Consider the following 70,029-nt stretch of genomic DNA (forward strand, 5'->3'; position numbering starts at 1 on the left):
GGACGCACCCTGCTAGCGTCCGGTGCTTTCAGATCCAGCGTCCGGTCAGTTGACTGATGCCAGCATCTTCGCGATCAACTCGTTTTCACTTCTAACTTCTTCACCCTTGCTCTAATGTGCCAACCACAAGAATTTGCATCTGGCGCAATAGAAAATAGACATTCCATTTTCCCGAAAGCGCCTAATCCCGCCGAGCTTGCGAGAGAGGGAGAGAGGGACCCAAACCCATCTCACCCCTACAAACACCACCTCCTTTGTAAATGTACCAACATCACCAAGTGTACACCGCCATGTGTATGTGTGTTAGCTTTTCACAATTATTTCCCAAAGGATGTTAGCCACTCAACTTGCCATGCCACTCGATCCTAGCGACGATGCAAAGTTAGATCACTCGAGTGGCACTAGATGACCGATATGCAAATAAGTTTGCCCCTCTTGATAGTACAACCATCTATCATAAACCCAGTCATAAACTTCTCTACACACCTATGACCGGTGAAATGAAATGCCCTAGGTTATACCTTTGCCTTGCGCATTCCATTCCATCTCCTTTAATGTCGATGCAACACATACACCAACACGATCAACAATGATATGATCCACTTCATATCATCATGTGATCATATTGGTTCATCGATCTTGACTTCACTTGCTCTTCACTGTTGCCATCATCCATCGGCGCCAAGTCTTGCTCAAGCTTCACCGCCACGTGGTCCATCACTCCAAAGCCTTCGACTTGCCCTTCACGCTTGCAACTGGTCCATCAAGCCAAGTCTTGTCTTGATCTTCTCCACCTTGATCACATGACTCAATGTCATGTCTCATGTGCAATAAGCTCCTTCATCATCACATGTGTGAGCTTTGCAACATCTCTAAGCCATTTTCACCTCCATGGCATATGTTGCTCATACACATGTACCTGTGGACTAATCACCTATGTATCTCACATAAACATAATTAGTCTACCTAAGTTGTCACTCAATTATCAAAACCAAATAAGGACCTTTCAATCTCCCCCTTTTTGGTAATTGATGACAACTCTACAAAGATATATAAATTAAGCTATTTTGGATTCATGTTGCTTGCCCAAGCAATTTTACCATGTGTAAATGATTTTGGACAAGTACCACAAACCCGAAATGGTAGTATTAGCTCCCCCTACATATGTGCTAAAGTATTTAATTTGAAGCTTGCACATATGCATAGATTGAAATTGTGGGAGAGTAAATACTACAAAATGATGCTAAGGTGTATAGAATAAACCTTTTAAGCGTGTACCAATCGGAGTTGCACCTTCAAGTTCATCCTTAGCACTATGGTTAGCTAGATATCACTTGATAATAAAACACTAGATACTTTGTGAGATCAACATTAAAAGCAAGGTACTAGCATTACTTGAAAAGCATACCAAGTGTCTAGCTATCATCCTATGCATGCTAGTTATCAAATCATCATCCAAGTTCTACAACTAGCATACACCACACAAGCATGCAAATTGAATTTAAAAGCTTATGCAATGCAAGCAAGCACATGATTATGCACATATCAAATGCAATCAATCAAAGTTCATGAGCTTGCTCTCCCTACTTGTGTGCTTCTCTTATCCAAGAATTTTGATCCATCTCTTTTCTTCAATGTTGCTCCCTCCATGTCCAACCTCTATTTCTTTTGTATCTCGTCTCTCCCATTGTACAATCTCTCCCCCATTCAATCAAGCTTTCTATTTCTTTTGTATCTCATCTCTCCCATTGTATAATCTCTCCCCCATTCAATCAAGCTTTCATATCTTTGTACAATCTCTCCCCCTTTGTCATCAATTTCCATAAAAGCGTGCTTCTTATTGATGCAAAGGTATGCACATTGGGGTAGATGGTTGAGACTTGCATTTTACATTTTGGATGGACATTACTTGAATATTGGAATGACACCACATGTAGATACCATTTAGAATTTGCAACTTGTACTACTTGTATCTTATCATTCTATATATGGGTCATCCATTTTATTTCACTTAAGCTCTCATAGGTGAGGGATGCATTCTTTATTTGATGATCACTTAAAGTTGAGGATCACTTGTGGAACCATCATCTTGCATGATTGATACTATGTATAGATACCACTTGTAGGAAGTGAATATCATTTGAAAGAATCTTCTAGTATAGAACCACTTATTTGATTTATCAATAAAGACCATTTCTTAAACATTTGCTATTTTCATGAGTACCACTTATAGGATATCACTTGTGAGTTGATCTAGATATTATTTGTAGATTCTTGATAAAGTACTTGAGTCTAGATACAATTTGAAACATACAAACTAGATATTCATTTACATTGTTGTCTTGTGCTTGTACTCTTATCACTATCATGAGCTTCTTATGTAACTTGAACTAAATTGATTTGCTTAAGCTTCCAAGTTTGGTTTGAACCAATGACAAGCTTCTTCACACCTCTTGCAAGGGTTATCTTGCCAATGTTGTACTTGTTACTTGTTAGCAATCCAAATTGATTCAAGTACTTAGGTTCACTAGCTCACGAACAAATTCATGTACTAACCACTAGATCAAATAATCATTCAAACAATAGTGGTAGGCTTATGAATTTAAACATTTTATTTGTTATGCATGATCCTATAAGCATGTACTATATGCACTAACCGCATACTAGTAAGGGATGAAATGATCATGCACATTACAATGATACCTTTGCTATATTGGAATAGAGGATAGTCACATAGATTCCAATTCATTACTCCAATAGCAATGTGAAGTTCAATTATAAGCTTGGTGAAGACCAATAGATACCATGTTGAATTCTATTCTTCACTCATATGAGATGAATACCACTTATGATCAAGCGCTCTTTTTTTTGTTTGTGGTTGACTTACTTTATCTTTTGATCTTTACTTGCATGAGAGCATCAATTTGAGAATACCACTTGAAATATCATGACTAGCTCTCTTTTGGGTGTTGCTTGCTTTTCTTGATCAACCCTTTTGATTGCTTCAACTAAGCATCTCAAATGTTTCTCGGATCACCACTTCTATGTTAGCCTTCCAGTACCACACTTGGTTTACCTACATATAGGTGGCAAGCCCCTACACTAGGGAGAAGTGACCTCTCTCCAAGAACCATTGTTGACACTCACTTGAAATAACTTGATTAATTGATCAATTGATGGACTTAACTTGATGAGTAACCTTGATTCCTTCTTTAAGTCCTTTTCTTTCTTCTTATTTAAGTTCTTTTTTTTCTACCAAATGATTTCTAATAGTCACTAGAACTTAAACTTTATCTTCATCTTGAGTTTGATCTTGATCTTCTAATTTGAGTACCAAAAGTGTGCAAAGTACACTCCTTCATCATCACATATGTGAGCTTTGCAACATCTCCAAGCCATTTTCACCTCCATGGCATATGTTCCTCATACATATGTACCTGTGGACTAATCACCTGTATATCTCACATAAACACAATTAGTCCACCTAAGTTGTCACTCAATTACCAAAACCAAACAAGGACCTTTCAAAGAGTGGCGTCAACCTTATCCATCATGAATGCTTTAGAGAGTAGGAAGTCCATCAATCTCTTATACCATGCTCTAGGTGCTTACTTCAAGCCATACAAAGCTTTCTTCAACTTGTACATATGGTCAGGCTTCTTGTCATCTTCAAAACTAGGAGGTTGCTCAACATATACTTCTTCATTGATGTAACCATTGAGAAATACACTTTTGACATCCATTTGATAGAGTTTGATGTTGTGGGCACAAGCATAGGCTAGCAAAATTCTAATTGCTTTCAATCTAGCAACTGGGGCATATGTTTCTCTAAAGTCAAGACCTTCAACTTGTGTATAGCCTTATGTTACTAATCTTGCTTTGTTCCTTACTACTATCCTATCTTGATCTTGCTTGTTTCTAAAGATCCATTTGGTTCCAATCACATTGTGTCATTTTGGTCTCTCTACTAATTCTCATACATGATTTCTTATGAAGTTATTCAATTCCTCATGCATAGCATTCACCCAATCAATATCCTTCAATGCTTTATCTATCTTCTTTGGTTCAATGGATGACACAAATAAGAAGTACTCATAAAATGAAGCCAATCTTGATCTTGTTTGTACACCTCTAGAAATATCATCAATGATAGTGTCCAATGGATGATCTCTTGCAAAATTTGTTGATTGGAGTATTGGAACTTGATTACTTGCACTTGCTTGATCATTGGTTTGAGATGATTCACTAGCCACTTGATCTTGTTCATTATCATGAGAGTCACTTGTACTAGCTTGATTTGTATCATCTTACACATTTGAGTTAGAGAGCACTTGCACTTGATCATTTTTATCATCATTCACTTGCCTAGGCCTCAATTCACCAACGTCCATATTCTTCATGGCATTTGAAAGTTGAATATCTCTAACATCTTCTAAGTTCTCATTCTCTTCTTGTGAACCCTTGGTTTCATCAAATTCAACATCGTAAACTTCTCAAGAGTACCACTTTCTAAATTCCAAACTCTATATGCTTTGCTAGTGGTTGAGTATCAAGTAGGAATCCTTCATCACATTTCTTATCAAACTTGTCTAATCTAGAGCTTTTCTTTAAGATATAGCATTTGCAACTAAAGACCCGAAAATATGTAATGTTGAGCTTTCTATGATTCATGAGCTCATATGGTGTACAAGTTTTAGGCCATATTTGTCATCTTTCAATGGTTGACAATAGAGGCGGTTGCTACAATAGCAAGCCATGTTGATAGCTTTGGCCTAAAAAGATTGACTCACATTGTACTTACTAAGCATAGACCTTGCCATATCAATAAGTGTTCTATTCTTCCTCTCAACAAGGCCATTTGATTATGGAGTATACTTGGTCGAGAATTGATGTCCAATTCCAAATTTATCACACAACTCATCAATTCTAGTGTTCTTGAACTCACTACCATTATCACTTCTAACTCTCTTTAGGGTTGTTTCAAACTCATTGTTAATGCCCTTGACAAAAGATTTGAATGTTACAAACATATCACTTTTATCCACTAGAAAGAATACCCATGTGTATCTAGTGTAATCATTCACTATCACAAAGCTATATTTGTTTTCACCAATGCTAGTGTATTGAGTTGGCCCAAATAAATCTATATGCAATAGCTCAAATGCTTTACTAGTGCTCATCATGTTTTTCTTAGGATGGGTGATTCCAACTTATTTTCTGGCTTGACAAGAGCTACAAAGCTTATCTTTTTCAAACACATCTTTCAAGCCTCTAACCAAGTCATACTTAACCAATCTATTCAATTGTTTTATTCCAACATGACCAAACCTTCTATGCCATAACCAATCCATGCTAGACTTAGTGAACAAACATATAGATAATTTAGCTTCACTGGCATTAAAATCAACCAAGTATAGATTCTCATATCTAAAGCCTTTGAAGGTCAAATTAGAGCCATCTACACTTATGATCTCTATATCATCTACCCCAAATATGCATTTGAATCCAAGATCACACAGTTGAGCCACAGATAGCAAATTGAAGTTCAAGCTCTCTACTAGCAACACATTAGAAATGCTCATGTCATTAGATATTGTAATCTTATCAAGTCCCTTGACCTTGCCTTTGCCATTGTCACAAAATGTGATACTATCAGAACTATTATTGCCATTGGTATTGATTGAGTCAAATATTCTTGCATCACCGGTCATGTGTTAAGTGCACCCACTATCAAAAACCCAATGCCTTCCTCTGACTTTATAATTGACCTACAAAAGAAGATCAATTCTTTTTAGGTACCCAAACTTGCTTGGGTCCTTTAATGTTAGTCACTAAGCTCTTTGGTATCCAAATGGCTTTCTTCTTTGATCCCATCCATGGTGCACCAATGAACTTAGCCTTCACACTATTTATATCCTTAGTCAGCACATAGAAAGAATTAATCTTAATGGAGGATACATTAGCTTGTGACTTCTTGTTCATGCACTTTTGCTCTACATGACCAACTTGCTTGCAACTAGTGCAAAACCGATAATTGTTCTTCACAAAACTAGTCTTGTAAGGAGCAAAGGCCGCCTTACCTTTCTTGGGGTATAGCCTAATCCCTCTTTATGGAGAGAAGCTCTTTGGCTACCCAAGCACATAAGCAAGTGGTCCTCACCACCATAGGCCTTAGACAAGGTGTGAGTGAGCTTATTGACCTCATTCTTGAGGTTTTCATTCTCAACCATTAGTGAGGCATCATAAGTGAGACCATCACTACTAGATGAGATGGAAGTAGAAATACTACAAGAAGGGTTAGCGGGAGCAACAATGATAGGCATAGATAATGATTCATCAATTATATCACAAGTTAAGCCTATATTGCAAGTCTCAACATGCTTCTTTTTATTTTGCTCATCAAGCATAGAGAAATGAGCCTTTTCAAGCTTTTTGTGAACCTTGCCAAGTTTCTTATGGGCTTCCTCTAGCCTCTCATGAGATGCATTGAACTCATCAAAAGCTTCCTTAAGGGCTTTTAGTTCCTTATGCAAACTTTTGTATTCCCTTCTCTTAATATCAAAGTGTTCTTTAGCATCTTCTAGCATGTTAAATAGTTCATCCTTAGTAGGTTCATCATCATCACTATCACTATCATTTTCATTTTTATTATCATGTTCCTCATCACTTCCATCATCATAAATTTGTACCTTAGTGGCCTTAGCCATAAAGCATGATGGAGTGTCGAAGAGAGAAGGCTTCCCATTGATAGCAATGCTTGCAAGCACCTTCTTTTTGGTGGTCTTGTCATCATCACTTGAGGAAACATCACTATCCCAAGTGCCTATGTATGAACCGCCCTTCTTCTTCTTAAAGGTCATCTTATCTTTCTTTTCCTTCTTGTCCTTCTTCTTGTTCTTCTTGTCATCATCTTTATCACTATTGTATGGACATTGAGCAACAAAATGATCTTTGCTTCCACAATTAAAGCACCTTTTTACCTCTTCCTTGTTCTTGGATGAAGATTTCTTCCTTCTAGCATGGTAGCCTTTCTTCATCATAAACTTGCCAAATCTCTTGATAAAGAGAGCCATCTTCTCATCATCATCATCATCATCATTATCCCATGAACCATCATCTTCATTTGATGTATCTTGCTTTGCCTTGCCCTTGGATGATGTGGCCTTGAATGCCACACTCTTCTTCTTGTCATCCTTCTTCTCATCTTTTGTCTCCTTCTTTTCTTCCTTCTCATCATCATCTCTATAAGTATCATCAGTCATTATATCTCCCAACACTTGGTTTGGTGTCATGGTGTCTAAACCACTCCTCACTAGAATAGTGACCAATATGCCAAATCTTAAAGGCAAACATCTTAAGAACTTATGGGAGAAGTCCTTATCCTTTACCTCTTCTCTAAGTGCTTTGAGATCATTGACAAACACTTGAAGCCTATGGAACATCTCTGGCACACTCTCATCCTCCTTCATCTTGAAGCTTTCAAACTTCTCCTTGAGAATGTATGCCTTTGCACCATTCACGGCTTGAGTGCCCTCAAATGATTCCTCCAATTTCTTCCATGTCTCATGAGCTCTCTCAATAATCTTGATTTGCTCAAATGTTCTTTCATCCAAAGCATCATGGATGGCACTAAGAGCAATGTCATTATTTTAGAGTAGTATTTCTTCGATGGTGGTGGGAGCCTCTTCATCATCAATCTCAATCTTAGTCTCTACCACCTTCCAAACCTTCCTATTGATTGACTTGATATAAGTTGTCATTTTAGTCTTCTAAAAGGGATGGTTTAAGCCATCAAATTAGGGTGGCTTCTTGGTGTTGTTGATTTAAGCTATTTTTACACCAAAGGTTGTTAAGCCTTAAATCACGATGACCTCAACTCTGATACCACTTAAAAGGTCCTAATGGCTAGAGGGGGGTGAATAGTCTATTAAAAATTTCTACAACAACACTTATCAAATCGGTTAGATAATTATGAGGCGAAGCAAGTGTTGCGCTAGCCTACTAAAATTGCAAATCATCTACCACAATTCTAGTTTATATAGTTTCTATCCATACAATAGCTATGTCGCTACACTAAGTTAGTGTGCTCTCAAATGCTAACTAAAGAGCCACACTAACCAAACTAACAAGATCTCACAACTAGCTACACTAAAGAGCTTGACAACTAGTTTGTGGTATTGTAACGAGAGAGAGCTATATAGTTATACCACCATGTCGAGGAGTGAACTAATCAATCACAAGAATGAATATCAATGAAGACCAATCACCTCGGAATCAAATGATGACATAATGATTTTTACCGAGGTTCACTTGCTTGTCAGCAAGCTAGTCCTCATTATGGCGATTTACTCACTTGGAGGTTTATGCGCTAATTAGCATCACACGCCAAACCCTCAATAGGGTGTCGCACAACCAACATAAGATGAGGATCACACAAGCCATGAGCAATTCACTAGAGTACCTTTTGACTCTCCGCCGGAGAAAGGTCAAGAACCCTTCACAATCACCACGATCGGAGCCAGAGACAATCACCAACCTCCGCTCGATGATCCTCGCTGCTCCAAGCCATCTAAGTGGCGGCAACCACCAAGAGTAACAAGTGAATCCCACAGCAAAACACGAACACCAAGTGTCTCTAGATGCAAACACTTAAGCAATGCACTTGGATTCATTCAAAATCTCACAAAGATGTTGAATCTATGATGGAGATGAGTGGGAGGGCTTTGGCTAAGCTCACAAGGTTACTATATCAATGCAAAATGGCCAAGAGCCTGAGCTTGAGCCAACCATGGGGCTTAAATAGAAGCCCCCACGAAATAGAGTCGTTGGCTCAATTATTGGGCTGACTGCACATCGATCGGACGCACGGCTCGTGTGCACCGGTCATGAATACTAGTCATGTCCAGTAGGTCAACTGGACACGTCCAGTCGCTCCATGACCGCTATGTGTCCAGTTCAAACCAATGTAGCTGTTGTTGCCCACACTCACTAGCGATCGGACGCTCTGACCGGACACTGAGTTAGAAATGATCGGACGCTAAGCTATAGCGTTTGGTCAAGTCCAGAGAGTACCCAGGGTTGACCGGATGTGTCCGATCACTCCGGACTGGACTCAGGAGACACAATGTCTGGTCGAGTCCAGTAAGCTCCCAAGTCCGACCAAACGTGTCCGATCACTTCGGACCGGACGCTCCTAGCGTCCAATCAATTGTTATACCGAACATTGACTTTGCTGATTCACACCGGATGTATCCTGTGTGGCGACCAGACACGTCTAGTCGCTTTCTATAGTTTAGTTCTAAGCCACATACCGGACGCGTCCGGTCACTCTGTGACCAGCGCGACTAACTCCTTTTCAACTCTATCTTTTTCACCCTTGCTCAAATGTGCCAACCACCAAGTGTATCACCTTGTCCACATGTGTTAGCATATTTTCACAAACATTTTCTAGGGTGTTAGCACTCCACTAGATCCTAAATGCAAATGCAATGAGTTAGAGCATCTAGTGGCACTTTGATAACCGCATTTCGATACGAGTTTCACTCCTCTTAATAGTACAGCTATCAAACCTAGATGTGATCACACTCGCTAGGTGTCTTGATCACCGAAACAAAAAGGCTCCTACCATTTATACCTTTGCCTTAAGCCTTTTTTTCTTTCTTCTTTTCCAAGTCCAAGCACTTGATCATCACCATGGCAACACCATCATCATGTTATGATCTTCATTTGCTTCACCACTTGGAGTAGTGCTACCTATCTCATAATCACTTTGATAAACTAGGTTAGCACATAGGGTTTCATCAATTCACCAAAACCAAACTAGAGCTTTCAGCTGGCCTTCATGTAGATGTGGTGATGCCGACGCGGTCGTAGCCATTGCCGCTGGCCCTCGCGCTCGCCGGCCCCATGCGCTCCTCACCATACCCCACGTGCTCGCTTGGGTCACCATGCAGGTGCACTGCGTCACACATGTGCTCTACACGTAGAGCCACCACGCGCTGGCGCTAGCGCTCTAGTCCCATGTCTTCGCCGTCGGACATCCACTCGAATGCCACCATCGGCAAGGGGATCCTACTTGACCACGCCACGGGCGTTGGCATCGGGGAGATAGCCGTCGTGGGCAACAACATCTCCATCCTCCACCACGTGACGCTTGGTGGCACCACCGGTAACCGGCACCCCAAGATCGAAGACTGCGTGCTCACTGGTAGCGTTAGGATCTCCAAACGCCCAGGGCCATGCACACGTCCATGGGTAGGCCGAACATGCTCCTGAACACATGGCGACGTAGTTGCTCAGCTTGCCAAGCACGCGCATGTTGTGACCATTTGCTGCCACTATAGGTCAGCCACGCCGTCGCCATTCTCGTGCTGGAGCAGTGTGCCCGTGGCAATCCACTTCTTCCTAGACTTGACATCGGCGACGTAGACGTTCAAGCAGTCGGCATCATGCATGAGGAAGAGCTCCTTGTAGTTCTTCATGGCCATGGAGACGATGCGGGTGTACACGACCGTCTCCCACACGCGCGCTGAGATGAAGACCTCGAGGTCCGCATCGAGCTTAGGCGTGAAGCCGTTGGGGAAGAGGCGCCGCACGACGGGCTCACAGAGCAACGTGGATGTATGGCAGCAGGTTGAGATGGAGATGGTGAGGTGAGAGATGGAGATGGGCGTGTGGGCCCTATGCCTTGTCGTCGGCCTTCTCGCCACGTCCAGGCAAAGAAGACGCCCTCTGCCATGACCTCCTCCTCCCCTATGGCCATGCTGCGCAACTCAAAAGCGCACCCTCGGCGATGGCGATGCGGTCGACTCTCACGTACGCGTCACCTGCGACCCGTTGGAGCGTGGCCTCGAGTTCCATCCCGAGCGGTGGCTCGTGCGTGAGTTCCGTCCGGTGGCTCAATGGCGGCGGTGAGTTCATGCCGGCGGATGTGGCGAGGTTGGGGCGAGCGCGTAGGCCATGGGGCGAGCACCTTTGGCAGACGGCTCCTGTAGGGACGCGACAAGCAGTGTAGCCGACGATGCTAGTGAGCTACGGCAGCGGCAGCTCGCTCCCCCGCCGGCGGAGCTGCGGAGCATGGCCACCGTCTGCCGCTCCATGCGCGAGCTTTGCCATGGCGACCACCTCGGGGAGCGCCACATGACCAATAAGTGGGGCCGTATACTGGGTCGCGCCGCCAGGGACGATTGGAGGACGCACTTGGCGTCCGTCAGCGAGTCCGACGGCCACGTTCGTCCATCTTGCATGTGGCCTCCGACCTCCCACCTGCTTCCATCTCGCACGCGGCCTCCCGCGTTGTGTCGGCAGTCGTGCTGCTGGCTGCACAGGCTGTGCTCGTCGACCCGCAGCCCGTCGTGCTCTCGCTATTGCCGCAGTGCACCGCGCGCTCGCCATTGCCGCAGCTCGCGAGCACCGCTGGCCACGCTGCTCACCGCGTTGCGGGAGGTGGTTTGTCGCGCTGTCCTGCGTTTGCCCGTTGGTGTCCTGGATGCGGCCCAAGGCCGAGGTGCCGCCGCCTTCAATCGTCGCAGAGGGAAGAAGGGGAACGGGGACGGGAGAAACAGAGAGCGATGGCGGTGTGGCCTCAGTCTAACGGAGGAGGCAGAGACTTAACGCGAGTAGACGTTCTTGTACGCATACGCGTCTGCCAGTGGATCCATATACGCAAAAGGTGTAGAAAATGGCATGAACAGAGGAGACATGAAATTATAATGGCAGTTCTCTAAATAGGCGAATTGTAACGACGTTTCTTAAAGCTTGGAGAATTGTAATGGCCTCGATAAAAAAAAAACCTATACCATGCGCCGAATCATTCTAAGCCCCATAGTTAGATAAAGAAAAGAAGTGGACGTTGAAAAACAGTATGGTCCATGCAATACTGTCACACCATGATCTTCAGGTTCTAGCTCTGACAAAAAAAAAATCCCACCATGCATAGGCCGAAATTGATCAAGAGTCTAGAGTAGCGTAAAAATATCATCACCACATGTCGTTTTTGGGCATTTTTTTCCTCAAAACATGTTTACTTCGTACATAGTCGGCTCAATGCTAAGGGCTGTTGTTTGAGCTGCAGTTTCTAGGCTTTTGACTCAAAAACCTATCTTTTTGGCTTTTGTTTTTTGTTTTTTGTTTGATGGCGTTTTGCTATTAGCTTTTATAACAAATTTTTAGCTTCTCGACAGATTAAGAGCCAGAAAAGCTGCTTTCAGTGTGCTTCATAACTTTTAGTTCATTTCATCAGCAAACTAGCTTTCCAACTTTTCAAAATCCATCTCAACAATTGGCCTATTTATTTATTTATTTATTGAGAAGAATTGGCCTATTCATTATAGCTGCCAAACAAAAGCTCAAACAAAAACATGCCCACAACCCTAACCTCTAGTCCCTCAGGTAATAGGTTCCGCTACGAATATTTGGATCTGTTCTTAGTTGAAAACTTAAATTCGGTGTAAAATCGTGTAAGGCCTGGTTTAGATTAGGGTTAGGAATTAGTATTTGGCACTGTAACATTTTTGTTTGTATTTGACAATTATTGTCCAATAATGGTCTAATTAGGCTCAAAAGATTCGTCTCGTAATTTACAATCAAACTGTGTAATTAGTTATTTTTTTATCTACATTTAATACTTCATACATATGTCCAAAGATTTGATGTGACGAAAAGAGAGTAGAAAAACTTCCAATCTAAACAAGGCCTAAGTTACAATCGCAAAACGTATAAAGTAGGAAAAACAAATTTACCTCGGCCCAGGTTCACTGTGGGCTCCGTGCTCAGAGCCCACAAATATCCGCGCCGATTTTATAAAAAAAGCAAAAGGAAAATATCGTGGATCTACCTGCAAAAGGCCACTCACTCCTCACATTTCACGCGCGCACCACCACCGCCGTCTCCGTCGACGACCACGCCGCCGGCCATGCCGTCCTCCTACGCCGCCGCTGCTGCCGGATCCTCTTCCCGCAAGCCGAATCGCACCTCCAACGTTTCCGCATCCACTCCTCGCCCTCCAGCACCCTCACCGTCGCCGGCACCCGCTCCCCCGGCGGTGAACCCTAGCATCATCTCCGATTCCGACCCCTCCTCTTACTCGTCTTCCTCTGCGGACGAGGCCGATCTCACCGCCTCCGACTCCGCAACTGCCTCTGTTGTTTCCGCCTACCTCTCGATTGCTGGCGAGGGGGCCGACCTCTCGAAAGTTGGCATTTTCCTCTCCTCCGCCGCGCGCCGCCGATCGCCGCCGTGCCTGATCTGCTTCGATCCTATCCGCCCCTCCGACCCAGTGTGGTCATGCTCCTCCTCCTGCTTTGCCATCCTCCACCTCCCCTGCATCCAGTCATGGGCTCACCAGTCAGCATCCGGCGCCGCCGTGCCGTGCCCAACCTGGGGATGCCCCAAATGCCGCTTCGCCTACCCCAAGTCCGAGATCCCCTCCTCCTACGTCTGCTTCTGCTCCAAGACAGTAGACCCGGCTCCGGACCCCTGGATCCTCCCCCACTCTTGCGGCGACGTCTGTGGCCGCAGTCTTGATGCCAGTCTCAACTCTGGCTGTGAGCATACCTGCCTACTGCTGTGCCATCCAGGGCCGTGCCCGCCATGCCCAGCCGTTGTTCCTAACGCACGGTGCTTCTGTGGAGCACACCGGGAGCCCCGACGCTGTGCACATCAGCGTTACTCTTGTGGGGGAAAATGTAACAAACGTCTTAGCTGTGGACTCCACCGCTGTCCAGTGGATTGCCATGATGGCCCCTGCCCGCAGTGTGCAGTTCGGGGGAGTCACAAATGTGAGTGTGGAGAGACAATGGAGGAGAAATTGTGCTTTGAAAGGATTTTCCAGTGCAAGAGGGAGTGTGGTGGGATGTTAGATTGCGGGAAGCATAGGTGTGAGAGGGGGTGCCATGGGGGCAAGTGTGGGGAATGCCCACTCCGAGGTCGTCGCACTTGCCCGTGTGGGAAGAAGGATTATCCAAGGTTGGAGTGTGATGCAGAGGCTGCCACATGTGGATCGACATGTGAGAAGGTGCTTGGGTGTGGACGACACAGGTGCCCAGAGCGGTGCCATCGTGGTCCATGTGATGAGACTTGCCGTCTTGTGATCACAAAGGCCTGCCGTTGTGGGGGTCTGAAGAAGGAGGTACAGTATTATCTAGTACATTTGTGATGGATCAATCCATGTAAGTGGATAAATCGAACAGAGGAATTATCTGGTTGTCTAAATTCAACTTAGAGACACTATTAGCAATTAATTCTCATAATGCGTACATCAAGAGACAATGCTTTGGAATCTTGTATATAGCTTACATACTTCTTTAAGATCAATGGACCTATATTTGATGTCTGGAGGCCTCTGTGCTTTAGATTAGTTTGTATTGTTGAGCTTTTTACCCTTATAATATGCAAATATGACCTGACACAGCAACAAGTAGTGCTTCCTCATTTTTTATTCCCCGAGTTTTGGCGAGTAGGTCGTGCAAACATCCTTAGTCTAACATTGAGCGCTGTAGCTGCATATGTATACTTCTATGCTATTAGTTAGCAGGATGCAAGTTCTTAATCCTTCATGCTCATGTGATGCATTGCATGTCTGCATCAGGTGCCGTGCTACCAAGAATTGACGTGTGAAAGAAAATGTCAACGTTCGAGAAACTGTGGCCGCCATGCTTGTAAACGACGTTGCTGTGCTGGGGATTGCCCACCCTGCTCTGAGGTGCATTTTTTTTCTTTTTTTTTGGCCTTGGTATTAGATTCTTTTCAAGAGCTAAAAGATAGATATATCTTTTTGTAGACTTGTGATAGGAAGCTCAGATGTGGCAACCATAAATGCCTCTCACCATGCCACAGGTACTGTCTGAACTCCAAATCAAACATACACATTGGATTACCATGTATTGTTTACATTTTGAAGCATATGCTTGTAGCACATGCCAATATTTGGATTGTCCCCTACTGTTGTGCATAATAGATACATGAGATTGTTACATTTGTCTTTGGATTTTGCGTCTTAATGCCCAAGTTTTCAAGGTTCTTCTTTAACATATCTCCTGTTGTTTGGCAGAGGTGTTTGTTCACCTTGTCCTCTGATGAAGACCATTTCTTGCGCCTGTGGGAAAACATGTTTTGAGGTGGAATTCGGTAGACTCTCAGTTCTGTTTTTTGTTTCCTTGTATAAGTTATGTTTCCTGCTGTATGCTTCATTAGACAGGTTCTTTTCAGCTAAATAAAATTTATTTCTTGGTCCATCATGCACACAAGATACTTGCTCATCATAAGAAGAAAAAAGAATAAAATTATAAAAGTGTCTCCTGGCTCAGCTTCTGTATAGTTTGTTGAATAGTTTTACCGTTGTTGCTAAGTTTTAATTACCAAGATTAATATGCATAAACCTATTGCAGGTTCCTTGTGGGACTGAGAAGAACCAGAAACCACCCAAATGCTCAAAGAAATGCAGTATACCTCGCCTTTGCCGACACAAGCTTGAATGCCGGGTAATCTGCTATGTCTTCTTTTCCTGTCGTTGGGTAGATCTCAATATTTTTCTGTGTATAATTACAATATATATGCATTTGAATTCATGTTATACATAGTTTTACTTTAATCCATATTTGAGTTGTTTGGCTCTGTTTGTAAGGAAGCTATCCTGGTAGGTTCAATTGCTTTTGCTGTTACAAATGGATTCTCAGAATTTATGTGATATTTAATTCCTTTCCTTAGCCCCACAAATGCCACTATGGAGCCTGCCCACCTTGCAAGCTGACCTGCGGGGAAGAACTTTCTTGTGGCCACACGTGTAAAGAAAGGTTTGTATTAGAACTACAAGAAATGTGTAATTAAATCTTGTTTGCACTTGGCTGTCTATCAAGGATTACCACCTCTGTTATCTTAACAATCTTCATACACTATCCAGGTGTCATGGCCCTATTTCTCCTCCAAACCCCGAGTTCACACTGAAACCGACAAAAAAGAAAATGGGAAAGCACATAGAATGTACACCCGGGACACCATGCCCACCATGCAAAGAGGTGGTTTTGGTGCCATGCTTTGGGCAGCATCTTGGCCAAGAACGCGCTGTAAGTTTTTGGGAACAACACAATCTTTTGGTCTATTTGTTACCACGTGGCTTCTCTCTCCCATGTGTGGCATGTGCAAAAATCTGACTACAGAAAACATATACTACTTCATTTCCACTTCTTGTAGATGCCTTGTTGCAAATGGAGGCCTTTTCCCTGTGAAAATTTATGTGGGAATCCTCTCCTCTGTGGCAACCATTATTGTACAAAATCTTGCCATGTGTTAGAAGTCCCATTGAATCAACCTGAAGGAGATCGTATAGCATCTATCAGTAAAGCGAACGCACTTGCTGAGCCTTGTGAACAATGCAATCTTCCTTGTCAAAGGGTTAGATACTCTCTTTTCCTTTCCTAGAACTTTTGTTTAGTTTGTTTTACAAAGCTTAATATGAAGAAGCTGCCGCGGTTTCATATAATTTTAAGCTTGGTGCAGGATATTGACTAATATTTATTTCAGGTTAGGGAGCCTCCTTGTTCACATCCTTGCCCTTTGCCATGCCATCTGAGTGATTGTCCATCTTGTAAAGTCCTTGTTAAAAGACCATGCCATTGTGGTGCTATGGTGCATGCTTTTGAGTGTGTGTATTTTAACAACTTAAATGCAAAGGAACAGATTAAAGTCAGGACGTGTGGTGGCCCATGTCATAGGTCAGTTTGGCTCCTAACTGTTTTGTATTGAAATTGGTGCAACTTCTCTGTTGTTACTAAATTCGATCACAAATTTCCATTTAATTGATTTTATCAAGCATTTGAACATGTTTTTTGTACAGAAAACTACCAAATTGCCCCCATCTGTGCTCAGAAGTATGTCACCCTGGTATATGCCCATCGGTTGATCAGTGCATGAAAAAGGTATGGTCTGAGGCTTTCGTCCTCTCTGACATACGTACTCAGGCATTTAGACTGTAGAATAAGTGAATAACTAATAATGTTGAAGTGGTACACCAATGCTTGATCTGTGATGTTACCAAGCTTTCTGCTGTAACTGTAGTATAGTGAGAATATGTATTTTGCTTAATAGAAAGTTTGTTTACAATTTGAATTTGTGATTTAATTATATTCTGTTAATCATACTTATTTATACTATACTAACTGTATGCTTTATCTATTAAGGTCAACACTCGTTGTGCATGCAGCACTCTGAAACAGGAGTGGCTATGTCAAGATGTCCTCAAGGAATACCGCGAGTCTGGTCGTAATCCAAAAGAAGTACCTAAAAGTCAGTTTGGAGTTGGCTTACTTGCCTGCGGTGAAGACTGCAAGAAGAAGCTGAAGGCTCTAGACTCAGAGTTGCATCTCCGGAAAAGTCAGGAGAACAAGGTACTGAGTCTTACCATTTTTTAATATTAATACAAAAATTAGTATGCTCTGTTCTTTGGAAATGTTTTGGACATCCAAGCTTTTGTTGTGCTCATTTCCCGTGCTTTCAAACAATCAGAGCCCTGCTGTGGAAGTTGTAAATGTGCCCAAACGCAGGAAGCGGCGTGACCGTGGACAAGAAGTTAAAATCTCCAAATTCCAGGTTTGTGATGTACACAAATTGCTGTTTTCTTTGAAACTCGTGCTCCTTATAATGTATCTATATTTTGCAGGAAGTCAAGACTTACGCCCTGAGAGTGCTACTGATTATTTTGTTGTCAATAATCGTTGCTGCTGGTCTGTACCTGCTGTGGAAAGGTATATTCTGGCTTTCTGACTGGATGAACGAAATGGAAGTGCAGAGGGCGAGACAAAGGCATCCGAGAGGTGCAATGCTGTAAAAAAAATAGATAAAAGATTTATTTTGAGCCTAATAATCGGTATTGACATGTGGATTAATTAATAGTTATTAGGGATTCAGTTCTGGAGGATCTAGTGAAACATGTCACCATTTTCTTTCTCGCTTTTGTCACTATAAATTAGCAATTGTATGCATAATGTATGGTTGTATTTTCATTTTGCTATTCTGCATTGTTGTAAGTGAACAAAACGATACAATCACTATATAATTCATCACTTATTATCTGTTAAAAATGTAGTTTTTAGTACATCCACTCAGCGCATCCCCGTTAAAACGATGTCGTAGTAGTAACCTGGCAACTGCCCTTCTTCGGTCTAAACCAGATATCGTTTGAGCTTATCAAATAGTAGCTGTACTATTTTTTTTTCCTTATCTATTCTAAGCAACGCCACTTGGCCCGTGAAGCTTTGTGACAGCTCGGATAAATGATAAAGCAAGTAGAAGACCCAAACCGATCCACATCGGACGGACTAGATCTTGTGTTCACCTAATACAATGGCTGAGCTAATGGACACATCGGACGGACCAGATCTTGTGTTCACCTGATACAATGGCTGAGCTAACGGACGGCGTGACACTATCCATTAACTTGCTTTTGGTTGCAGGATTCATATAATATATAGAGATAGTTGTATTCACCGAAATTGTCCTATCTAGAACAGGAGGCAACACGAAAGTTCCTTTAGAATGGATTTTGAGGCATTTATGGAATTACAATTTTCATTCTAAACTATAATCTAGTTTAAATTATTTCTAAGTTGTTTTTTCCTAACTTTGACCAAATTATATAAAATACACCAACATAAATTTTGTTTCACTAAATTCTTCGATAGTGTATTTATTTAAACTGATATATGTCAATAGTTTTTTTTTCTAAAAAATTGATTGGAATTACATAAGTTTGATTTAAAATAAATCCAAAATATACTATAATTTGGAACAGAGGGAGTACGTATCACTTAATAATTTATTTGTTAGCTACAAAATCCAATTATTTTAGGGCAGGTTCAAGAAGTGCAAGGATGAGAGAGGAGAGCAAGGCACAATACATTGGACAACATGTGCTAGTTTAGAAACTCTTTACAACATGTGCTAATTACTTCATCCGTCCTGTAATATAGTACATTTTAGTATTTAAAACTTGTCCTCAAATATAATGCATTCTATAGAACAAAAACCAATTTTGTATTAAATACTTTCCATTTATCAACCAATCACCATTAATCACGTTGATGATAGCATCTGATTAGAAAATAAAATGAGGGTACATGCGTCTTTTATGTCTCCTCTTAATTTGTGTTAAAATTCTTAGAATGCACTATATCACATGAGTGAGTAGATGGATTTTTATTAATTAAGAAGAAAAATAGACACCTAAATTTAAACTGAGAGAGAACTTAAAGCTGGTGGTGGGTGCAGGATCACACCCCTCGTCCAACCAATTGAGCTAGGCTCACTTTTTAAATCTATTTTCACCTTTTGCTTTTCTTTGCACCGGGTGCCATAAATAAAAAAAATAATATTTAACCCCCACACGTTCTTTTTACATTTGCCATCCATTTTAGAGAAAAGGTGATAGACTATATATTTTACTGCATGCAGAGCTCACCTTAGCATAGATTAATATGTAGACCTTAGTGTATTTAAGTAATATAGCGCATATTGTGACTTGGCTAGCCTTGCATAATTATAAATTGGAGGTGTCTAGGTTTGGCTCAGTTCGGGTACAATTTTTTTAACTCGTTGACATTGCTTGTTCATACCCACGCATGGTACGGTAAACTATACTCACTGAAATGCCTATGCTAATAGAGCCTATGGCTCCGTTCGGATGGTATGGTTTTGGAGGAATTTGGATGATTTAGAGGAATTTGTGAGAGAAAAACACTATTCCGGATAAAAAAAAGAAACGGATCAAACCGGGTTTAAGGGCACAAGAACGGGACCTATTTATTTGCAGCCTCCTAGCAGGGGCGGATCCAGGATGGGGAAGGGAGGAGGCTAAATAATGAAGATATTGATTTGCAATGAAGATTTAATAATGATTTGAAGCTGCTGCTACAATGATTTAGTGCTGAAATCAAGCTCACAGGCTGAGTGTCGTTACTGGGCCAGGACAAGAGAACTGGGAAGAGAGATCAGGAGAGAGAGGAGGAGAGCTCATCCGCTCAGGTCAGCGTCCTGCCGTCGACATGGCTGCTGGTCTCTGATTCGGCCCCAGGAGGGAGAAGAGATCGAGGGGCCTATTTTATGTGCTCACGCGTGAACTAGGTTGTTCGGAAGGCCGTATCGTATCGTGGATTATTTATTGCTGGCTGGTTTGGTGTGAGAAAAAAATACTGTTTTTGGCTAAAAATTTACGATCGTTTACGAACAAGCGAACAGGCTAATGAATCTAAAAAAAATTATAAACAGTAGAAACCATCCATAAACAGTGCTTTTTTAGCACCATCGGACCGAGGCCAATAGGATGCGATGCGCAGCTGCTTACAGGTACATGGTATGTGTTCGTTTATCTTATAATTCATCTCATAATTCGTCTCACCAGTACACGGTACGTGTTCGTTTCTCTTATAATCTGTCTTTTCAGTTTATTTTTTTTAGCTAGAACAATATTCTTCTCTTTCTGGTCTGGGTGCAGTACAACCATACCCGAAGGGTATAAAATCCGTATGTTTAGAATTGGGACGAATTTGATTATAATTTCGGATACCGGTTGCCATGTTTGTGTACCGATCTGACCGTCTCGCCTCGCCCCTCGCACCCAGCAGTAGTAGTCCATTTCCACGGTTCTTCTTCCGCGAACCGCCACCGCCACCTCACCCACCAGCTCGCCGGAGATCACGAGAGGAGCCAGGACCACCCGCGCTCCTCGACGCCGCCCGCCATGGGTGACGCCGCCTCCGGCCGCGGCCACGTCGTCTACCCTCCCCGCTCCGCCGAGGACATCTTAAAGGACTACCGCGCCCGCCGCTCCGCCATCCTCCGCGCCCTCACTCACGGTCAGTGACTCGACTCTAGTCCCTCTCTTCCCTTCCGCTACCCCGAACCCTAACCCACTTGAAAGCTCGAACCCAACCTCACCCGATTGCTTCCTCGTTTCGTTCGCAGATGTCGAGGACTTCTACGCGCAGTGCGATCCAGGTGAGTTGCGCTTCGGCGTCTCCCGTCTCGATCCCTTCCTTCTTCCAGGCGAACCGCCGTGCGATTGATTTATGTTGGGGGCTGTGTGCCTGTGTGTGGGGGGCTTGAGCAGACAAGGAGAACCTGTGCCTGTACGGCTACGCGAACGAGGCGTGGGAGGTGGCGCTGCCGGCGGAGGAGGTGCCCACGGAGCTGCCGGAGCCCGCGCTGGGGATCAACTTCGCGCGCGACGGGATGAACCGCCGCGACTGGCTTGCGCTCGTCGCCGTCCACTCCGACTCCTGGCTCCTCTCCGTCGCCTTTTACTATGCCGCTCGGCTCAATCGTAATGACCGGTACGCTGCCTCCGACCGATCCCCGCTGCCTTACTTCTCTCGTCACGGTGTGTCTGTTTGGATTTGATGCTTCCTGTGTTGCGCTTGCTTGATCCGTTGACGGAAATTTCAGAAGCGCAGCGTGTTCTTTTTTTCCCGTACAAAAAGGAATAACTGAATTAACTGAATTCATAAATTCACGACGGATGAAATGGGATTTTGGAGTAAGTGGACAGTTTGTGCATCTCATAGAGCAATAGTTTTGGTCGCAAGGATTTGTGATGCCTGGTTGCCAGTAATTATACTAGGATGCATAATTTTGATTGATGTTTCCTAACTCATGAGGATTTTGACCCGTGCACTCAAGTGGAGAAGGTGAAGCTTATTGGCTCTCTCAGCAGTAGTTTGATGCAAAGGGCACTGCTGTTTTTGTTTTGAGCTCTTATGTTTTCCAGTGATAGTTTACCCGTGGTTCTAAGTCTTGGGTAGTTGGGGAGCTTGCTTTCTAAAGAAACACACAGCTACAGAGACTTGCACAGGCTCATAAAGCAGACTTTTGACAAGTTTGGTTGTTTACCATTAGTTGCTGAACGGTTATGAGCTCAGGAAGTGATGACATCATGAGAAGGTAGGTAGTTTCACGGCTCTCTGTGTCTCTGTGATGATAGCGAGTTGACCGAGTTCTGAATTCTGGTAGCCACATGCTTGTGCTGAAATCTTCTTACCTGTGTCAATTAACATCTTCACACATTAGTCATCTCAGTATTTCTACGGTCTCTCTGTAAACAGTGGTCCCAAACTCCATGTGTGGACTTGGGCTAGTCTCTCTGTAAACAGTATTTCTCTTCAATGTTTATGTCATGCCAACTTTCTAAAGGCCCTTTCCACAGGGAAAAGTAATTTTTTGTGGAAGCTGTGAATCTGACAAATTTTGCACTTGTTGTGCGTCTTATTTAACTTCTGCCATATTTTGGCATGACATAAACATTAGTGTCCTGGTCGATGTCGGGTTTACTTTGTATCAAAAGGGCAGTGTATGCTAGTTTATTGTATAGTGTGAATGTGTGTGTTGTATGGCTCTCCTGCGTGTTCGAAAAAAAAATGTTTATGAGGTCTTCAGTTAATTAGTGATGTCTTGGTCTCTGGGATGGCTGGATACACCCAAACAGTTAAAGGTTACCATCTACTATATGGAAATTCTTTTATTAGAGGAAGGCATTTCATGACTATAGCCCCGAGATTCTGTTATGGATTTGGAGAATCAGGAATTTTTCTGCCAATTGTGGCTACTGAATTTGCATTTATGCTGATATTCTCTCTGTTAATAAAAGAATTTGGCATCTCTCTTTCTAAACCCAATTGTGGAAGCAAATCCTATTAAACACTTCCAAATTCTGACTTATGAGACACCTGTAGCCTTACATCCTATAATTTCATTGCAACAGTGCATAGTGTGCATATTATTTTCTTAGAAATTAAAGTTCAAAGCAGCGAGTAACCCCCTGTCTCATAGCACCTCTGTGCATATTATTTTCTTTTTTTCTTCTTTTGTTTTTTTTTTGCAAAGAGAACCAACATATAGAGTGCGATTTGTTGGTGTCAGAAATAATCTTGTAATAAGAGATGAATAAGCGCATCTACAATCTACATGTATCTATCGAGATGAGGTGTTCTTGTCAAAAGAGAAAATTGATTTGTTGCATGAGCTAATGGCTAGCTAACATTTGGTAGCGAAGTTTGTTTTGGAGTTGAGCTGTAAAATTAGTACAGCTGATTGTGAGGCGTGCTGTTTGGGCTGCCACTGTAGCGACCAATCTACAGTACTATAAAGACTACAACGCCCTTAGGAGTAGGACTGAGAAAATAGAAATTAAAGCCATGTGAGAGATGGAGAAAATGTAGATGCTTGTGATGTGAAGTCATTAGATACTAGATGATAGGTCATGTAAGTTTGTGTATGTGATAAGTAGTGCTTGGTTGTGAAGATCAAGCTAGTAGTAGTGCTTGTTTGTGAAGATCAAGCTAGTAGTAGTGCTTGGTTGCGAAGATGAAGTTAGTAGTAGTGCTTGGTTGTGAAGATCAAGCTAGTTGTAGTGCTTGGTTGTGAAGATCAAGCTAGCAGTAGTGCTTGGTTGTGAAGACCAAGTTACTGAAGATCAGGTGAGTTGTGTAAGCTTGTTGGTTGAGCTAGGTACTTGTGTTGCTATCTCTCATATTCTTGTGTGAATCAAGATAGAGAGCAAAGAGAGGAATTATTTGATTCATTTCCAACAAAGAGAAGAAAAGAGTGATTCTGTTTCCAACAGAGTATGTTTATTTAGGGAGAATTGGCTGTTGGACATGCAAAGTGATGGTCATTTGCTGGCGGACACTCCGTTTTGAGCAGTTTGCCAGAAGACACTCTGATTCGTTGAAATTAGGCCACAGGACACCACGGACCGGTTGCAGCCGGTTGAGGAGAGAGAAAATTTTGTTTTGGACATCCGGTGCCCCTGAGCCATAGTTGGGTCTGCCCCCAACCTGGTCTGGCTGGACCCATAAGAAGCGTCGGTTAGCGCCATGGAAGACGGCGGCAACTCGCCCGAGCTCAGAGGAACGCGAGCTACGGGGCTCGGCCATACTAGGAAGGGCACAGGGCGAGAGACCTCGCCACGGAGAACTCCCGGAGCAGCAGCAGCGCACGCTCCATGAGGCTCTTTGCCGCGTACGGCGGCCGCTAGGAGCGAGACTCGCCGGGGCGCCGCCCGCCAGTAGCCGTCGGGGGCCGCTAGGGCGCGGACCGCCATGGAGGCTCGCAGACATGAGGTCGCCGCTGGTCACCGGACGCCAGTGCCACCATTCACGAGCATGGGCACGACGGACCGCCGCATGCGGGCGCATCTGCATCGCCAGATGCGGGCGCTGCCACGCGCGAGTATGGGCAGGGGCGCCGCCGGATCTCCGGACCGCTGGATGCGGGCACCGCCACGCACGAATGCGGGCGCGGGTGCCACCGGACGCGGGCGCGAGTGCCAAGACGCAAGCTTAGCTCCTTGCTGTGGTGGTCTCACCGGCGAGAAAGGAGATCGACAGCGGCGGGATCTTTCCGGGGCGGCGGCGATGGCGGCACGTGCGGAAGCTTTGGAGCGGGTGGCGGCTAGGTTTTCGGTTCTAGGGGCGGCTTGGCGCACAGGGATGCTCTCTTTATAGCCACGGGGAACCTCGTGCCGCGCAGCTGGAGATCGATCGGGCGGCGGCGGCTGACTCCGGCTCCAGCGGAGTTCGTTGGGGAAGAAGGCCACTGTCTCTGACGCGTGGGCCCTCCTGGTTAGCGGCTCAGGACGGGGCAGCACTGGCCGTGACTGCTGACGAGCGGGGCCGCGGGTCAGCGATGCAGGCAGACCAGGTTGGGGGTAGACCCAACTGTGGCTCAGGGGCATCGGATGTCCAAAACTAAATTTTCTCTCTGCTCAACCGGCTGAAACTGGCCCACGGTGTCCTGTGGCCTAATTTCAATGAACCAGAGTGTCTTCTGGCAAAATGCTGAAAACGAGGTGTCCGCCAGCAAATGACCATCACTTTGCATGTCCAACAGCCAATTCTCCCGTTTATTTATGATCTGAAGAGTGATGGAGTTTCGGAAAAATTATACCATACTGAAATATATGTAATGATCTGTTTAGAGTTACAGCACAGTTATTTGTGCTCCCACAGTTTAAATTGGTAGGAGTGTTTCGTTTCGTTAGGACAAGCCTTTGACCAACAATTTGTTTTAATACACATTTTTGTAATACAAAGTTAATGCCACTAGATTATGATTTTTATCACATAAATGACATTAGTAGAGTTGTTGGTCAAAGTTTGTCCTAATGAAATGAAGTATGGCTACTAATTTCAAATGGAGAGAGTATGTACCAAAAAAAAGTAGATCATTCTTTGCATAAGAGGTATGTGGGTTAATTACATAAGGAGCACGCCTTTGATATTCACAGCCTGTTATCTTATTCAAGTTCTATGTTCTTGATTTTTATATGGATATGAAGTTCTCAAGTTGTGTTTTGCACTGCACCTTTTCTTTTCTAGATTAATTTACATCAGATACGATAAGTGTACTATGCCTATGGTAGTTTAAAGTCTGTAATCTGCAGTTCCTTTTTTTCATGATGATACTCATATAAATACTGTAATCCGTTTGAATGCTGTACAAGCAACTTGGAGGATAAACCTTTTTGCCTCTTTTAATGAGCGAGTTTTTTTTGTTGTTTTTGTGGATTAGTCATTTTAAATCAAGTGACCCCACAATAGCATGGAACCTTTTGATACTGTTGCACCAAGAGTAGCACTCCAGATTTGACCTTCACCTTCCTATACCTCGCTTCTATGGATTCAGCTAGCAATAGTCTGTTTCTTTTTTTTCAGTTGTACGATGTCTGTTTTTTCGGTGATGATAATGTTGTCACGCTGATCAGAGTACTGTGAACATAGTCTTTGATTATATATTTATTTATGTAAATTTGGAAGGATAGATATGTTGCAGTGCCATTAGTTTGTTTAAATTCCTGTTTTCTTCATCTGGTGTATGTTGCTAATATCTCACTGCTTTCACTATCATCCAACAGGAAGCGCTTATTTGGTATGATTAATGAATTGCAAACTGTTTTTGAAGTTGTCTCCGGTGCAAGACAACAACAATCTAAAGAGCGGTCCAGTATGGACAATGGTGGTAGATCCAAGCCTGTAAAGGTAAAAGATACTTGTTATTGATGCTACCATTGTCTCTCTCTACATTTCAATTTATTCTCACACCGTGACAAAAACATGATCGGCAGATAGAAAATAATGGAAAAGCCACAGACGAAGCATATGGAGAAGATGACAGTGATCACGGTGAAACCCTATGCGGAACCTGTGGTGGGATATACAGTGCGGATGAGTTCTGGATTGGGTGCGACATGTGCGAGAGGTGGTACCATGGCAAGTGTGTCAAGATAACTCCCGCCAAGGCGGAGAGCATAAAGCATTACAAATGCCCGAGCTGCAGCTCCAAGAGGGCGAAGCAGTAGCAAAACTCATGAACGCAGGAAGCCTCTGAATGCCGGATGTATGGTGCAGTGGCGCATTGCAAAGTTTCCAGGCAGGAGAAGGCCAAGAGGCACCGTTTACAAGATTAGAACTATATTGCTATCTTCCTTGTGCCTTATGCTTACTTTACCTATGATAAGCTAATGTGAGGTAAGATAAGACATTTGATAACCAGAGGCACTTGAGTTGAGTACCCCTATGATAAGCTAATGTGGGGTAAAAGAAGATGAAATCGTGCTTTATTGAATATATGGAGTTTTTTTTTCCTCACAGTAACATGTCCCCTTTTGATAATGAATGGCTGCAGCCTTTACTGAACATCTTGAATTGTATAGGAACAGAGGTTAACTTTTGACTGTGTTTAGTTCCCAAAAAGTTTCCTAAAAAGTGCTACAGTAGCCATCACATCGAATCTTGCGATACGTGCATAGAGCATTAAATGTAGACGAAAAAAAAACTAATTGCACAGTTTGGTTGGAAATCGTGAGACAAACGTTTTGAGCCTAATTAGTCCATGATTGAACACAAATTGTCAAATAAAAACGAAAGTGCTACAGTGGCCAAATTCCCAAATTTCGCGAACTAAACACACCCTTTGTCAAAACTGTCAAGTGTTTCTATTGTTTTGTCAACCGGTCGGTCAGAGTGAAGTATTGTTTGTCACGCAAAATAACATACGTACACGATACCAAAGGAGAAGCACAAGTAGAATAAATGGACCATACATGAAAAGGCAAGTGTTATAGTTTACATTGAGCGATAACTGTAGCACGTAATATGAAAACTAGCTTTACGATCTATTTTTTGTTGGAACTCTTTACATCCTTTTTTTTAATAGAACTTCCAAATTCTTTCTGTCGAGAGAGGATATATATGCTACAACACCAATAACGGCAACAAGGTGCCATGCAAATTGAGAGTTTTTTTAACTTGTAGATTGGTGTGATGCCCAAAAGATTGAAACACTGCCGCATGACAATTGCCGTCGCTTGGCAAAGAAGAAGACGGCTCGTTTCTTGAGGTGACCCAACGACCTGCGGAGTCGATAAGGGAGAAACAGGCATTTGTGTTAACATCTGGTGCAGAAGTGGGCAGTTCAGAAACATGAGGTGATGTGGAGAGAAGCAATAGCAAACAAGAATGGTACTACCTTGTGTAGAACTTTGAGAATGCTTCGGATAGGCTGTACAAGTAGTCGCACAAATAATGGGGAAATAGATCGACGCAGGCCTGCTCAACAACCTAAATAGCACAAGATTAAGATGATTCATTCTTCACCAAAGTTGTCATAGTCCGTAATTCCTAGAATAACTTCAGAAAATGGTGTAAATCACAGCTCACAGACGGATTCAAGAGCCACCAGAATCAAGTAGAGCTACCAGTCAAACTATTTCGGTAAATTATTGATGAAGCTACCAATATAACTTTCAGTAAGGCGTTCAATAAGTTGTGCTTTGCACTTATTGATGTTAAGCAAGTTGTGCTTTGCACTCAGTAAATTATATCGGTAATTTATTGATGTTCAGATGCCTTACTGAAAATTGCAAATTGAGACAGATTCAAGAGCTACCAGAATCAAGGCCAACAGTAGTGCTTCCATCAAGAACTCCCAGAACATACCTCTTGGAACCGGATGAGATGTAGCCCTAAGGCACGCTCATCAGCATGGACAAAGGTAATAGTCGCCTTCTGAAACCCGCAACAAAGAGAGGAACAACCGTCAGCAATCACTTGGATGTTCTGCTTTAAGGACAGGCTCGAAGTGTATCAAATTGTTCTGCTTGAAGGAGTCACTTGTTGGTTCGAAGCACAAAGAAAGGCTTACCGTTTTCAACTCTTCAATATCCTTGTTGGCCTTTTGGATAATGGAACAGATACGAGCATGTGCATACTGAAGATAGACAGCGCTATTTCCCTGCTCATCGAACCATATGGTGTGGTCATCATCTAAGTAATCAGGTTGCAGTTTTTGACAAGGTTGAAATATATCAGATTTATTTAATGAAGGTACCTTGTCACTTAGCATCTTCTCAAAACTAAATGTGTAGTTTGTTAGTCAGTTGTTTTTGAGATCTGCATACCTAAATTTCAAGGGATCAGTTAGATAGAAAAGCATCATCAGAATTGTACAGTCATGAGCAATCTAACGCCCAGCAGAAAGTAAAAGGAGATATGTAACTTTGAAGCCCTTAAACACGCGCACTGTATGTATTATGCACAGGCTATATACAACAACAACAACAAAGCCTGTCAGTCCCAAACAAGTTAGGGTAGGTTAGAGTTGAAACCCACCAAGAGCCCCTAGTCACGGTTCAGGCACATCAATAGTTGCTTTCCAAGCACAATGCACAGGCTATATGAGACAAGGAAACAAATCTCCTCATACAATAGAAAATCTGTATGTGAGATATAAGGATAATGCTAGATCACGCCGATTAAAAGATATTTGCCACAGGGTTGGAAGAATGGATATGGAAAAGATAAGTTGCCACTAGTTTAAGCAAAATAGGTCTAAGAACGAGAATTCAGACTTACTTAACAGCGCCCAATCCTATAGCTTCTGAAGTTCTGTCAAGCTCATCATCTGTCCAGCCAGCAATTTTTTCTGGGAAAAATTATAGTATTGGTGTTGTGTGCAGACGTAGAGAATTATATTGAAAACAAGAAGATGAAACAGAAGCAAAATATCAAGTACCATTTTCAGTAAGGCGTTCAATAAGTTGTGCTTTGCACTTAGATTTAGCTTCATCAAGTAGATCTACCAGTCGAACTACTTCGGAGCAACGAGTTCGGAAACGCGTGCCATCTAACCCAAGAACAAGGCCAAAGCCTACATGGGTCGTTTTTGGGTACCTTTGTTCGTTTTCATCTGGGAGCCAGCCAACCATGGTAGCAGCCTACAATCAGTTTCACCGAACTACAAATCCTGAGCCAGCCAGCCATGGTAGCAGCCTACAATCAGTTTCACCGAAGCACAAATCCTGTCATTTAACGTGGGATTTGGCACTCACGCTGAAATCTTATGTAAGTGTTGCTTCTGACCTACGTCTGTTAGGTATACTATCCATTCTGCCTTCTCCACATTAAACCGATACCTTCACGAGTTGGGGAAAAGATACAGAGCCAGAGTTCATAAAAACTAGGGCAGTAAATTTATGAGTGCTAGAGCTATTGGATAGAACTGTTGGCATATAGTATCACACAGAAACATGAAACAATAATCTGTGCCTTCTGAGAGAGAAGATGCAAAAAAGGACAAATTTGTAAATTTCTGTTTTCACGACCGACCAAAGAGCGGAGGCATAGTTGAAGCCGCCGTCTCTTTTGACCACAATCAACGGGGATCGTTGGCCTTCAGTGAATATTACTCGAGTACCTTTATCATCTTTAACCAAGCCTTTATTTGTCAATTCCTCCAGAACAAGAGGGATGTAAGGATTGTAAAATCTCTCACCCTGAGAAGATTTACACTTAGTCATCTCACTTTAGGGCATTCGAAAAAGTAATGAAAAAATGTGAACATGACATTTGTTTGCTATTATGTTAAGTTTGGTAAGATGAACTTGAATTCAAACAAGCATGGAGATAATAACGAGAACTTTTAGAATTGCCTTCCAAAAATGTATTCGAACAGCAATTTATCAGTGCCCATCAACCTCCAACGTTTTTTATGCGCAAGGACATAATTATTTAATGAAATCTTAAATTCAGGCTAAACCTTTGGAGCCAGTCACTGAGCACACATTACGTCTTATTAGATGTCATTCCTTCAAGCAAGGACCAACAGGAAACGTGTATGAAACTATCTGCAGGATACCACAAGTAACTGAAAATAATCTTATCTAGTAGTCTACAGGGAGTGATTTTCTCAAATGTGAATAAGTTATTCTACTGATAGTAAAGAAATGAACATAACAATAAATATACACTACAATGTCATTGGTAATCAAGGAGAGAAGTAAATAAAGTACCTTTTCTTCAAGCTCCACACCGAGACGTTTGTATACTGACTCAAACTCAGTGCGACTGATTTGACATATTTTTTTCCAAGCAGCTTGGTATCTTTCTTCCCCTTGCTACAGTCAAGTATTGCTTGGATATGAGAATAAGTAATGCCATAACAGTAGACTGAACGTTCAGGATTAGAACACTCACCTGCAACCGAACTACTGCTTGCTGAGCTTTAGCCTTAAAACCACTTCCCTCATCTTCAAATTTTGCCTGAGATGCTTTGTAGAAGCTCTGTAGCAAAGGGACAAAACTAACTTCTTGCTGAAGCTGAATCATGCAATATACTGGGAAGATGTTTGAACAAAGGAGATCTCGTGCAATATGAATGTTCTTTTTGAACAAATCGTGCAATATGAAGTCTTACAAAATCCAAAGTTTTTGAAAAAAAGGCACACTAGTACAAAGAAACACTATAAGCACAGTGATAGTTATCTCAGTAACATGCACTACAAATGTGTCCAGTATAGAACACAATCATGATTCCACATTTACTCCAAGAAAGACTTTGTTTGCTTCCGTTAGTTTAGTATTTTGATATATTACATAAATTGCCATACAGCAGCTACCTACAATTGTCAAATTGTGTCAATTTGAGAAAGGGAACAGGTTAACCAATCAATTTTTAAGTGAGGCGTTATAAGAAAATACTAGCTAAGAGGTCATACAAAATGGTGCACAAAAGATGCATAATGTGATCAAATTTATCCATTAAGAATTTAAGATATTATATCAACAACCCAACTCTTGAATTGCAAATGCCAGCTCTTACCTGAAGGTCTCGAATGGCCTGATTGCCAGCCTCCTCCCAATTTGGGAATTGCTCAAACAAATATTCTATCAGCATGCCAAACTGGTAAAATGAATTTTACCAATAATTAAAAAAGATCTAACCAATATTCTTATAATTACAACCTCCACATGTTCAAACTCAATACCTGTGTGCCCCAGTCTCCCACATGGTTGCGTCGAAGAACTTCGATATTTTCAAACTCAAACATGCGTGCTAGTGTATCTCCAAGTATAGTTGACCTGATATGACCAACGTGCATCTCCTTTGCAATATTAGGAGAGGAAAAATCAAACAGAGCTCTCTTAACTGGCAAGGTCGGCGCCCATGTTTTGATACCATAGATAAGCATGTCTTGTATCCTCTGCAAATGTGAGGCTTATTATTAGCATGGAGGAATGGTATGACCAGAAGCATTAGCAGGGTTCAAGGATCAAGCATCTGAATTGGACCTGAGCAATCCAGTCACTGGATATGACTATGTTGACATATCCAGGCCCAGCAACAGAGGCGGATTCAACAATGTCCGAAGCAGGCAGGTTATTCAAAATTGCCTGGAACATGTTAACAGTTAACATGTTAAAGGAATTATTAAAAAAAAACAAGGCAAATGCATAACTAATTATAGAAAATTCAGGTCAAAACCTGTCCAATAGTTCTGGGGTTTCGGAAGTTTGTAGCCGATCCTTGTAAACTCGAGAATAAGCTCATTGCATTGTTGCTGCAGATGGTTCACAACACAGTGTAAAACTGAAGCCAGGACGCAAACAGTACTCACTATTAATTGATCAATGAAAACACTATGCGAAGCGACCAAAGGCATACCATTGGTAGTCAGCAAACCCTGGTTTGGAGATTTGAAGCATTGGCTCCACATCCAGGCCAGGTACGGTTGCAGACAGGGAAGATGCAATTAACCTGCAGAGCTGTCGCTTGACACTCTCTACACCATGTTCAGCCTAGCAATTGTTTGGGGTGAAAAAATAAAAATCCATTTCAGTCCTCATAAGGTGTATAGAAAGCAAGTAACACAGCATGCAAACACATCTAACCCAGCAAACAATCATCGAGACGGCAACCAAAAAAAATTATAACTTCATGTAGGACACTAGGAGTAGTACTTTTACAAAAAAAAAGGAAAGGTTCACATATACACACACATATAATAACATATCAGAGATGACACAACTATAACATATGCTTGACCAGGCATGAGATAGGCTGTAATCAAACAAACCACGTGAAGTAATAAACCGGGCTTAAGCACTGCACCTGCACGAAACAAACAAACACGGAATTTGCAGCACTTACAGCTGCGGATTGTTGAGGCTGCGTTTGGGACTCTGCAGGAGAAGAAGTGGACGCGGCCTCGTCGCCCATGATGTGTTTTGGAAGAAACAATACCAACTCGTGGTAGCACAAGCAGGAACGAAGCCAACCGCCGCTCCACCTCCACCGCAGTGAAGTAGTACAAGGGGAGGGAGTCCGGACCAGAGACCAACGGGCTTTTGGTGACTCAGTTGACTTGAGCGCCAATCATATATACATAAGGATTAAGTTCACTTTTGACCATCAACTATCGTGTTCGTCTTATTTTAACCCCAACTATAAAACTGTCTAGTGTTGTTGGTATCCTAACTGTCAAAACCGTTCACTTTTAGCACCTTGTCGCGGGTGTGGCGGTTTTGTCAGACGTGGGGCGTTTTTAACCATGCCAAGCTGGCGTTGACCGTGCCACACTGGTCCCTCTCTTTCCTCCCGTCACCGGCGGCGAGCAGGCTACGGCGGCAGCGCGCAAGCAGCATGGCGGTACGCGAGCAGGCTGCGGCGGCGGCGCGCGAGCAGGGCGGTGGCGCTCGAGCAAGCTACGGACGCGGACGCCACCTCCCTGCGCCGTAGCCGAGCTCGCCGGTTCACGGCGGCGCACGGCAACCGAGCCCGGATCATCTCAACCCTGGCACTGGTGGCCTCTTGCGCGTACGAGGCGGGCACAGCCTGGGGCACCGACGTTGGCTTCATGTACCAGTCGGTGGTGCAGGACTACTTCACGGGGTACCAGCGCTTCTTCTCGCGGGGCTGGATGTCCGCCTACTGCTACCCGGAGCCGCGGCCAGCATTCCTCGGCAGCGTGCCCACCAACCTCAACGACGTGCTGGTCCAGAACAAGCGCTGGATGTCCGGGATGCTCGCCGTCGGCGTCTCCAGGAGGCACTCCCCGCTCGCCTGCCGCCCGCTCCTCCGCGCCTCCCTGCTCCACGCCATGGGCTACGCCTACTTCGGCTTCGCCGCGCTCTACGCCGTTCCGGTGCTCTGCTACGCCACCCTGCCGCAGCTCTGCCTCCTCCACGGCGTCCCGCTCTTCCCCTACCCCGCCGCCGCCGCAGCGGCGTTCGCGTCCTCGCTGCTGCAGCACCTGGCGGAGGTGTGCGTGGCCCGGCGCGGGAGGATGGACCTACGCACGTGGTGAACGAGAGCAGAGGTTCTGGGTACTCAACGCCCTCACCGGTCAGCTCTTCGGCTACGTCAGCGCCGCCCAGGAGCTGCTTGGCGCGCGCGCCTTGGACTTCGACCTCACCAGGAAGGCCGCCGACGGGAGGCTGTACCAGGACGGTGTCTTCGACTTCACGGGCTGCTCCAGCCTGCTGCTCCCGGCCACCACGCTCTCCGTGCTCAACGCCGCGGCCATCATGGCCGGCACCTGGAAGATGATGTCGTGGGGCGGCTTCCAATTCACCGGCGAGTTGCTCCCGCAGCTGTTCCTCATGTGCTACAGCGCGGCGCTCAGCTACCCGCTGCTAGAGGGGATGTTCCTCCGGATGCTACCAGGGTTCCGCCATGCATCACCGCACGGACAGGGGCCGCAGGCCGCGTGCGCCTCCGCCGGGGGCAGCCAGTGGAGGCAGCAGCACGGCGTCCCGCTCGTCGGCCATGGTGCGGTCGCCTGCTCTTCTGGCGGCCATCATGCTGCTGGCTCTGGAGGGAGGGGAGGGAATGAGTGGGTGACGCGCGGACCCCACATGTCACTGAGATGCATACCAGCGTCCTACGTGGCGGTCAGTGCCAGCATGGCATGGTCAAACCCGTTCCACGTCGGATAAAACCGCCTCTTCCACGCCCAGGTGCTAAAAGTAAACGGTTTTAACAGTCTGGCTACCAACACCAGACGGTTTTATATTTGGGAGTTAAAATCAGACGAACACAATAGTTGAAGGACCAAAAGTGGACTTAATCCTGTATATAAACAGAATAGAAAGAAGACTTTTCGTGACTGCTACTCAACCACTAAGATTCACGTGGGGGATTTGCCATTGCAGTGGCGGGTGACGGAGCAGAAGGCGCGGGGAAAGTCATGTCAAATTGGAGGGATTGCAGTATACGTGTATCCGAACCTTTCCTTCCTCAGCTCTTCAATGCCGTTTGATGAGTAAACTCCTAGACTCGTGAGAACCGAGCAGAGCTCGGGTGGCTAGCTCTGCCGGTGGGCAGGCAGCCGGCGCGAGTTCGATTATCAGGAATCGCACTCGCATCTTTCACCGGGGTTTGTCCCCAAATAAACTCTGTTGCCTCTCGCGTGGAGCTACAAAGGGAATGCGATGCGCCTCGTCGTCTACAGGTCTATGGACCCAGTGATCTCAAGAAAGACGCGATCCAGTGATCTGAGTATAGTTGTAGGTTTGCTTATGTACGTGTGGTGTAAGTGTGGTGTGTGTAGGGTTGATGTGTGTCTACATGAGCAGATACTACTCTTATACCCAGATAAGAGGCACAAAAAAAAACTCCTAGACTCGTAATCCGGGTACACAAGTAGTAGCCGGAGCGCCCCGAGATCGCCGGTGGGATCCGAATCCATCGCACGGCCATGAGACACCGCGACGCGGGCGCCAAGGTATCCAGCAGTGTATCCCTTCCGGACTCCGGAGGAGCGGCGAAGCGGCCAGCGAGGTCGGAGAAAACCTTTGCCCTGCCGCCTCGGCCTCGGTCGGCTCGGGGCCATCGTTGACTCGAATTAGTGTGGTGTGGGCTGTTCCCGTGGCCTAGCCAGAAACCGGATTGTATTGTGCTGGGGCGAATTCCTCGTGCGCCATTAAAAAAAAGATCGTGACGTACTATGAGCCTCTGGAAAGTCTAGCGGTCTTCAGCATCACTGTTCTAACTTTTTTTTTGTCCTCCATGCCACTGCCGTCAGTTTAGACTCTAACTGTGTCAAACTGCAGGTGTGAAAAGTCGAAAATACCCTTTAGTCTAAATATGTCATTAATTTTTTTGAGCATCTTAACGACTTCAAATGAAAAAAAACTCAAAACTAGAAAGTTGTAGATCTCGTCGAGATCTATAATTTTTATATAAAAATTATCTTCATTTAATTCCGCAAAAAAATATGATTTGATATGATTAATATATCTTAGAAAAATCATATCTTTTTTTTGCGGAATTAAATGAAGATAATTTTTATATGAAAATTATAGATCTTGACGAGATCTATAACTTTCTAGTTTTGAGTTTTTTCATTTGAAGTCGTTAAGATGCTAAAAAAATTAAGGACATATTAGACTTAAGGGTATTTTTGACTTTTCACACCTGTAGTTTGACACCGTTAGAGCCCAAACTGACGGCAGTGGCATGGAGGGCACAAAAAAGTTAGACCAGTGGCGCTGAAGACCGCTGAACTTTTTCAGGAACTCACAGAGCATTACGATATTTTTTAATGGCACACAAGAAATTCCCCCGTTGTGCTTCTGAGGCGGGCTGAACGAGGCGTCGTCACTCCTCAGGCCCAGACACATACATATCGTCATATCGGAGGAAATAGCAGGTCTGGGCGGCGAGCTAGGACATTATATAGGCTTGTTCGTTTGATTTTAGAAACCACATCATGATGTAAAAGGCCAACTTGGTCTAAACCCTCATGGTGCGTCTTACATCCGACACGTTGGACACTCCCGCAGGCCCACCATCTTGTTGCTTGAGCTTTTACCCACTGCTCACTCTGCCCGCGAGTTTATATATTAAAAAAAATCACCCATCCTTATCCCTTCCGCTTCCTCCTCTCCTGTCGCAGCGCCTTGAGTCTGCCCCGTCCTGGACGCGGACGCACACTCCCTTCGCTGCTGCCGTGCGTCCCATCTGCCGCCGCTCGCTCGCGCCCCGTCGTGCGCGCCTCTCGCCCCCTCCCGTCGCATGCGCCGCCGCTCCCTCCCGTCGCGCGCGCTAGTGCTAGTGGTGCTCGCTTCGCCCGTCGCGCGCGCCGCCCGGCCGGCCGACCCAAGCCTGGTGCTGGCGACGCGGGTAGCGGTGATGCTCGTGTGCGGCGCTGGTGCTGGATGCTAGTGGTGCTCGCGCGCCGCCACTGGCTGTCAGCTCCCACCCCGACGGCCGGAATTGACCGGCACATGCGCTCACCCTCCCTTATTTTACAAATATATGTTTCAAGTATTTCAGACGTTTTAAAGCTTTATTGCAGTTATTTCATATGGATGTTGCAAAAATAGATCGGAGATGTTGCAGTTTGGAAGAATAACGGGTGCGTTATCGATTAATAACAAAGCTATAATTCAGAGGTGTGTATGGTACAACTAACAATCGTTTTATTGCAGGTATGACCGCAGGAAGAGGTATAAGGCCAAGGATTGACGCGTGACACACAACGCGTACATCCTGTTGTGGCAGACCAGGGACCGGCAGCCGGTCGATGCGGGTCCCCCACACGACCAGCACATCTTCAATGAGTACCTGTGGTAGCTTCACAGGTCTACGAGGACACATATCAAGCCTCCGTACACTGAGGAAACGATTGATGAGGACGACGAGGAAGATGTGATCGAAAATGTGTACGACGTTGCCACTAGGGACGACACACAATTACAGAGAGCCCCACTTCAAAGATACATGGTAAAATAATCGAATGGTACAATTTGTTATCCATTTGGTATTAAATATATGTACTAAAATTGTCCAACCGCGTTTCTGTACCTAGGCGACATAATTGTCAAGGCTGTCCAATGAAGTAGCGTTTCGGCTACATGAGTTTAGAGGGCAGGGGGCCAGGCGTTCTTGAGGCTTTTGTGGAGGTAAACATAAACTTGTCCGTTCCAAAAATGTTTTTTAGTGTATATGCGTTTGAGAAATGTACTAACTTTAATATCTATTCATGCAGAAGGTGAAGCTAGCTCAGAAGTTGAGCTGCATTGACACTCCTTGGGTGGAACCCAATTACCCGGCGCGGTCGGGTGCCACGTCTTCTGGCTCTTTGAGGACACCAGCCAACTTTTTTCAGCCGGTGACAGGTGCCGCTTTTACTGCGCGTACACCACCACATTATAGCGCTGGGAAGGACCCTACAAACGAGGACGACGATGACGACCCCCGGGCTTCCGCATACAGCACCACCAGCGGAACCCTTGTCAGCAGGACGAGATCGACATGTCTCAGCTAGGTGGTGCCCCGCTTGGTATCCAAGGAGCCTCACAGGTAGTAACAAAGGTAGTTTCTTTAAATACGTAGGCTCCATAAACTAACGATCATAAAGATTATAAGTAATCGTGCATATCATATACTTGTAGGGTACGAGCCGTACGCACCGGCAACGCGACCACACCGACGTTGGCTACACTCCCAATGTGTTGCCTACAAATCCAAAGAGACAGAGGCGTCCGAGGGATCCTTACACTCCTGGGACTTAGTTGGTTATGTCGAACTTATGTCGAACAAATATTATCGTCCAAAACTTTTAGACTCATGAACCAATGAAAATGTTACGTGGCAACTTGTCAACTTGCGCACGGACTCCATTTATTTGCTTCATATTCGTTTCAATGCGTCGTGGCAGCACTGCCCGCGAGATTAACTAGCAACTAGTTCGGGAACCGGTAGTCCCGATGTATCTCACTGCCGGTGGCCGGCGTCTTGACCCCGATCCTCCCGAGCTTGGTCATCGCCGCCACGAAATTGTCGAAGAAGGCACCCTGGTTGGACGCGTAGTAGTCGACCGTGCTGCGCGATCTCATGTCCGAGTAGAGCACCTGGTCGGAGCCCAGGAGGCCCTTGCCGACCTACAGGTTCCGGTAGAAGGCGTTGTCAAAGCCCAGCGGCAAGGGGTTGAGGAAGGCGAAGGCGTTGGGGTCGGAGCTGCAGGTGTCGTTCAGCTGCGACACGAAGCCGGGGTCCATGGCCGCGTCGCTACCGATCCTCACCGACAACAGCTCCCGTTTAATTGCAATTGAGGTTGGTCGGCTTCTGACTGCGTCTAGGTCCTACCGCACCGTGGGCCTTGGCGCGTCAGTGCCACGCCGTGGTCTATGGCGCGACAGACCATGCCACGTCATCGGTCAGTGCCCCGGTCGTCGTCACGTCATCCCTCCTGCCGCGCCACCATGCATGGCGCGGCACAGGCGTTTCGCCGCGCCATGGCAATAGGCGTGGCCAAAAGTGTTAGTTTGGGGGGGGAATAAAATAGTGTTAGATTTAAAATTAGTTTACAAAAAGTGTTAAAAATAAAAAAATCACCCATCCTTATATTAAAAAAATCACCCATCCTTATCCCTTCCGCTTCCTCCTCCCCTGTCGCGACGCCTTGTGCCTGCCCCATCCTGGACGCGGATGCGCACTCCCCTCGCTGCTGCTGTGCGTCCCATCTGCCGGCGCTCGCTCACGCCCCGTCGTGGGCGCCTCTCGCCCCCTCCCATCGCATGCGTCGCTGCTCCCTCCCGTCGCGCACACTAGTGCTAGTGGTGCTCGCTCCGCCCGTCGCGCGCGCTGCCTACCCGGCCGACCCAGGCCCGGTGCTGGCGACGCTGGTAGCGGTGATGCTCGTGTGCGGCGCTGGTGCTGGATGCTAGTGGTGCTCGCGCGCCGCCACTGGCTGTCAGCTCCCACCCCGACGGCCGGAATTGACCGGCACAGGCGCTCACCCTCCCTTATGTTGCAAATATATGAGTATTTCAGATGTTTTAAAGCTTTGTTGCAGTTATTTCATATGGATGTTGCAAAAATAGATCGGAGATATTGCATATGTTGCAAGTGTTTAAGAGACATGTTGCAAGAGTTTGTTCAAAATGTTTCATTTGTTACAGATGTATGTTGCAAGCGTTTTGATCTGGATGTTGCATATGTTTCACACATATGTTGCAACTGTATGTTTCAAATATTTCATCTGTTCCCATCTTCCGTTGCAACAACTGTTTTCATGTTGCAAATTGAAGTGTTCTATCTGGATGTTGCATATGTTTTCATACATATGTTGCAAGTGTATGTTTCAGATGTTTTATCTGTTACAGACCTATGTTGCATTCAAGTGTTTCATGTTGCACGTGTTTCATGCTGTTCCGAGAGTCAGGGACGCGGGGGAGTGATGGTGGCACGACACAAGCGCCAGGGAATGGAGCGCGGCGAGCTGATGGTCGGCGGATGTGGTGCGCGGCGCGCTTGGGGCCGGTGGTCAGGGGCACGACGGGGCAGGGTGAACGGATGGGGCGGGTCGAATCGAGGCGGACAAGGCGGATTGCGAGCGAGTCGTACGGACGCGACGACGGCGCGATGCGCATGGGGGCTTGGCAAATTAGCGGACGAAGGGGCAGGCTGTGCAGGCGCTCGCGGAAACGGCCGTCGGACGTCTGGGAGCCAGCACGTCTCCGCTGGTAATCAAATCTTATTTTCCCCCCAATTGGAATCAGTGTAGTAGTCGTTTATAGTGTCCCAACGATGATTAGTCAGCTAGCTTCATCTTGAACATACATGCATGTCAACTGCGCCAAGTGTTAACGTGAACAAGAATGCTCTCCCTAATCGTCCGCGCAAGTATCATCGTTGCTTAACAGAGATGGGCAGTAACTAGAGATTCAGATTGTATTGAACTCCGGCGGTGAAATTCTGTTATTTCTATCGTTCATTCACGATCAAGTAAAATGCATACATGGATTGTATTAAGAAAGGAAAGTGGAACTCTCTGAACCCTGGACTTGCTACACATGCATATCGCTGGCTCTCTCTCTCTCTCTTTTTTTTTTTGACAGAGGTAAACCTTACCGGCTTTTAGAGAAAGCATACAGAGTTTGAACTTTTCAACTGCGTCTTGCCAGAAAAACTTTGCTCGCAGCATCAGTGCAAACTCTGCTCAGCATGCGATCCTGCTGGCTACCCTCAGCCGCAGGCTAGTGGATTCTCCTGTCCTATAACACCACCGTTTCCGCGCTACAAATTTCATCATCTCGAATCAGATACCACGCTGAAAGCTCTGGAGCAAAAAGAATAGGCTCAGCTCCCCGCTTTTCCCCGCCGCAACCGCGGCCGCTTTATGCCGTCTCGATCGCCTGATCGATAACGAATAACGATCCTGTCCTCTGGACACCTCGCATCGCATGCATGCCGTCCACGGAGGCAAAAGTCAAACGGCTCTACATTATTCCCTCTCCACTTCGTTATTATCAGCAATCTTAAAATTCCATCTCACATCATCTTGTTCTTGTTCATCAGCTCTAGCCTGCCTTCTGGTTCTTCTTTCTGCAGTGCAGCCATATATATATGGCAGCCGAGCGCTGAGCTTTCGTGCAGCGATCGAGTTTCAGTTTCAGGTAGACTTCAGGCAGAGCATCAATGGGGGCGTCGACGTCGACGTCGCGGCAGGAGACGCCGCCGTCCGACTCGTCGCGCGCCGGAGACGGCCGGGCCGTGGCGGTGGTGGCGAGCAGCGCTGCCTCTGGTACTGGTAGCAACAGCAACCAGGCCCAGTCGAAGAGGGCGCCGCTTCCTCACAAGTTCCATGAGATAGTTGCGCAGGCGGCGACGGGCGTCACTGCTGCGGCTGCAGCCGAACTGGAGGATCAGGCGTACAGCACAGGTGTCTACCTGGCTGGCAAAACGAAGGTAAGTTTCAGGCACGAACACGTATACTCCTGAACCGATCGTCACTGCAGTGCTCACCTGTTGGCGCCACGATTGATGGTGATGCAGAAGTACTGGGTGCACGAGAAAACCAGGTGCAACTGCTTCATGCTGTTCGCGAGAGCACTGTCCATCACTTGGAGCGATGATCCCAGTTACTGGATCTGGCATCCCGTCAAAGAAACAAAGTACGTACTGCTTCAGCAATTAAACATGCATGCTCAATTCAAGTCTTGTTTGTACACTGGCTGACTTTTGCTCTGTTCTGATCTCTGAACCTGCTGCTGCTGGCATATGAAAACCAACTACGCAGCGACTCCGAGATCGAGGCTGCGTCGCTGCAGAACGTGTGCTGGCTGGAGGTGCACGGGAAGCTGGAGCTGTCGCACCTCACGCCGGGGGCCAGCTACGACGTCGTCTTCCAGGTGATGCTCACGGAGCCGGCGTACGGGTGGTCCGTGCCGGTGAACCTGCGGCTCAGGTTCCCCGACGGCACGGTGCAGGAGCGGAAGGAGAAGCTGCAGGAGAGGCCCACGAAGCAGTGGCTGGAGCTCAAGGCCGGGGAGGTGAAGGCGCAGCCGGGGGGAGTGGGACACAGCGGCGAGCTGGAGATCTCCCTGTTTGAGTACAGTGGGCACTGGAAGAAGGGGCTCCTCATCAAGGGCGTCAAGATCGTCCCAAAGGAGTGATTACGTGCCATTTGTTTCATTTCGCTTTTATTTTCCTGTCAGGGTCAGGGTGTGCCAAAAGCCCAAAAGAACTTCGAAGATCGATGAGATACGTGAAATAATGACGTGTGAGGCACTGCATATTTCAAGGTTTCGCTCAATCGCAAGAAATATATAAAAAAAATTCTTACAATTGAAATGAAATAATCTATGGCCTTGTCAACTCAACTTACGTGTGTTGGAGTGGATTAACTTCTATTTTACACACCAGTACACGTAAATTAAAGTGGATACGAGTGTATCCAAACAAATCCTAATGTTACACAAAAAGTTTTGTCCTCTAATAATTTGATCAATGTACAAAAATTCCACTCAACCTTCCATACCGGCCCTATGCCTTGTGCACTTTGTTGTCCATGCTGATCACCAACCAGTGGCGGGGTAGAAATGCAATTTTTCTGTTGTTAGAAAGGACCAAATTTTGATTTCTTTTTTCCAATGGTAACTGCATTAGCTTAGTAGGGTTTTGCCCCAAGCCTCTCCGTGCCTCAACCATCGCTGACGTGCCGCGCCCTGTGGATGTGTCGTTTACTGGCCGATCAGCAATGTCAAATGCCTCTTGCTCATGTCTCCTAGTTACTTTCCTATGTTCCTAATTATAAGTTGTTCTAATTTTTCTAGGCATCTATGTTTTTGCTATGCACCTAAATATAGGTTCTACAAATATAATAAAAGTTATGTATTTAGAAAAAACATGACGATTTATATTTTAGAATGGAAGGATAGTATTTAAGGTTTATTTGCTTAATCCGTAGAGAAATGGACTAATTGAGAGAAAAAAGGGAGGCTGAAGAGTAGTTGGAGACGTGAACCGAGCAATAGCTTGGTTGCTAGGTTTCAGGTGGTGGAACCTATCAGAGTTCAAGTCTTGACTTAGTCTGGGTGTTTGTATTTTCTTAAATTTTGGATATAACGACGCTATTGTTTCAGTAGCAGGTGACACGTATCTGTCAATAGCGAGATATCTGTGGTAACTCCAACTCTGTTCTTTTAGAGTTGCTCGTAGAGATAGGGCACACGTATGTTTATAGTGGCGTATATGAGTGTCTTTATTTACACTCTTCTGTGAGTTTTATTACTTTGGTCGGCATGGGCCTTTTGTTGTTGAGGAGGTAGCGAGCGTCGGTACCTGCATCGATAGACGTGAATAATCAGTTCCCATAGATACAAACGTGAATAATCAGTCCCCGTTCGGTTTTTTAAACTATATATATATATATATATATATATATAACTACTATCCTGTAGCTGGCTACAGAATAACTTATTCTGTAGCCACTTTGAGTTATAATAATTACTATGTTAATTTACGAGATTATAGTAACTCCTTACTAAGTGGTTTAATATAACGTTATGGTAAATATCCCCATGTGTTATAGTAACCCAACTATCGTAAATATGTATTGACATTATGGTAAATTAGTATATAAAATTATAGTAAATGGAGGTGGCTACAGAATAACTTATTTTGTAGCCGGCTACTGAATAGCCTCTCCCTATATATATATATATATATATATATATATAGCGAGGCAGCTGCATTTTTCAATGACACCTCTCAGAAGTAGGCGAAGAGAACGAGCTCCTGGCACACCGCACACGGCCATGAGCGCTCGAGAAGAGTCGCGGCGGACGCACCGCCCCATGTAGTCCTCGTCTGCTTCCCGAGCCAGGCCCACCTGAACCCTACGCTCCGCTTCGCCAAGCGCCTCGCGGCCAAGGGCCTCCTCGTCACCTGCTGCACCACCTCCGGCGTCGGCGCCTGCCTCGCGGCCGCCTCCTCATCGGGGATCGTGTCGACCGGCGGCGACGGCGTGCGCGTGGGCAGCGGCCGCATCCGGTTCGAGTTCCTGGACGACCACGGTAACGAGAAGGACGACCTCATGCGGTACTTCCAGACGTCCGCGCCGGCAGCGTTCGCCGAGCTGCTCGGGCGCCAGGCCGAGGCGGGGCGGCCAGTGACGTACGTCGTCGGCAAACCGTTCCTTCCATGGGTGGTCGACGTCGCGGCGGAGGCGGGCGTCCCCGCCGCGGTGCTGTGGGTGCAGTCGTGCGCGGTGCTCTCGCTCTACTACCATTACGCGCGCGGGCTGGTGGAGTTCCCGCCCGAGGATGACACCGACGCGCGGGTCGAGCTCCCGGGCCTCCCGCCGCTGTCCGTCGCCGATGTGCCGTCGTTCCTGCTCCCGTCGAACCCGTACAGGATGATCGCCGACGAGATACTGGGCCAGTTCCGCAACGTGGACAAGGCGGCGTGGGTGTTCGTCAACTCCTTCACGGGGCTCGAGCGCGACGTGCTCGCCGCGCTCCCGGGCGTCACGCCGCGCCCGCCGCAGCTGATCCCCGTGGGCCGGCTCATCGAGCTCGAGGAGGACGGCGCCGCGGTGCGGGGTGACCTGATCAAGGCCGCGGACGACGACTACGTGGGGTGGCTGGACGCGCAGCCGCCGCGCTCCGTCGTGTACGCGTCGGTGGGCAGCGTCGTGGTCCTGTCAGCCGAGGAAGTCGCCGAGATGGCGCACGGGCTCGCGTCCACCGGCCGGCCCTTCCTGTGGGTGGTGCGGCCGGATACCCGCCCGCTGCTCCCGGAGGGGTTCCTGAACACCGTCGCGGGATGCGGCATGGTCGTGCGTGGAGCCCGCAGGAACGCGTGCTGGCGCACGCTGCCACTGCGTGCTTCCTCACGCACTGCGGCTGGAACTCCACGCTAGAGACGGTGGCCGCCGGCGTGCCCGTGGTAGCTTTCCCCTAATGGGGCGACCAGTGCACGGACGTCAAGTTCCTGGTGGACGAGCTCAGGGTGGACGCCGCCGTGGCGGGGCCAGAGGCCGACGCCATGCTGTCCAGCGCCAGGCCGTGGAGCGCGGTAGCCCGTGCCGCCGTGGCGCCCGGCGGGTCATCGGACCGGCACGTCCAGGAGTTCGTCGACGAGGTTGTGCGGCGAGCGTGTGGAAGGCAGCCAGACGAGGTTACGATGAGCGGGTAACCTGTCCTTACTCCACGTACACAGGCCCTCAAGATGTTAATTGCTTCCATGTCAGCTCATTTGGAACGTGAGTTTTTTTTCTATTTCTTTTGTTATTCCTGTAAAAATAAATTGATTCATATTATAAAACTCCTATGTAATTTCTGTGAAATCCTGTATTTCAAAGGACCCTTTGTCTGTTAGATGCCTATCTACTTTGTTGTTGCAAGTGAATGCTAGATCAGTTGGTCTGGCTGTGCGCTTTGCACCCTGCCGTCCAGAGTTTGACCCCCCACGAGGGCGGATTTGTTGGTCGGAGGAGGCGCAGTTTATCTGCGCGTTGAAAAAAATTCCCTCGTCTGCCCCACGCCAAATCATAGGTCTAAGGATAGATGTTCGGTCTTCTTCTTAAGCACAATGCCCGGGGCTGCCTTACCCCCGCGGGTCGAGTTTTTTTTTATCTACTTTGTTGTCTGCATGAAAAAATACAGATCCGAAGAGCCGTTTGGTAGTTAGGGATTCTAGTTTCGGTCTCTTGACACAATTTGGAAGACAACCAAACATAAAAACAGGTTCTAATATCAAGAAAAGCCAAAGATCCCCATCAACCAGGAGGTGGTTATCAGTTTTAGAGATACTCTATCTGTCCTAAAATAAAGAGATCCCGAGTTTAAAATTTTTAACAAAATTTAGATATTCTACTAGGTTCTTATAAACGCCTGCCCCGCTCTCCTCGTCTTTATGGCAGGAAATACTTAGATTTCTTTTAAACATGGTGTCACACAAAAGAGTCGTCCTCTTTATTTGCCTTAGGATCACTTGAAGACCTTATATTTCAAGACATAAGGAGTAGAACAGGACTGGAAAACCATAAAAATGGGATTTCTCATAATCCAGAAATCATTTCTTTTAATCCAAATTAAGCTATCATCCTAGTGGTTTGAGTTTTTTTTTTAATTCCAACACACGTTTGTGCATAGGGCATTTTTTGATCCGCTAGAGCTAGTTATTAGTTAGAGCTAAAAATTAATCTAAATTAGTTGAGGTTGGCTAATAACTAGTTGAAGGATTGACTAAAAAATTAGCTCATCTATTACTATACTATCTGGATAGACTAGAGCTAAAAATTAGTTAGCTAACAATTAGTGCTATATATCAAATAGATCCTGTGTCTATGTACTTCTTATGTGCATGAAAAGATACAACCCTGAAGGGCTAGTTAAGTAGGCTTTTCCATTTCTGTTGCTTGCATGAACCGGAAGCAAACACATGTAGTTGCAGAAGAGATACCGAGAATCTCTACTAAACAGTTTCTTACTTTCTACTAAACAGTTTTTTACTTCCATTAATTAAAACAATGTATCTAGAAAAACTAAAACCATCTTACAGTTTTAAACGGAAAGAGTAGTAAACATAAGGAAGCCCCGTTTTGCAGGGGTTCCATTCCTTGGATAGAACCTGATTCTAAATCCCTGAGGAATAAGGCTGCTGTCTAGTCTGTAGAATATGTCACAAAATCGTTTGGTAGAGATACTCCTACTATTGAAGAGGAACAGTTTGAAGGATTCCTACCAAACAGGACCACGATTTCTGAAGTTCTAGAGACCATTTCTTCCAGGAAACCGAACTCCTGCAAAAAAAAAAGGAGCCTAAATGCGGCGGATTTAACACCACATCAACCAAGGGATCGACGGATAAGTAGCCTAATTTTTTCTGTTCATTTTTTTCTTAGACGAGGAAGCTCCGGTATGTGCCGAACTGAATAGTGCATGGCGAAGCTTCACTTTTGCGTTGAATTCATGTTTTCCACTAAAGGTCCTGCAAGAATCGGTTCCGATTCTCTTTACAGCTAGAAACACTTCCAAACGGTCAAACACGATACTGATTCTAGGTAGAAACGTTTCTAGTGATTCTCTCTTTTTGTACTAGGAGATTTCTTGCGTTCCCACATCTCATCTAATCTAGAAATATTTCTATTGATCCTCTTTGAGTAAAACCAATTAAAATTGGTTGCTTTTGATTTGATCTTCGCGCATAAAAAATTAACATTTTTTTTTTTGCAAAACCTATACATTTTATGATTTTTTTCATGTAAACCAATGATTTTTGCCATCCTTCAAGAATCAAAATCCGACCAACTTGCCAAACGATTTGAGAAAGCGATTCTGATTCACCAGAAGAAACTGAATCCGAAACGTTTCTGAGAGAATCACGCCCTAATTGTACAATTGTGTTCCTGATTAGTTGGTGTTTCATCAACTAGTCTACCTGTCTTTATGTCTGTATATCTGCACAGTGTGACATCAGAGACCTGTCCAAACCTCCAAGGACTCCAAACCGCCACGCCACCCCACCACATGAGGTTTTCTTTTCTATACTTGTTTTTAAACGCCAACATTTCTTTGCTGCGTGCAGCACGAAAGATTAAAAAATTTGGAAAACTGTCCAGAGCCAGAGTATTTTCTGCAGGTCGTGTACCACGGATAAGTGTGATCCATCCTTACCAGGATATAAATGGCCAACCGCCCAACCTACTCGATCCTCCATTCAAGTTCAACGGCTATCCAATTTTCTTTTTTTTTTTTCTAAAATGAAAAATACACTATCCATGTTTACGTCATAGGGTCCTGCAATTTCAAGCGATAGGTTAGTCAACTCCCGGCAGCCGAGCCGTAACATTCATGCTTCTTTTTAATGGCATATGTGCTCCACACGTTTTCGAGAAAACAAACAGCCACTATTCAGGGTGTTTGTTTGTACTACCTACGTTCTGAAAACGTTACAGTCCGTTCTATCCTTAGTAAAACTATCTAAAATTTGATCAAATTTATAAAAAGGAAAGTATTAATATTTACGCCACTAAATATATATACTATAAAAATATATTCTATAATGAATATAGTTGACAACTTATTATTAGTGTCAATATTTTTTTATAAACTTAGTCAAATTTAAAATGATTCAACTCGATACGGTACTATCCTATAATTGCATTCTTTTCATCCAGGCAGAGGGAGTATTCTCCTTTCGTTTTGTTTATTATTTTTTTCATTTGGATTATATTACTACCACTACCGTGAATTACGGGGGGTTAGGGATTGCTAAGCTACAGCCTGCAGCCCAGCATTGCAGCAGGACATGATGTAGGTAGTGACGTAGAGGTAGCTCAACTGTATCGATGGTCGGTAGCTTCTAAAATCCAGATAAACTCTTGAAATTACTCCCCAAAACGTCTTTTGCTTTATAAGCCCCAAAAGTCTAGGGCATGGTTACTGTCAAACCGAGATATTGCTAAATACCCAATCTGCTGGCGGCTGGCCAAAGTTGATTATTGAACAAGTGGAACATGTTGGCCTGTAAAATGTGGCAACGAATGTGTTACATCACAGCAAGAAGAATGCGCAGCCAGGTCGTCTTCACCAATCGAGAGACAGTAACCAATTCTAAAATGACTGAATGCTATCTATAGGCTTGGGCATGGGCTCATCTCGCAGGAAGTGCTCGAAGAGCTTCAGGCCCTGCCGCGGACGGTGCAGGGGAACCTCGTGCCCTGCACCTCGGATCGTCACCAGTGTCAATCCCTTGTACACTTGGCACCACCCACCAACCTAAGCAAGATTCACACAGTTAGATTCCAGCACGAAGAAGGCAGTGAAAATGTCAAGGTGGATGTAATGGTGACACTGACTAACCTCTTCATCGTCGTACCAAGGATACCAGTTTGTGACAGTTGGTAGAAAGAGGGCATCAATGGAGTATCTTGTCGCGGTGAGGGGGACAACAGAATCAGCATCACCACTGCCAAATTGTCCAATGTAAGAGATTTGTAAAATCCATATCCAAAAGAACAACCACACACATTGATTTATCATAAATTTCTTATGTTAAACATCAGCAATGTTGCCACTTCCAAAGATTTAGAGTTGAGCGCAAACCATGATCTAAACAGAAACTCAACGTACCTGAAAACCCATATCCTTAAGCCTGCAGCGATAAGTTCACGGTATATAGGAAGCATCGACCTCGGCGAATCTTTCCAATAATCATACACTGGGTCACTGCAAAGAATCAGTGGTGTTTAGTGCGACTAACTAAGAAGAGGCAGCTTTGCTGGCGATCAAAAGAAATACTTGTGACCAAAGCAAGACAAAACCAGCAGAACAAACCTGCAGGTTACCCAGGGGTATGGTATTCCAGTGACATTGGCATGTAAAGCTTTCTGCACCTCAGGTAAGTTGTAGTACTTGGTGGAGTACTTCTCGGTGCAGGGATCATATCCTCTGGGCAACCAGGGCTACATTTGAACAAGTGTGATGTCAGGAGATACATGAATATGAACTATTATGCTTCACAAGTATTACACTTCCAGAAGTGTGAAATTACAGTAAGTAGTTGCACAGTTGTCAGAAAGAGTAAGATGTCATGTTTTGGTAGCAAAGCAAATATACCATTCTTCCTCTTATAAGCCTGCGCTTATGAGGTGAAGTCTTCTTACAAGTAGGCGTGTAGATGCTGTATGCATCAATATTGCCTTCCTCAGCCTCAGCAATGTCAAAGATCTTGTTGCATTCCTTCGACGCATGCTCAGATACCTCAAACTGACAGGCCAACCGCAACTTCTCATAGGTTTCATCAGAGATAAGCCCATGTGTCCACATGTACTCAAATGTGCCAATGAAGTCATGGTAATCATCAATTACCGCATTTCCAACCTACAGTATTGACTGACCACTATCATTGTGAACAGAAATGAGGAAACAGAGCATCAATAAAAGAGAAGTTCAGAGTTCTGACCATGAAGCCTTTGAAGTTTAGGATTGGCTTCTTGATGCCTTTGTTGTTCCGGTATACTAGTTGAGACAACTGAGGCACATAGTGGCCTGGAAACAGTCATCGCAACAAATTAGGCTCGAGTGTAAATGTGATTGCTGGGTGACGCTAACTACATAATCTCCATAGTAAATCACTAAACTGGCCAATTTTGACAGCAATTCACCTGCGTAGCTCTCTCCTGTAATGTAGAAATCGCGATACTTGTATTGTGGAAACCGCTCTAACCAATTCACCAAGAAATTGTACGAATCATGGGCTGCAGAAGAGCATTACCCGGAAACATCCGTAAGACGTACGGTAAGAGCAAGAATAACAGTAGGAGAATGGATACATGTAGAGCCCTAGAACTAGACAAATATCTAAATTACTCCCGCAATTCACCTGTCTTGTTGTCACCGGCAGTGTACAGATCGGAGGTGGTGTTGGAGTAGGAGTAGCCGACGCCGGCCGGCGAGTCCAAGAACAGCATGTTCGCCACTGCAACCACACAACCAGCCAGTCATCCCCACGACAAACACGCTACAGATCAGAGTAGGCGAGCGCGTCTAGGCATCAAAATTGGACCTTTATTCCAGGGGTAGGGGTTCAAGTAGAGCGTCCTGCCGTCGGCGTTGATCCGGAAGGCGCCGAGCTCCTCCGACGCGCCGTAGCCGACGGAGGAGCACCCGGGCCCGCCGTTGAGCCAGAGCACGAGCGGCGCGGACTCCGCGGGCACGCCGGCCGCCTCGATGAGCCAGTAGAAGAGGGCCCGCCCCGCGGCCGCGTCGACGGTGACGTAGCCGGAGTACATGGAGAAGTTGACCGGCGGCTGGCCCGGCAGGCTGCCGATGCGGCCCGCCTCCGCCGCAGCCGTCGCGGCCGTTGCGGACGCGGCGCGGAAGAATAGCGCTAATATGGCGGCCAGGACCGCGGCGGCCGCCATTGGCGCTCGCGGCAGGTCACTGGATCGGAGGGACAGCGCTGGTTGATGCAGAGGAGCAGAGCGCACGGACACAGACACAGAGTGATGAGGATTGGACTATTGGAGGCTTGGAGTAGAGAGCCAATGGATGGAACGGAATGGCTGCTGACTAGTAGGAGAATTTTGGGGAAGCGTGGAACGGCGCAAAGGCAAGGACATGGAGTGGTTGTTCGCTTTTGGAGATTCCGTCATTCCGGTGGTTAGTTGGCTAGGCTGGATCGTCACTCGTCAGATCGGCTGAACCATTTGGGGCGTGTTCGGTTGCGAGCCAAACCACGCAACGCTTAAAGTGCGGCTGCCACACCAACCAAAGCTGCTCTTTTGGTTCCCGTCCGTGCTTTGGCTGCCACAGATTTTTTTCCCCTGTCGTTTTGCTGGTCCTGCTCGTCGTCTAGTGTGTGGCAAGTGTGGCGCAGATTCTGGGCGCCTCGGTTGCGGCAGCGCCATACTGGGCGTGGTTGCGGCGTGGCCAACGCTGGCTGGGAACCAAGCAGCCCTTCGCATCAGTTAAGGCAGCAGCAGCCCATACCCATGCTAATGCTAATACCTTAATACTCCTTTTGTACTAAACCATATATTTATTCAAAACTCTTTTTGTATTATATTAAACAAATTATTAATCAAGATTCAATGCTACAGCTCTTTGTTAAACCTAGCCATCCGGGTTTAAGTTAGACTTGACACAAGTGTTCGTATTTTTTAAATAATATATTTGTGATATTATTTCAATATTAAGCGACATGATCGTTTTAAAAATTGACAACTTGATGGCTTTATTTAAGGGCATTATCTTATGGCCCCGTTCTGCTTACCCCATATTCGGTTTGTTCGGCTTGTTTTTTCAGCCGGAACAGTGTTTTTCTCTCGTAATAATTCAGCCAGAACAGTGTTTTCCAGCCAAGTTTCAACCTAAGATTTAGCAAGCCAAACGGGACCTATATGTTTTGTTCCCGCGCAATCATGAGGTGTCCCCAATTATTGTAACATCGTGAGATTACTAGTTGATGTCGGGGTCTTTCTTAACATGATCATGTCCCTGTGATTCATGAAAGATGATTATGTTGCATGTAGAGGAAGCTGAACTGTATAAATGTCCTCTAAAATTCAGATCAAACTTGAACTTAATCCTTAGAATGTTTGGAGTAGTTAACCACTATCGATCTTCTAACCTGCTAATGTGCCACGTGGAGATTTAAACTAGGGTGTATAAAATAAGAAAGCAAAGATACACAATCAGTTCATTTATTAGCGAGCATTATTTTATTGGACGCAATTAAGGCACGACCAGCCACGTGGAGCGTGTTCGGCTGGCTTAAAGCCAGCCGGCTGGCTTGTTTTTCCTCTCACAGAATCACTGTTCACGTCCTGCCAGAACAGTATTTTTCTCTCACAACAATCAGCCGGAACAGTATTTTTCAGTCCTGCCGAACAGGCCCGTGATTCGGTGAGCATGCGACCCATCTTTCTCCTTGCCGGCATCCTCGTTTCCACCGCTCCCGCCTGACCCGGCGCCTTGGCTGCCCCGCCCCGTCTCGCTAACACTTCCTCTATCTCTAGGTTCCATTTTGCGGAGGTTCCTTTCCTCGTTCTTTCACCTCTTTATTTTTCGAATGAGTGATTCTGGTGTGTGAGAGTAGGGTCAGAAGAAGCAGGGCTAGTAGTGAGTGATGAGACGCTTAGGGGAGCAGTGGAGAACAGTTTTTTAGATTCCACCTTATAGTATAAATGGAGGAACTCGACCCGCGGTAGGAAGATGGCCTCTAGGTATTGCATTAAAAAGAAGACATTTTCATTCAGCTCAAAAAAAAAAAAAACTGAACCTCTACCCCACCATACACAGCGCCGCCCTAACCTATGTGACCACAACCATGACCAAGGCTAGACCTTTGACCTGTGCTTTTTGGCAACAGGACAGATGAGGGATATTTTTAATACCAACCTAAAAATCCGCTCCAACTGGGAGTCAAATTAGAGAACTGATGCTCGTCAATTCCTTGCTAAAATCTAATTGTATTTTAAATCTTTATTGGCAGGTATCCGTAGAATCCGCTCCAAAGAAACTAGCCAGGAGTGAAGCTCTACCAAACTTTATTTAGAACTTCTGGAGCGACCACTATCGATCTTCCAACATGAAAGTGTGCCACGTGGAGTGGTATAAAAATAACTCGAAAGCAAAGATACAATCATCAACTCATTATAGCCATTTTACTGTGCTTATTTCTGAAAGTCACTCGTGAAACAAATTAAAAGGAGTGCAACGTTTGGCCAACGTCAATTATTGATTGGGGACGACAGGTGGAAACATACATGCATGTCCACCTGAAAATGTGGTGGCGAATGTGAAGATGGCTTGCCAAGTCCGGCCTTATTCATCAAGCCAAGCGAGACACAACAAGTTCTAGAACGACTGGACGCTCTCAACAGGCTTGGGCATGGGCTCGTCTCGCAGTAAGTGCTCGAAGAGCTTCAGGCCCTGCCGTGGACGGTGGAGGGGAACCTCGTGCCCTGCACCTCGGACCGTCACCAGCGTCAAACCCTCGTACACTTGGCACCATCCACCAACCTGCAGATATGATCGTCCACACCATTACAGACATGGTTAGTGTATGTTGCTGAGAGAGTAATGGGACTGTCAGTTTTGATGTAGTGGTGTCCCAGACTGACCTCTTCATCGTAGTACCAAGGATACCACTTTGTGATCGTTGGTAGAGACAGCGCATCAATGGAGTATCTTGTCGCAGTGAGGGGGACGACAGAGTCAGTATCGCCGCTGTAAATTGTCCAGTGTAAGGGAAGATTAAAATCCAGACTCATTTACCAATCCACTGTACTACTCAAAGGTAAGCCATGCTCTCAACGATAGAAACCCAATGTACCTGAAGACCCATATCCTTAGGCCTGCTGAGATAAGTTCACGGTAAATAGGAAGCATGGACCTCGGTGAATCTTCCCAATATTCATATAATGGGTCACTGCAAATATTCAGTGGAGTTGAGTGCAAATTATCCGACCTAAAATTAAACAAGATGAAAGCAGTTGAGCAGACCTGCAGCCTATCCAGGCATATGGTATTCCAGTAACATTGGCATGGAAAGCTTCCTGCACCTCAGGTAAGTTGTAGTAGTTTGTGAAGTACAGTTCGGTGCAGGGATCATATCCTCTGGGCAACCAGGGCTACATTTGAACAAATGTGCAGTCAATATGCATGAGCTGATAAATCTAGATATTCTCACAATAATCAGAAACATTTAGCCTTTAATTTGCTACACTCTAATCATATTCGTCAATAATAGCCATTGGATATTCTTTTACATAAAGGGGTTCTCTACCATTATAAAAGTACATAAATTAAAGTAACCCTTGCTTTGTATCTACATTACCTAACTAGACTATTATAAAAGATAATATAAAATATCTAATTAAATTTACATCTCACTCACATATACCGTTAGGCACATATGCCTTTATGAAAGATAACATAAAATAAGACCCTTAATTTGTATCCAAATTACCAACTTCTATCATTATAAAAGTAACCTACAATATCCCCAAATCTATGCCAAAATGCCAATAAAAGCTAATTTGGAAAATAATTCGATCAATAACCATAAAGTATGTTTTGTAAGTTTCTAAATCACACACTTTTATCTTCGTTAAATTAAAAGTAAACATAAATTCTATGTGCCAGCGACCAAGTAAACAAGCATACATGAGGATAGATATTTATTTTAATAGTTTACCAATTGTGGAAAAATGTTCCCTTAACAAACAACATACCAATTACACTGACGACTCACTTTAAATTATATCAGTAATCATCTATGCTAATAAATTTTGTAAGTTATTTAAGTTATACTCCACTACTCCCTCTCCATACTAAAAAAATGAAGTCGTTTTGGACAGTGATATGGTCTCCAAAACATAACTTTCACTACTTATTTTTTTATAAAAATATTTATCAAAAAGTGATATATGTAATTTTTTATGAAAGTATTTTTCAAGACAAATCTATACATATGGTTTTTATATTTCAAACTCAACAACTTAAAAGTTATTCATGATTTATATTCTCAATGTTTGCCCCAAGCCTTGTCCAAAACGACTCCTTTTTTAGTATGGTGGGAGCATATAAGTTTTGACCTGAACATTATGACATTTCAAATACTGCTAATTTAATTCTAGGTACTCTATTTTTATATAGTAATATTACCACAATTGTGATTTTTCAACCTAGCAAATTCAATGTCTTGAGTACTGTGGTGCATGCTAAAATGGTTGTTTATGCCATTTAGTAATAAAGAATGTACTCCACCCATTCCAAATTGTATGTTGTTTTTTTAGGTGCTTAGCTTTTACTATACATCTAGATATAGTCTATAACTATAATATATATTTTTTCATAAAATATAAGATTTTTTTGAATAAAAGATATAATAACCACTAGTGTCACAACTTAACACATGGAAAAATTGCTACAACTAATAAGATCACAAATGAGAGCCAAAATATAGATTTGTAATCTCACAAAATGGGATGCAACAAGACCTTATATAACTTAAGCTTACTCATAGAGGTGCAATACAAAAGATGACAACATATATCTTAATGTTGCTAACTAGAGGTCCACAATGAAGGCGCAATACAAAAAAAAAGCTTAGAAATTCTCATAATAATAAGAAACATCTATCTATTAATACAATCAATTTTAAACATCATAAATAATAACAACAATTGGATATATTTTATTTTCTAAACAAATGTCCACTATTGTTATAATGGAAAACATAAATAATCATCTAAACTACATATAAACCACCAACCTCTGCCTGTACGAAAGATAGTTTAAACTAACCTCTAAATTTCTTTTAAATTACACGCATCTAACCTTATGAAAGACATTACAAAGTAACCCTTTAATTAGCATCTAAATTACCTACATCATATCTGTCATTGCAAATACATAAACTAACATATCTCTCAAATGAATATCTAAATTAATGATGTAAGCTATTATGGAAAAAAATTTAATAACCATAAAGTGCACTATGTATGTTTCTAAATTGCCTAGTTAAACCACTATTAAATTCAAAGTAAATATATATGCTATGTGTCACAATGTATACCAAGTATACATGCATACATTAGTGGTAAATACATATTTTTATAGTTTATCGATCGTGAAAAGAATGCTCCCTTAACAAACCACATACCAATGAAACTGGCAATTTAATTTAAGTTATATAAAAACTCTATGACAATAAATTGAGTAAGTTATTGTTTTAGATAATAATTTTATATATTTCGACTAAAACATTATGACATGTTAGTGCTGGTATTTTAATAGTAACCATCTTACTTCTATTTTATAAAACAATACTATTGCACATATGGTTCTTTGATAGAGGAAATTCAACTCTTGAGTGTAGTGGTGAAGGCTAAAACAACTATTCACGCCATTATAGTAACTAAGAGTGGAGTCTAAGACCTAGATTTCTTTTTTTTAATAAAATATAAAATGAAGTTTTGAATAAAAAACAACAACAACAAGAACTAAAGTTTGAACTTAACATTTGGATAAAAACAAACTAATAAGATCGATAGTTCAAAGCCAAAATATATGTTCATAATATCACAAAATATGCTAAAAGTCGATACAACTTAAGCTAATGTTTAAACTAATGGTGCAATGCAAAGAATGAAAATACATATACAATAATTGGTAAAGCTATCACTGTCGAGTAGAGATTACAGAGTATCTGACTGGGTATTGTGTTCTAAAATGGAGAGAGAGAATAAATACAATTAACTTTGATTAGTTGTACACACTAAATTTATCCACAAAATATTTAATGCTTATGCAACTTAACATTCTAGGCCATGTTGGAGCACATATTGATGAGCTACTGTAAATAATATAGTAGATAGTCAAAAAACCGTAGCGAGAATTCAGTGTACAATACTACCATTAGCTATAAGGAAACCGTAAATTTTTGTAACAACTCAAACATACCATTCTTCTCCTTATTAGCCTGCTCTTATCCAATGAAGTCTTCTTACAAGTAGGCGTGTAGAGACTGTAGAAATCAATATTCCCTTGCTCATCATAGGCAACTTCATAGATCTTTTGACATTCCTCGGAGGGGTGCTCAGCTGCATCATATTTACAGGTCGACCACAACTTCCCATAAGTTTCATCGGAGATAAGCCCATGTGTCCACCAATACTCAAATGTGCCCATGTAGTCATGGTAATCATCGGTTACCGCATTTCCAACCTAGAGCATTGACTGAACACTTTTTTTTATTTCTAACTAGAAATGAGCAAACTAATTAAGGGAGCATAAAGCAATCTAAGCTCAAGAAGTTCTAACCATGAAACCTTTGAAGCTTAGGGTTGGATTCTCAGTTCCTTTATTGTTTCGATACACTACCCGAGACAGTTGAGGGACATAGTGGCCTGAAAAAGAATCATTGCAACAAATTATGCTGGAGGTACGTATATCTAATCTCTAGATACCACTAGCTGCATAATCTCTATCACATATAGAGTTGGCAATTTTTTATGGTAGTTCACCTGCATAGCTCTCTCCGGCAATGTAGAAATCACGATACTTATACTGCGGGAACCGCTCCAACCAATTTATCAGGAAAGCATATGAGTCATGAGCTGCACAACATTAGCAAGAAACATCCATAAGAGCAAGAACAACAAGACTTGTGAAAGTGGAAAATATTTTGGAGAATCAAACTCATTTATCATCGATATTGAAACATGTATATTTACGCAATGTATAGATTTGTTTATATATTGTTGAGATACCAGTGTCATGCAACATGACACAACAGATTACTAAATCTCCTACCCCTACTGTTCCAAGTTATAAGTCACTTTGACTTTTTTTGTTCATCCGTTTTAGTATGTATCTTGACATAATATTATGTCTAGATGCTGCTTAGTTTTAGAGGTGGATGGCGGGTGTCACCGTGCGTCCGCGCGCATCGTCGAGGTTCGAGGGCGAGGCACCGAGAGTCCATGATGCGGGGTTGGTGGGGTTGCCAGGTGCGTGCCATGGCGGGGGCGGGCGGTGAGGGACGGGGAGGGGGGGAGGATGAAGCGTAAAATGACATTAATCTTGGAGTGAAGTGGGTACTGGGTGCTAGCCGCGGCCCTCTTCTCTTCTTCACCAGGTATTATGATATATTTACCGAGTTGTGTTGTGGCACTCGGTGTGCCTGGTGCCCATTGTATCGGGCCGTGCTTGGGCTGGGTCAAAAAACCAGACTTGGTGCCGGGGCGGCACCAGGCTGCGGGCTACATGCACGTCTACACGTATCCTGAGCCATGCCCGCTTCCTTGCCATGACAGACGCGACAGTTCCGCATGCAAATTCGAACGTGCATGAAAGACAGGATATAAGAGGGACGAGGACGAAGGCTGGCGACAATTTGCAGCGTCGCGGACCGCGCGGTACGTACGCCCTTCCGACTATCTACGCGACTACAACGGGTCCGGCATGTGATTTGTGGGGTCGTCTGATATCGTACGTGAGTGATGATGGCCAGCAGCCGAGATCGAAAGCGAGCGTGGGACGGAACGAGGCATGGAGCTATCAGCTAATGGCCCCATGTGATCTAGTCGAAAGGACTGTGGGAGGAGTTTTGTGATCCGTAGAGTTTCTAGCTAGTGTTTAGTTTGCTGAGTGGCGAGCAATCCTTTGTCATCTTACTAAACTGGAGTCTGATACCTTATTTTACTAGATGCTGCTTAGTTTGTCGAGTTTGCTCTTAGTTTGTTGAGTTTCAACCTGTGAGTTGAGCTTAGTTCGAATTCTTTTAACTGTGTTGGCCTACATTGTAAGCTGGTAACCCAAACAGTGACTATTGGCTTTCGTTAGGCTTCCAATAAAGCTGGGTGATGTCTTTGGTCTAAAAAATAAGTTGATGGCCAGGAAGATGAACAATCTAGCTCCATGTAGTAACTAGTAGCTAGTAAGCATGGAGCTCTCGGTGTTGTGCTGCCAATGGCGTGGCACGCTGCGGACCATGTGGTCCTGACAGGCGCGCTCGTGAGGAACAACTAACTAGGTGAAATTTGGACGTAGATTTAGGCTCCGTTCGGCTTGCTGAAACTTGACTGAATTAGTTGAAAACATTGTTCTTGCTGAACTGTTGTGAGGGAAAAACATTGCTGAAAAATAAAGCTGAATAGTGCGGATTACAAGATAAGCCGAACGGGGCCTTAGAACGAGAAAGGGTCAAAGGGATATGAAACATAGACAAAGCAATGGGACAGTCGAGGGGATATTTTTAACCCTCGTCTAAAAATTCGCCCACACAGGGAATTGGACCGGAGGACTAATACTCGTCAACTTCCTACTAAAATCCAATTGCATTTAAAGCGTTTGGTAGTCATCCGTAAAATCCGCTCCAAAGAAGCTGGGAGCAGAGCTCTACCAATCTTGCCATTACAACTTCTGGAGCAACCACTTTCGATCTTCCAACGTGAAAGTGTGCCAAACTAGGTGCTATAAAAAATAACTCGAAAGGAAAGATACAATCAGCTCATTCTAGCGAGCACCATTTTATTCTGCTTATTATTTCAGAAAGTCACTCATGAAACAAATTAAAAGGAGCGCGACGTTTGGCCAACGTCGATTATTGATTGGACAGGTGGAAATATACAACATGCCCACCTGAAAATGTGGTGGCGAATCTGTGAAGATGGATTGCCAAGTCCGGCCTTATTATTCATATCAAGCCAAGCGAGACAACAAATTCTAGTATGACTGGACACTCTCAACAGGCTTGGGCATGGGCTCGTCTCGCAGGAAGTGCTCAAAGAGCTTCAGGCCCTGCCGTGGACGGTGGAGGGGAACCTCATGACCTGCACCTCGGACCGTCACCAGCATCAAACCCTCATACACTTGGCACCATCCACCAACCTGCAGATAAGCATGATCCACACCATTACAGACATGATTAGTGTATGTAGCTGAGAGGGCAATGGGTCTGCCAGATTTTTTTTCGAAAGATCGGGACTGCCAGATTTGATGCAGTGGTGGTGTCCCAGACTGACCTCTTCGTCGTAGTACCAAGGATACCACTTTGTGATCGTTGGTAGAGATAGCGCATCAATGGAGTATCTTGAAGCAGTGAGGGGGACGACAGAGTCTGTGTCGCCGCTGCCAAATTAAATTGACCAATGTAATAAGAGAAGATTAAAATCCACACTCATTTATTACCAACTCATTGCGACTGTCAAAGATTTAGGATTCAGAAGAAGCCATGCATGATCTCAACGACAGAAATCCAATGTACCTGAAGACCCATATCCTTAGGCCCGCCGAGATAAGTTCACGGTAAATAGGAAGCATGGACCTCGGTGAATCTTTCCAATATTCATATATTGGGTCACTGAAAAGATTCAGTGGAGTTTAGTGCAAATTATCAATAATTGACGCATAGTACTCTGGTATTCTAGTGGACCAAAATTAAACAAGATGAAAGCATTTTAGCAGACCTGCAGCCTATCCACGCATATGGTATTCCAGTAACATTGGCATGGAAAGCTTCCTGCACCTCGGGTAAGTTGTAGTAGTTTGTGAAGTACAGTTCGGTGCAGGGATCATATCCTCCGGGCAACCAGGGCTACATTTGAACAAATGTGCAGTCAATATGCATGAGCTGATAAATCTTAGAGAATATCACAATAATCAGAAACATTTGGCCTTTAATTTGCTCACTCAAACCATACTCGTCAATATAACCATTAGATAATCTCTACCCTTTTTTTTAAAAAAATTACACGCTTCTACCATTATAAAAAATACATAAAAGTACATAAAGTAACCTCTGCTTTGTATCTACATTATTACCTACCTACACCATTATAAAAGATAATATAAAATGTCTAATTAAATTTACATCTCACCCACATATATCGTTATAAAATATAAAGCAAATTAAACCCTAAATTAGTTTTTACATTACCCACATATACCTTTATGAAAGACAATATAAAATGAGACCTTTAATTTGTATCTAAATTACCAACTTCTGTCGTTATAAAAGTAACCTAAAAATATTGCCAAATCTATGCCGAAATGCCAATAAAACCTATTGTGCAAAATAATTCAATAACCATAAAGTATGCTTTATATTAGAGTTATGGACTATATCTAGATACATAGTAAAAGCTATGCACCTACAAAAGAAAACCGACTTAAAATTTAGAACCAAATGAGTACATTGTTTGTTACTAAATGATATAAACAACCATTTTAGCCTGCACCACGACACTCAAGACATTGAATTTGCTAGGCTGAAGAATCATAATTGTAGTAATATTACTATGTAAAAACATAGAGTACCTAGAATTAAATCAGCAATATTTGATGTCATAATGTTCTGGTCAAAACTAGTATTTGATACTGAGTATGTCATAATGTTTTGGTCAAAACTTATATATAGCTTATAAGTAACAGCTTACATAATTTATTATCATTGGTACGTTTTTTGTTAAGATTTTTCATAATTGATAAAGTTTTAAAATAAATATCTATCCTCACTTGTGCTTGTTTACTTGGTCGGTGGCACATAGAGTTTATGCTTTACTTTTAATGTAACGACGACAGTGTGTGATTTATATAAGTTTTTAACAAAATATTAGGATTTTTTTGAATAAAAGATACAATAAGCACTAAAGTCACAACTTAACATATGTAAAAATTGCTACAACTAATAAGATCACAAGTGAAAGCCAAAATATAGATTTGAAATCTCAAAAAATGGGATGCAACAAGACCTTATATAACTTAAGCAAAAGATGACAACATATATCTTAATATTGCTAACTGGAGGTCCAAAATGGAGCCTCAATATAAAAATAAACCTTAGAAATTCTCATAATAACAAGAAACATTTATCTATTAATACGCTCAATTTTAACCATCATAAATAATAATAACTATTCGATATACTTTATTTTCTAAATAAATATCCATTATTGTTGTAATGAAAACATAAGTAATCATAAAAACTACATCTAAACCACCTACTAAATACACATTAAAAACACACAGTGGTGCAATGCAAAGAATGAAAATACATATAAAATAATTGGTAAAGCTATCACTACTGAGTAGAGATTATAGAGCATCTAAATGGGTATTCTATTACAGATTAGAGAGAGAGAGACAGAGTAAAGATAATTAATTTGATTAGTTATACACACTAAATTTATCCACAAAATATTTAATACTTATGTAACTTAACATTCTAGGCCATGCTGGAGCACATGTTGATGAGCTAATATGAATAATACAGTAGATACCTACATAGTCAAAAGAACCTTAGGGAGAATACAATATACAAGACTACCATTAGCTATAAGTGAACCATGAATTTTGGTATCAACTCAAACATACCATTCTTCCCCTTATTTGCCTACGCTTATGCAATGAAGTCTTATTACAAGTAGGCGTGTAGATGCTGTATAAATCAATATTCCCTTGCTCAGCCTCGGCAACTTCAGAGATTTTTTGACATTCCTCAGAGGGGTGCTCAGACACATCATATTTACAAGTCTCCCACAACTTCACATAAGTTTCATCAGAGATAAGCCCATGTGTCCACCAATACTCAAATGTGCCCTTGTAGTCATGGTAATCGTCAATTACCGCATTTCCAACCTAGAGCATTGACCAAACACTTGGTTATTTCTAATTAATTATGGGACCATAATACAATATGAGCTCAAGAAGTTCTAACCATGAAGCCTTTGAAGTTTAAGGTTGGATTCTCAATTCCTTCGTTGTTTTGGTACACTACCTGAGACAGTTGAGGGACATAGTGGCCTGAAAAATAAACATCACACCAAATTATGCTCGAGATACAGATATCTAATCTCTAGATACCATTAACCACACAATCTCTATCACATATGGAGTTAACATATTTTTATGGTAGTTCACCGGCCTGCATAGCTCTCTCCAGCGATGTAGAAATCACGATAGTTATACTGCGGGAACCGCTCCAACCAATTTATCAAGAAAGCATAGGAGTCATGAGCTGCAGAACAACATTAGCAAGAAACATCCATAAGAGCAAGAACAACAACACTTGTGAAAGTGAAAAGTATTTTGGAGAATCAAACTCATTTCTCATCGATATTGGAACATGTATATATACACAACGTATAGATGTGTTTATAGGTTTTTGAGATATCAATATCATACAACAGGACAGAACAGATTACAAAATCTCCTATAGAAGGAAGACTACTATCTAGGCTGTCTGTAGGTCTGTTTCCATGTGTGCATTGACTGTGTCTGACAGGGAACAACATGTTGGAATGAAATATAGTTTTTTCTTGGTACATTAATCCAACAAAAGATAAATTTTTTGAGTTGTTATGCACTAGAGAACGTGTATTAGCACTTAGCTTGAGATGTTAGTTTTAAAGCTAGCATGCAACATACTAATATTGGATGAAGACAAAGTGTCCATCAAAGTTGTAGAGCTCAAAGAGATTTCCAACTTTGTAGTTGTGTGACTTTTTCATTCGAAATCATGTAAAGTCCAAAATTATGTTTTGAGTTCACAAAGTTTGAAATTCATTTTTTTTAAATTTCCAAACGAACTCATATGGAGATATGACAAACCAAAGTTGTAGTACTTGACGAGATCTAAAAATTTTTAGTTGAATCTTTTTCAGTTGAAATCAGGGTCTCAAGTAATCATGACAAGATTCACTAAAGTGAATACAAAAGCAAAGAAACATCATTTAGTCATAAGTAACTTTGGGGTGCAGTGGTAGGTGAGGTTCACGTGAAATCTTAGGTTGCAAGTTTGAAAGCTCTAGTTTGGTTTTGGATAATTGATGAAACCCTAAGTGCTAACCTAGTGTATCAAGATAATTATGAGATAGGTAGCACTACTCCAAGTGATGAAGCAATGGTGAAGATCATGACAATGGTGATGGCAAGATGATGGTCAAATGCTTAAACTTGGAAAAGAAGAAAGAAAAACAAAAGGCTCAAGGCAAATGTATAAAATGTAGGAGCCATTTTGTTTTAGTGATCAAGACACTTAGTGAGTGTGATCACATTTAGGATAGATAGCCGTACTATTAAGAGGAGTGAAACTCGTATCGAAATGCGGTTATCAAAGTGCCACTAGATGCTCTAATTCATTGCATATGCATTTAGGATCTAGTGAATCACTAACACCCTTGAAAATATTTGTTAAAATATGCTAACACATGTGCACAAGGTGATACACTTGGTGGTTAGCACATATGAGCAAGGGTGAAGAAGACAGAGGAGATTCCAGCGTCGGTCAAGTGACCGGACGCTGGATCTGAATGCACCGGACGCTGACTGTCTGCGTCCGGTCACGCTGACCTGGTGGTACAGTAGCTAGGGTATACCACCGGACGTTGGGCCGTGTCCGATCGAGGTGGATCGGACGCGTCCGGTCAAGAAAAAACGGATTTGGACCCTTACTGTACTCAACCGGACGCTGAAGCTCTAGCGTCCGATCAGTAATACCGGAGTGTTCGGTCGGCACTTAGCCGTTGTGATCCGATGGTTCAGTTTTAACTCAGAATGACACGTGGCATAAATCAGTGGACCGGACGCTGAGTCTAGGGTCCGGTCAGTCTGACCGGAGCATCCGGTAAGAGCGCGTTTTGCCCAGTGAAGGGGTATAACGGCTCTATTTGATGGGGGCTTCTATTTAAAGCCCCTTGGCCGGCTGAAGCCAAATTTTTTGCACATTTTCATTGACATAGTGAAAGGATCTAACAATGCCTAGAGGGGGGTGAATAGGCGTATTTAAAAATTTACTGCAAATGCTAAGTTCAAATCTGTCAGCCACTGTCGGAAGTCCCGACGTTTGGGTCGGAACTCCCGACGTTGTTAGAAGTTCCGACGCAAACGTCAGCAGTTCCGACGCCTACGTGAACTACAAAAGCAGTGCCAAATTTAACTTTGCGGATAAATAAACTTACAACCTCACTTCCTAGTGGTTTGGTGAAGATGTTGGGTCACTCCCTTGACGCCGTAATGCCTCCAAACCGTAGATCGAGTCCAAACCCTAAAATGGAGATTTTGGAGACAAGAAGACAAACACATACAAGTAATCTCAAGCAATCACAACAACAACAACAAGCACGCAGGACACAAAGATTTATCCCGAGGTTCGGCAACCCCACAAAGGAGCTCCTACGTCCTCGTTATTGAGGTGACCACTAAGGTCGGAGTCTTTTCCACCTCCTTGCCTCTCTCAAAGTGACCACAAAGGTCACTTGAGCTTTCCACTAAGAAATCGAAGGGTGATACAAACTTCCCAAGGCTCTTCCACAAGATGGAAGCTCTAGGGCAACGCCTAGCCGGCTAGGGGCAAAGCCCCAAGAGTAATAGACGCAAAAACAACCGGCTTGACGAAGAAATCAAGTGCTCAAGCTTTCCAAAGTGATGCTCTCACTTAATCCACTCTCCTTTTACTCAAAAACTAAGGGAATCGAAGATTGGAGCAAAGGGGGAATGAGAGGGGTGCTTTGGTTGCTTGGGAGCTGTTCAGCACGAAGTGAGTCAACTGTGAAATGAGTCTGTAACGGTTAGAAGTGAAGAGAGGAGTATTTATACTCCAAGTGAAAATCCAACCGTTCAGATCTACGTCGGGAGTCCCGACGCAGATCCCGGGACTTCCGACGTTAGCATAAAATACTATTCCCAAAGGGTCAGAAGTCCACGGGTGAAAGTCAGTGTCGGAACTCCCGGCAAACATCGGGACTTCCGACGGTCGGAACTCCCGACGATCGTCGGGACTTCCGACGTGTACAGTTAATCAAACAGCCAGCACTGCTGAGGCCGGGACTCCCGGCTTGGGTCAGGTCAGTGTCGGAACTCCTGACGAACGTCGGGACTTCCGACGGTCGAAACTCCCGGCGAACGTCGGGACTTCCGACGTGCACAGACAGCGAGCAGTCAGAAGCACAGGTGCCGGGACCCCTGGCTTAGGTCGGGACTTCCGACTGTCGGGAGTTCCGACTTACGTCGGGACTTCCGACACCGAAAGTCACAGAAAATTATTCTATGTGCTCGTGAAGTGCTAGAGTGACACAATTTTGATTTTATTTAAATGCTTGAGCACTCTATCTTCCTCAGACCAACCAAGCTTGCATCCCTCTTTATAGTGCGGCAGATCCTAAACTCAAAAACAAAATTAAAACCTTTGGAGATCGTTTTGAATTCGTCCGCCTTTACAACTTCAAGAATTGAGGGATACCATTTCATCTTTATCAACTCTTTGAATCTTTCATGGGACTAATAACTGCAACATATCTCATTAAGATGACATTAGTCCCTAATTTGGATGTCATCAATACACCAAAACCCACATAGGGGGCAAATGCACTTTCAATCTCCCCCTTTTTGGTAATTGATGACAACCAACTTAGGCTTTTATAGGAATGAAAGAATTTAAAACTTTTTGAACCCCAAAATTTATGGAGAGCTCCCCCTTGATGTATGCATGAATTTGAATTTCAATTGGACCCATGTATACATGCTTTGCATGCACCAAGACAAAAGCTCCCCCTAAATTTTGTAATCCGTGGGGTGCAACAAGTGTGTGTGAACAAGTATATAGACGTGAAAAGAGATGCAATATGACATGTTATTTCACACAACAAGTAAATATGATGGCCAAGATTTCAAAGTAGAAACTTGAAGCAATACATGGCCATACAAAAACATTCATCATGACAGGTAGAGATAAGCACAAGCAAATAAGATAGATTAAAACATTACTTATCCTATAATCATCCATCACACACATATAAATAGATAGTTGTCCATCACACGGTTGCCACCACACGACAAAGTTCATACACGCTAAAGGTTTTAAAGTTCCAAAACATAAAGACCAACTAACTTATTACAATAAATCAAAGCCTAACACTCCCCCTTTGTCAACAAGTGCCAAAAGGGGTAGGCCTCATGAGAAACCAACTACTCATCATCGGAGTCATCATCATCGCCTTGGTCACTTTCCTCACCATCGTCGTCTTCTTCATCATCTTCTTCCTCTTGATATTCCTCATCGTCTTCAGTTGCTTTCCCTTTGCCATGTGGGCGAGAAGAAGCATCATCTTCGTACGCCGCACAAGCCTCATCATATAAAGCCAACGGATCATGAGGAGGCACAAATGGCGGCGGAGGGGAAGATACAATGCCTGCTTGCTGTTCCAACCGATATAGCCGCTCTTGCATGTCGTTCTCACGCTGAGCACTAGCACAACACTGTCCAAACATGTAGGTCATGAGAAACTTGAACTTGTTGGGCTTCTTTCCGGAGGAGGACGAAGACAGGGGCTCATCGCTGGATGAGCGAGCAGTAGCAGCAGCAGTAGTGGTGGCAGCACCATGGCGAGAGCGAGAAGCCGATGGACCTTTCCCTTTAGCTTGGGCTGCCCCAGCTTGTTCTTTGAGTTCTCTAGCGGCAACGATAGAGGTCTTGTTGGATATCTTGAGGAGCTTATGCTGAGAGTCATAGGGAAAACAGATGCCGGATACTTGCTCTATGATATGCATGATGTACGGAGCATAGGGAAGATGCTTTACCGGGTCCTCCGTAGCATCATGGATCTTGTTCCAAATGTATCGACTGATGGAGAACTTCTCAAACTCATCTCCAAATCTCTGAAGCACCTTCTGGGAATCATCACGAAGGAAGGTGGAGTCACCTACCTTCGGATACAATATCTGTCTCAGGATGTTGTTCAGAACATAATAATATGGCTTCAGAAATGTGGTCTGTCCATCAGCTCTGTGGCCCTCAAGATACATGTGTTGATATTCCTCCAAAGCAAGATCCTCATACTCAGTCAACTCATTGGCACTCCGGTCGCTGTGACCCAAACCTAGAAGGCAAGAGAAATTGACGAAGTCCACCTTATAGTGCTTGCCTTCAGTGGTCCAGTGAATAATGTCCACGGCACTGGTCTGGTCTCTCTCATGATGATAAGAAGCATAAAACTGACAAATCAGCTCGTTGTTCCAATTCTTCCTAAACTGTAGCAGGTAGTACAGCCCCATTGATTTTATATCTCGAACCATTTGCTCCAGCTCGGGTTCCTTGTACTTGCCAAGAGAATATGCATCAATGCACTTCATGTGAAGGACCGGTGGCTCCTTCTTCTTCAAAAACTTCCAATAAAGAATGGAATCATAGAAATCATAATGGAAGGGGTGCCAGAAACGATACTCAAGGCGGAGATCTTTCTCATCCTCTGCATACAGGTTCCTTCCTCTGTTGTATCGGATGTCCCTGACACGGTGCTGATAATCCACTGGAAGGGGAGGAGTCCATCCACCAGCCGGATTCAGAGCCATGGAGGGCTCCCTCATGATCGGCGACACCTCGGTGAAAGGAACGAGCTGACTTGTCCCCGACGGACCACGAGACGGGGTGCGAGGCGGTGGAACAGCAAGGGTGCGTCCGGCACGGTCCAACGCTTCTTCTTCTTCATCAACCATCGGCTCAGCCCCAACAGGAGCAGGAGCAGGAGCAGGAGCAGGAGGAGGGGCAGCAGCAGAAGACCCCTGGTCGCCACGGCCACGGCCACGGGAACCACCAGCACCACCACGCGAGTAAGACGCCTTGGTGCGGCCAAGCGGCTTGGGAACAGCGGCACGATCTTGAGTCTTCTTGGAATGCTTTTCCCGATGGCGCGAGGGACTACTACCACCTTCCATGACTGCGTAGAACACAAAATGGAACTAAGAAACAAAACAAGGAGAGGTGAACGAACATCGAGAAGTGAAGAAACAGGAATGGAGTGGTCACCATAGGGTCGGTAGTCCCGGCCAAAGTCGGAACTTCCGACAGCCGGGAGTTCCGGCGTACGTCGGGACTTCCGACGGTCGGAACTCCCGACGGTCACCGGGACTTCCGGCGCACACGGTGACCATCCCATTCATGGGGCTTCAAATCACGACACACATCCAAACAAGGGAGATAGAGGAGTAGAGAGGAAGAAAGAATAGAGGCAAAACAAAAGGTACATTGGATTTAGGGTTAGAACACCATGGTAGTACCTTGAAACGAGAACGGAAGAGATGAAGAGAACCAAATCACAGTCGTCGACGAACAAATCCACGGGCACAATCTCCTCCACCAATGGAATCTCCTCCACACCAACAACAAGAACTCCCCAATCCGAAGAAAACGAGGGCACGGGCGGTGGAAGGAGGGAGGGAGGGAGGGAGGGAGGGAGGGAGGTCGGCACTACCGGCAAAACCTCCGGCGGCGGTGGAAGAAAGAAGGAGGCCGGAGGACGAGGTGGGGCGGCGGTGGGAGGGGAGGGCGCGAGGAGGAGCCAGGGCGGCGTCGGCGTCGGTAGAGGAAAAGAAACCGCAGTAAAAAAACGGGGGCCGGTTATAAAGGAGGCGGGTAACGAATCCGGCGCAGTCAGATCTGCGTCGGAACTCCCGGCGCACGCCGGGACTTCCGGCGGTCGGGACTTCCGGCGCGAGCCGGGACTCCCGGCCGTTGGGACTTCCGACGAAAGTCGGGACTTCCGACGCAGGGAAACAGAAAAACACCTTAACCTGTACTCGCTCTATCATGTGGGGCAAAAATATGATGGACACTAAGATTTTCACAGGTGACTAGATTTCATTCATCCAATACAAAACAATAGTCACTCATGAAAATTACAAAGTAGATTTTGAAAGTGACATACAATGTTTTCACAATTCTTTTCTCTTAACTAGATCAAACAAAATGTGTGTGCAAGGGATCAAGCCACGTTACGAGAATCAATGATATTTAGTTCACTCCTCAAAGCACAAAATCTTGACTCATCTAGGGGCTTTGTGAAGATATCGGCTAATTGTTTTTCGGTGCTCACATGATGAATGGCGATATCTCCTTTGGCTTCGTGGTCTCTCAAAAAATGATGCCGAATGTCTATGTGCTTTGTTCGAGAGTGGTTTACGGGGTTGTTTGCCAACTTAATGGCACTCTCGTTGTCACACAAAAGTGGAATCTTGGTTAACTCACATCCAAAGTCCTTTAGTGTTTGCTTCATCCAAAGTAATTGGGCACAGCAAGCGCCGGCCGCCACATACTCGGCTTCGGCGGTGGACAAAGCAACGGAATTTTGCTTCTTAGAGCTCCAAGACACCAAGGAACGACCAATAAATTGGCAAGTTCCGGTAGTACTCTTTCGGGTTACTTTGCAACCGGCATAATCCGAATCGGAATAGCCAAGTAACTCAAAAGTGGAGCCCTTAGGATACCACAAGCCAAGATTAGGAGTGTGCACTAAATACCGAAAAATTCTCTTAACGGCCATCAAATGACATTCTTTCGGATTAGCTTGAAATCTTGCACACATGCACACGCTAAGCATAATATCGGGCCTAGATGCACAAAGGTAAAGGAGTGATCCAATCATGGAGCGATATACCTTTTCATCGACGTCCTTTCCTCCTTGAT

General features: G+C 44.2%; 5 protein-coding genes and 3 pseudogenes across 7 annotated transcripts; 4 read left to right on the plus strand and 4 right to left on the minus strand.

Annotated features, from left to right (window-relative positions):
• Positions 1–12,818: 12,818 nt before the first annotated feature.
• LOC136461723 (NF-X1-type zinc finger protein NFXL2-like) lies at positions 12,819–18,074 on the plus strand. Of its 2 annotated transcripts, XM_066461029.1 has the most exons (13): positions 12,819–14,128; positions 14,588–14,701; positions 14,780–14,835; positions 15,050–15,116; positions 15,387–15,479; positions 15,706–15,791; positions 15,899–16,061; positions 16,189–16,389; positions 16,519–16,709; positions 16,832–16,913; positions 17,175–17,381; positions 17,500–17,583; positions 17,654–18,074. In XM_066461029.1, exons 1-13 carry the CDS (start codon positions 12,914–12,916, stop codon positions 17,819–17,821), a joined length of 2,727 nt encoding a protein of 908 aa, XP_066317126.1. In that variant the 5' UTR covers positions 12,819–12,913; the 3' UTR covers positions 17,822–18,074. The 2 variants fall into 2 exon arrangements, 1 of the variants encoding a protein (XP_066317126.1); XR_010760442.1 differs by lacking the exon at positions 17,654–18,074 and having other exon boundaries at positions 17,198–17,381.
• Positions 18,075–20,558: 2,484 nt separating this feature from the next.
• LOC136461724 (PHD finger protein ALFIN-LIKE 1-like) lies at positions 20,559–26,673 on the plus strand. The gene is made up of 5 exons (XM_066461030.1): positions 20,559–20,843; positions 20,953–20,985; positions 21,098–21,320; positions 25,898–26,021; positions 26,108–26,673. The coding sequence occupies exons 1-5, from the start codon at positions 20,729–20,731 to the stop codon at positions 26,339–26,341; spliced, it is 729 nt and encodes a 242-aa protein (XP_066317127.1). The 5' UTR covers positions 20,559–20,728; the 3' UTR covers positions 26,342–26,673.
• A 470-nt stretch (positions 26,674–27,143) lies between these two features.
• Positions 27,144–32,666, minus strand: LOC136457725 (arginine--tRNA ligase, cytoplasmic-like; annotated as a pseudogene).
• Positions 32,667–40,624: 7,958 nt separating this feature from the next.
• On the plus strand, positions 40,625–41,922 carry LOC136457726 (lectin-like). Its single transcript, XM_066457743.1, has 3 exons — positions 40,625–41,016; positions 41,104–41,222; positions 41,348–41,922. Exons 1-3 carry the CDS (start codon positions 40,747–40,749, stop codon positions 41,721–41,723), a joined length of 765 nt encoding a protein of 254 aa, XP_066313840.1. The 5' UTR covers positions 40,625–40,746; the 3' UTR covers positions 41,724–41,922.
• A 1,398-nt stretch (positions 41,923–43,320) lies between these two features.
• Positions 43,321–44,813, plus strand: LOC136461726 (cinnamate beta-D-glucosyltransferase-like; annotated as a pseudogene).
• Positions 44,814–47,925: 3,112 nt separating this feature from the next.
• On the minus strand, positions 47,926–50,707 carry LOC136461725 (serine carboxypeptidase II-1-like). The gene is made up of 9 exons (XM_066461031.1): positions 50,125–50,707; positions 49,942–50,037; positions 49,724–49,816; positions 49,522–49,607; positions 49,176–49,439; positions 48,894–49,021; positions 48,690–48,785; positions 48,420–48,525; positions 47,926–48,335 (listed from the first exon to the last, which is right to left on the minus strand). The coding sequence occupies exons 1-9, from the start codon at positions 50,480–50,482 to the stop codon at positions 48,171–48,173; spliced, it is 1,392 nt and encodes a 463-aa protein (XP_066317128.1). The 5' UTR covers positions 50,483–50,707; the 3' UTR covers positions 47,926–48,170.
• Positions 50,708–52,688: 1,981 nt separating this feature from the next.
• On the minus strand, positions 52,689–57,190 carry LOC136461729 (serine carboxypeptidase II-1-like). Of its 2 annotated transcripts, XM_066461035.1 has the most exons (7): positions 57,095–57,135; positions 56,892–56,977; positions 56,532–56,795; positions 53,568–53,695; positions 53,398–53,493; positions 53,186–53,291; positions 52,689–53,084 (listed from the first exon to the last, which is right to left on the minus strand). In XM_066461035.1, exons 2-7 carry the CDS (start codon positions 56,892–56,894, stop codon positions 52,920–52,922), a joined length of 762 nt encoding a protein of 253 aa, XP_066317132.1. In that variant the 5' UTR covers positions 56,895–56,977; positions 57,095–57,135; the 3' UTR covers positions 52,689–52,919. The 2 variants fall into 2 exon arrangements, with proteins under 2 accessions (XP_066317132.1, XP_066317131.1); XM_066461034.1 differs by lacking the exon at positions 56,892–56,977 and having other exon boundaries at positions 52,690–53,084; positions 57,095–57,190.
• A 1,880-nt stretch (positions 57,191–59,070) lies between these two features.
• LOC136461728 (serine carboxypeptidase II-1-like) overlaps positions 59,071–70,029 on the minus strand; it is a 20,554-nt pseudogene continuing 9,595 nt past the window's right edge.

This window comes from Miscanthus floridulus, chromosome 6, assembly GCF_019320115.1.
Source record: "Miscanthus floridulus cultivar M001 chromosome 6, ASM1932011v1, whole genome shotgun sequence".
Taxonomy (NCBI): Eukaryota; Viridiplantae; Streptophyta; class Magnoliopsida; order Poales; family Poaceae; genus Miscanthus; species Miscanthus floridulus.

Bases quoted from the DNA above. Each gene is read 5' to 3' on its own strand.
- LOC136461723 (XM_066461029.1), top strand. From the start codon at position 12,914: ATGCCGTCCTCCTACGCCGCCGCTGCTGCCGGATCCTCTTCCCGCAAG. The intron at 14,702-14,779 runs GTGCATTTTTTT...ATCTTTTTGTAG, and splicing joins ATTGCCCACCCTGCTCTGAG to ACTTGTGATAGGAAGCTCAG. The intron at 17,382-17,499 runs GTACTGAGTCTT...TCAAACAATCAG, and splicing joins GGAAAAGTCAGGAGAACAAG to AGCCCTGCTGTGGAAGTTGT.
- LOC136461724 (XM_066461030.1), top strand. From the start codon at position 20,729: ATGGGTGACGCCGCCTCCGGCCGCGGCCACGTCGTCTACCCTCCCCGC. The intron at 20,986-21,097 runs GTGAGTTGCGCT...GGGCTTGAGCAG, and splicing joins CTACGCGCAGTGCGATCCAG to ACAAGGAGAACCTGTGCCTG. The intron at 26,022-26,107 runs GTAAAAGATACT...CATGATCGGCAG, and splicing joins GTAGATCCAAGCCTGTAAAG to ATAGAAAATAATGGAAAAGC.
- LOC136457726 (XM_066457743.1), top strand. From the start codon at position 40,747: ATGGGGGCGTCGACGTCGACGTCGCGGCAGGAGACGCCGCCGTCCGAC. The intron at 41,017-41,103 runs GTAAGTTTCAGG...ATGGTGATGCAG, and splicing joins ACCTGGCTGGCAAAACGAAG to AAGTACTGGGTGCACGAGAA. The intron at 41,223-41,347 runs GTACGTACTGCT...CCAACTACGCAG, and splicing joins CATCCCGTCAAAGAAACAAA to CGACTCCGAGATCGAGGCTG.
- LOC136461725 (XM_066461031.1), bottom strand. From the start codon at position 50,482: ATGGCGGCCGCCGCGGTCCTGGCCGCCATATTAGCGCTATTCTTCCGC. The intron at 49,440-49,521 runs GTCAGAACTCTG...TCAATACTGTAG, and splicing joins TAAACTTCAAAGGCTTCATG to GTTGGAAATGCGGTAATTGA. The intron at 49,022-49,175 runs GTATATTTGCTT...GTTCAAATGTAG, and splicing joins GGCTTATAAGAGGAAGAATG to CCCTGGTTGCCCAGAGGATA.
- LOC136461729 (XM_066461034.1), bottom strand. The intron at 53,494-53,567 runs GTCTGCTCAACT...GAATATTTGCAG, and splicing joins TATGCCTGGATAGGCTGCAG to TGACCCATTATATGAATATT. The intron at 53,085-53,185 runs GTCAGTCTGGGA...TCATATCTGCAG, and splicing joins CTTGGTACTACGATGAAGAG to GTTGGTGGATGGTGCCAAGT.